At 42.5% G+C, this 72089-nt stretch overlaps 2 protein-coding genes across 4 annotated transcripts in view; one reads left to right on the forward strand and one right to left on the reverse strand.

The window, feature by feature from the left end:
• The window catches only part of ANO10 (anoctamin 10), a 121466-nt gene extending 119797 nt beyond the window's left edge, over positions 1-1669 (reverse strand). Inside the window, exon 1 of one of the 3 annotated variants that reach the window (XM_066193832.1) lies at positions 1589-1669. The gene's annotated coding sequence lies outside the window, so the exon portion shown is untranslated. Of the gene's footprint in view, positions 1-345; positions 451-1588 lie in introns of those variants that run through there. The other 2 variants (XM_066193847.1, XM_066193839.1) reach the window with 2 other exon arrangements.
• A 21037-nt stretch (positions 1670-22706) lies between these two features.
• On the forward strand, positions 22707-50931 carry ABHD5 (abhydrolase domain containing 5, lysophosphatidic acid acyltransferase). The gene is made up of 7 exons (XM_066193856.1): positions 22707-22851; positions 36395-36480; positions 36758-37130; positions 40474-40628; positions 44744-44855; positions 45366-45552; positions 47480-50931. The coding sequence occupies exons 1-7, from the start codon at positions 22721-22723 to the stop codon at positions 47567-47569; spliced, it is 1134 nt and encodes a 377-aa protein (XP_066049953.1). The 5' UTR covers positions 22707-22720; the 3' UTR covers positions 47570-50931.
• Positions 50932-72089: the final 21158 nt, after the last annotated feature.

The following is a 72089-nucleotide window of genomic DNA, read 5'->3' on the forward strand; positions in this document are numbered from 1 at the left end:
TCACTTGCCTTTTCACATGCACACAGTTCTGCAACATATAGATTTACAGCTCTGAACCCAAGTACTCATGTCTTTAAAAAAAAAAGCACTGGATTAATAAAGTATTTTTAAAAATTTCAGATATGTACCTGCACAAACAGAATGAACCAAACAGAGAAAAAACATTACAAGCGATGAGCTTGTAACTACACTGTCTTAACAAGTCACTGCACCTTAATGCATCACTATCCATAATCAGGGGTTTGCAGGGGTTTGCTAAAATTATGCCTGACACATCATGTATATTGCCATTTCTAAAGAATTCTAAGAATGAAAAGCACTAGATAATTACTAAATAATACCTACTGGTTAAGAATATCACTTTGCAGAACAGTTATCTCTTGAAAACAGCCTTTTTAATAAACAGGGTGCTACTCAGTGAATTTGGCTCCTATCATTTATTCAGAATCATCGTCCTTGGATGGTGACTGTGTAAGAATCACAGAACCATCACAGAATCAAAGAATGGCTTGGTCTGGAGGTACTACAAAGATCACCGAGTTCCAATTCCCCCGCCATGGGTAGAAACACCTTCCACTAGATGAGGCTACTCAGAGTCCCATCCAACCTGGCCTTGAACGCTGCCAGGGATGAGGCATCCACAGCTTCTCTGGGCACCCTGTTCCAGTGCCTCACCACCCTCGCAGTGAGGAATTTCTTCCTAATATCTAACCCAAAACTAGTCTTTTTCAGTTTGTTATTTTCAGGCTTATTACTACTAAAAACTCAACAGAGCTGAAGCACTCTCCCAAATCACGCTTGTGTGTTTCCAAAACGTATTTTCCTAACAGGTTGTCCAACGCCCAGCACAGACCCCACTGGAGGTAATTTGGGAGGTTATTTGGCCTCTTCTTCATCCTACAAACAGTGTAACTAGTGACAGACTCAGCTGCCCAGGGAGCAGCTCAAGAAGACCCTCAAAGCCCCGAGCTGCCGCTCTCACGGAATGGCTGGGCGGCGCTCACAACTCACTAGGTCGGAAAAGACCTCTGGGACCACCGACTCCAACCCATGACCAAGGACCACCCTGCCAGCTCAGGGCAGAGGAGCTGCAGCCCTTTTTCCAGGGCATGTCGGCGCAGAGCGGGTCAGAGCCGGGCTCACCGCCCAGCCTCCAGCCGCTCGGCGGCCCCGGGAGCCGCCACGTCCGGGCCGTGCCCGCTCTAAGCCGGCCCATCACGGCTCCTTCCCACTGCCAGGCTGCGCCTCGCTCTCCTTTTTTAGGAACCCAAATACCGGGGAGGAGAGCAGCCCGGCCGGCCCCGCCGCCAGCACGGCCGGTGACTCACTGCCTGCCCCGGCCCGGCCGCCGCCCTGCGCCACTGCCCCCGCAGCCCATAGCCCGCAGCCCAAAGCGGCCGCACGCCGCCAACACCACCCCGAGCGCTGCCGGGGCGGCGGGGGAAGCGCCGGGGGTGGCACGGCTGCCCAGGCTCGGCACTGGCTCCGCGGCGGGGTGGGCGGGAAGGGCGGAGGCTCCTCCCCTAGCGGCGGCGCAGGCAGCGAGAGCCCCCTCCGGCTGAGTCCCGGCCGCCCACTCCCCACTCACCGCCGGTGCCGGCTCCACATCCGCAGGGCGGGGCGGGGCGGAGGAGGAGGCGGGCGGCGGCCGCAGGCAGCGGGCGCTGCCAGGATGGGCGCCGGGCCGGCCCAGCGTGACACCGCCCGCCGCTGCCGCTGGCCACGCCCCCGCCGCGGCCCTGCCCGGCCCGTGCCCGCCCGCCCGCCCCTTCTGCGGCCTTCCGAAACGCTCCGGCGCCGGCGTTTTAATAATGCTCCGCCTCAGTGTTGTAAAAATGCTCCAATGCCAGTGTTTTCAATGCTCCAATGTCAGTGTTTCAGCAGCGCTCGTATGGACCGCCAGTGTCGTATGGACACTTCATTCTCTTGTTTATTTCCCCCTTTTGCTGCCTGTGCTGCCTCCTGTCACAGAATCACAGAATCAATTAGGTTGGAAAAGACTTCTAAGGCCATCGAGTCCAACCTATGACTGAACAGCACTGGGTCAACCAGACCATGGCACTGAGTGCCACGTCCTGTCTTTCCTTAAACACCTTCAGGGACAGTACCCCCACCAACTCCTAGGACAGTCCATTCCAATATTTATTCATCCTTTCTGTGAAGAAATTCCTCTTGATGTCCAACCTAAACCTCCCCTGGCGCAGCTCTTGTCCTGCACTGGTTTCCTGAGACAAGAAACCAAACCTCACCTGGCTACTGCCTCCTTTCAGGTGGTTGTAGAGAGCAGTAAGGTCACCCCTGAACCTCCTCTGGTCCAGGCTAAACACCCCCAGCTCCCTCAGCCACTCCTCATAGGACTTGTGTTCCAGATCCTTCACCAACTCCATTGCCCTTCTCTGGACTCGCTCCAGCACCTCAATGTCCTTCCTGAATTGAGGGATCCAGAACCGGACACAGTTCAGTGTGGCCCCACTTGTATTAAGTACAGGGGGTCAATCAGTTCTCCAGTCCTGATAGCCACACTATTCCTGATAGATGTCAAGATGCCATTGGCCTTCCTCGCCACCTGGGCACACTGCTGGCTCGTGTCCTTCTCTGGATGTGGCCCAAACCTCCTTCTGGAGCTTTAGTTATAAAAATCCTGCACTTCAGCTGGGTCAGTTACTTTTCCAAACATCATTTTGTACAGGAAAAGAGAACATTTTTGCATTTTGATACCAAGACTTTTGTAGACAATATAGTTCCAAGCATCCATTTGTAGCTAGGAAACAAGAAGTGTGACTGTAAAGCAGTGGTGGCAGGCAAAGGATGTGGCCAGAAAAGTATGCTCCCCTGTGGGGCTTGGGGAAGATTTTTCAGCATATTTTGAAACAAAGAGAGATATTTGTATGTAAATTTTGTGATGAAATTTGGATTTGTGTTTGGTAGTGAGTATAAAATACTAGCTTTTGGTGATGAATTTTTCTAGTATTTATAGCCAGCGAAGCTGTGAGGGTCTAGGGCACCATGAAAAATGGAAATATGCAGAATACTTGAAATTTAGGTACTAGAGACTGCAATGGAGAGTAGAAGACAGACACCATCTGTATCAGATAGTTTGGGCAGAATGTCAGACTTCTTAAGCAGTGTTTCAGTCTTGTCCAGCTTCCAGTGGCTTCACCATATAGTTATTCATCTCTGAGCATCACCTACTGTGAAAACTCTCACATCCTGAAGAAGTAGTATGGCAGTAACAAAGAGGTGGGTTTAACAAAAAGGGGGGTTTAGACCTTTTTCTTGTGTTTTGCATGTTGGATGTCTCCAGTTATGATGCATCTCATGAATATCCACACTGTTTTCATGGGCTTCGGGTCTCTGGCCTTCTCAGCCTGACTTCTTCAGTCTTCTAGTAGTTCATAAACAATTCTTTTAAAACTCTGACACCGCCTACATTTATGAGTTTTCAGTGGGGACTCGATATTATGCAATTACTTTGGCCCATGCAAATAGTCATTCAAAATCAATCTCTTTTCTGCTCGCAAATTAACTTTTCTGTTGGACAGGGTTATCTTACTGCAATATTGCTTGATAAGACTGTCACATTTCCTCAATGTCGTGTATCCACTAGGTGTCACATTCTTGCTATGCAATGAATTCTTTACTGCTACACTCTCTGTTTCTCTCTAGAAAGTTCACATTTTGCTAGCCATGCATAACAGTTAGCACATAATGCTGTATTCACAGAAGAAAAATAGGATTCATAAAGAGATGGTGGATGTGTCTACAAAGTAATCTACACACACATACATTGCTGGCGCAGTGGAAACAGTCTCACCATGATGGCAAAAAGTAAATTACTTTGTGCCAATCACAGTGTTGTGGAGGCTAGAAATTTGCTCTTAAGAGGATTAGCTAATTTAAAGATGAATCAGGTATGCCCATCCTAAATTGCAAACTGCACTAGCACTGTAGATAAATATAAATCCCAAGCTTGTTAGTGACTGTAGTCCAGCCTTGTGATTCTGCTAGCTGATTATAGCATTTTCATGGTCTGTCTCTGTCAGGCACCATGCAGACTGCAGACATAGTAGAATGGATGAGCTGTGGTAAGGCAGGAAGAAAAAGGGGAAAAAAGAGAGACAAAAGAAGAATCCATGAAAATTTCAAGAGCAGAGGATTTATTTTTATTCTGTGGTTAACTCTCTTCTCCTTGGACTAATGACTACCACAGTACTGAACTAAATTAAGAACCCATTAACTTACCACGAAGTGAAACTGGTTTTTACACCTAGCTGAAACTTCAACCATATTTTGGGTATAGTTCAATGGCTAGCTGAGACCCGTCAACATCTCACTGCCACTAAAAGGGTGAGATCTCACTCCCAGTCCACCATTATCATTTCCTTCTCCCTGTACCCACATTGTGAGATCTAAGGCTCTGCCCTACACTTAAGCCAACTCTGGCATTCACCAGATACATCTCAAAGTCCATTCAATTTGCCAGCCCTATAGGAAACCGCACACTTTTGGTTTGTTTTGCTTTGATCTCTTTCAGTGATTTAAATAAACTCAGATAAAGGTTAAAGAGCTGGCACAAGGAAAGCACCTTTCCATACAGCAATCCTCATTAATTCAAATGCATGTAGATGTATATGCAGTGTGACAACCATACTTCATATAGACACATAATGAGATTAATATTGACTCTTATCTGAAGTCATATATAATAGCAATCATTCTCGTGAGATTTACCTTTATCTAGGTTTTGAGCCATACTGGAATGCTATGTTATCATAAAAGTAATGACCAACTAACAGCAAAATATCCTTTTAATTCACAAGGTAATGACGTATTAGTTTGAGTGCAAAATGGATGATGAGATACCTAAAGTTTAAGGCTAACATTATTTACTTTATCATGTTATTAATAACAATTACATTAAAATTTTAGTAATTAAATTTCGATGTGCTTGTCAGAGTAAGATGCAGTGACATTTTACCAATTTTCAATGACTTTTTTGTCAATTATACAGAATCTTTCCAAAAGTGTAATAAACATTATTAAATTGCATTCCTGCAAATGGAGGGTAAGTTATTTTTTGAGTCACACTTGGCACAATTTTTACATTCTAACAGGAATTTTCACGTAAGTGTGTTCAGGCAGTACAAGTACGGTTTGTGTCAAAGTATGAAAGCTTTGATTCATCAACACTGAACAACAAAGCTGATTAATTATAATCTGTAAGGTACAAGGAAGACACATCTCTTCCATTTAACACTGTGTCCATCTGATTAGAAACATTTAGTTTTACCTTAGGTATCTATTTCCAAATAAGATCATCTGGGAACAAAAAGCCCTGTCCTGTCCAACAAAATGGAAACAACATAAAAAGAGGAGGATCAAACTGCCTAAGCCAGGAAAAGGTAAGATAAACCATTTTCAAATTATTACCCGGGAGGAGCAAGTAAAAGATAAAACATGCGTAAGATGTCATTCATCATTTATATGTGAAGAAAAATAAATTTAAGGTTATCAAGGCAAACAGCATCCTAGCCTTTATCAAAATCCTGTGACTAGCAGGAATAGGGCTGTGATCTCCCCCTGGACTTTGGATTGGTCAGGCTGCACCTCAAGTCCTGTGTCCAGTTCTAGACCCTTCACTCCAAGGAAGACATTGAGATGGTGGAGCAAGTCCAGAGAGTGGCAATCAACCCGGTGCAAGGACGAGATCACAAGTCCTATGAGGAGCATAGGGAACTGAGGGATCGGGGGTTGTTTAGCCTGGAGAAAAGGAGATTCAGAGGGGACCTTATCACTCTCTGCAACCACCTGAAAGGAGTGTGTAACAAGGTGGGGGTTGGCATTTTCTCCCAGGCAACTAGTAGGACAAGAGGAAATAGCCTCAAGTTGCACCAGGGAAGGTTTAGATTGGGTATGAGGAAAAACTTCTCCACTGAAAAGGTTGTCAAGGCTTGGAACAGACTGCTCAGGGAAGTGGTTGAGTCACCATCCCCGGAGGTGTTTAAAAGCCATGTAGATGTGGCACTTGGGGACATGGCTTAGTGATGGACTTTGCACTGCTGGGTTAACAGTTGGACTCAATGATCTTAGAGGTTCTTTCCAACCTAAATGATTCTATGTTTATTTCCTCAGTATTAGAGTAGCCAGCACAGCTGGGCGATCATGAGGGAGATCCAGCAAGCCAAGTGATCTTTATGTTTTGGGAAAGTGAATAAAGTCAGTAATTTTACTGTACATGAAGAAGTGTTTCAAAATTTCATCACAGAACTTTGAAAACAATGTATCCTTTCTGATTTTCTTTTGAGATGCATGTGTCAATGTTTAGGATGCCCCAAATGGTGAGCTAGAATTTTGGCTTACAGAGCCTCCCTGAACTTGTGAAAATAATACATTAATTCATGTAAAAACTTCACAATTAACCACTGGGGTCTAGTTAACATTATTGTGATAGTGTCAGGAGCAAAAAGGCTGAATTATGCTGCACTTAGACAAATGGAGCCGTGAGACTACTGAGGTTACAGTACTTCTGATTAATCTATATGGCCTTCTGTTTCTACAAGTTATCCCTTGATTCCTAAAAGAATGTAGTTTACTAGACTTCACCATCCATCTGCTGTGGAATAGCATCCTATATCCTATGATCACTGCTCTGTTCAGAAGTAACTCCTCACTGGAATTTTCAACACGTTCAGTTGGACCGCCTCCATCCAGTAACTGGCATGTGACACCTTTTTTTTCTCTCATCTGAAGACTTCATCAATTGTAAAGGCTGCATTTAGCATGTCCTGCAAAAACAGCAACAACAACAAAATACCTGTACATTTTGTATATTTCAATTTTAATTTTCTTTCTTTGCATATTTTGTATTATAGAGAAAGGTGTCTGTTATTCCACCTGGGCAGAAAATACTTGGTTTATCTGTTAGTGCATGGGTAGAAACAGTACTGCATAGTCAATTGGTTAATTACTATGATTTACTGGATAGCATAATGTAACACATTCTAACAAAATGTGCAGTCTGGATTCATCAGTAGTCATAATACCATGCCTGGGGCTGTGCCTCACAGAGGCAGTCCCTGACTCTACTATCTGTTACAGCCTTTCAGCCTTTTGTGTTTTTCAAATACCTGTTTTAATAATATCTCTGCCTGGATTTAGGAACTGAATAAAGATTATTCTAAAAAGCTGAAAGAGCTTGAACAAGGTTTGGACACGTCAAGTTCAGGGATTTGTTATTCAGTAAAAGTCCTTCCAGCCACTACCTTCAAAGTAACACTCACTGAAGATAACGACATGATAAATCTCCTTACAGTTCTGTGCTGAGGGCTCTGAATTATGAATGGGAATTGCTGTAGGAGGGCTGAAGAAGTTAATGATTCCAGTTGTCTTTCACCTCTTGTGCCTGAATTCAGCAGTTGGACAACCACAGCATGAGGCTTTTAGGCAAACCAAAATCAGAGAGAAGGAACACCATCAGCTGTTCTAAATGACATCAGATATGTACGTGGTGGTTTTTTATCATGCTTTGTGAATCATTTGTGAGCATTTAATGTGTTCTTACAGACAACTTCATGGGGTTATTGATACTGATTGCAAATGCCACACCTCTATACAATCCATTTTACTCTAATTTTTAAGTAACTTGAAGCGTAACTTGGGAACTGGTCTTTTATGGAGCTCTTGATTATGAAAAGATGAGTTCTGTAGGTTTTCTAGCTGATTCTTCACAGTGTTCTAAACTGATTTCTCTAGGGAAATAAGTTCATTTGTAGAGTTAGGCAAGGGCTGTAGCACGGGCATACTGCTGGCAAAGCGATCATAGATTTGACAGCTGTCCAACAATTTTAAATCTAAAGACACTGAGATCTGTTTTCCTTTCATGCAGTATACATGTTGCACTGTAAGATACATTTCCAAGTCTTATATAATTTCTTTGTTTAACTGCTACCCCTTAGTATGAATTGTACACCTGTTTTTTTGACTGTTCTCACCATTGCTTGGAAAACTGTAAAACTACAAAACTACAGATATCCTACTGCTTTTAATTGCTATTTCTTAGGGCCCAAACTTGTCATTATTCCTTATGTCAGTCTAGTTTTACATACTACATCTACATATTCAGATTTGTATCTTCACCTTCATTGTCAGATGACCCTAATTTCATGCATACAGGTGTTTATGCATCAAAGACTTCAAAACAGAAATAAAAATTGCTGGCCTTGAATCAATCACTCTTAATTTTTTGATCAAAATATTAATGTGATCACTGGACCTCACAATATTATGGCCTTTCCCCCCTCAGAAACAAAAAACAGCAAGAAAAAAAAATGGAACTAATGAAAATAGCACTATTTGAAAAATTCAGTGAATTTTTTTAGCAATCACTGAAGTAAGACTTGCTGTAAAAGAAAAATGGGATGAGTCAAAAGAGAAAATCTTTTGCTGTGATCTCTTCTACAGCATACTGACGAGAAAAGTACTGACAGAACTAGGAGGTGAGCATATGCTATTGTTAACAGACTGCATGTGCTGATCTAGTTCAGCATGTACTTTTGATATCCAGCTAGTTCCTTGAATGCAAAGTCAGGTACAGTTTTTCAACATCTGTGTTCACGTGGGTCCCAGTGCTGTCATCAAATGTTCAGAGCACAGGGTAATAAAGATATATGATATCTTCTGGCAGTTCAGAGGATCATAAGGCACTCAAAGTGAATCTGAAAAAATGTTTAACCTGACTTGTCTGCTACAGTCATACATTCAAAAACACCAGATACAAAATATTTGTAATGGTAAAGATATTTTATAAAAAATCCAACTAATTAGAGACTAGTATAGTATCTTTCTCAGTGTCAAGTGTTTCACTTAAAATCTAGTACTATGAGTCTGTACAGAAAAACCTTGATTTTATCAAGGTCTTTGAATTTCTCTTTTTTTTTTTTTTCTGGAGTCTATAATTCTATAATCTGATTTGAAGCACACTCAGATATAGCAAACCTAATTTTAGGAAGAATTTAGTTCAGTAAAAATCATCTCCAATCAGCAATTAGAAATGCAGCGTTTAAATGCAGAAATTCTATTTCTGTTATCAGTTCCTTCTGAAGCAGATGTCTAGTGTTTGTCAAGAGGGAATGGCAGAAGAGTGTAGTATTTGCCCTGTTTTAAGTTGCAGAAGGGAGTGCTCCCTTGTGCTGGTACTACAGTGAAATAATCTAAGCAAAACATTAAATTATTCTCCATTCATAATGTCAAATGTCAAGTACAAGTCAAAAAAAGATTAACAATTAATGTTGCCCTTAAAAATCTTTTGCCTGGGGCATCTGAAGTTATGTACTAAAAACAGAGAACGGAATGCAAGTTCCATTTGGGGTTTCTTCCCTTTTCAGGAAAAATAATGCTTTACTTAGGCATTGGGTTATATAACCAGGAGTCTGTGTTCACTTCAGATTTAATGAGGGTGTCAGGTGTCTGGGTACAGACAATCTCAGTCAGTCCAGTCTAGGTGTGAGTGGGTGTATTTAAAGCTGTATGTGAGTCACAGACAGTCTCACTAGTACTGCATGTAAGGCCCTAGAACTCACAGGAACATAAAGGTTTATATGTTACTGCAGTACTGGGGTGCATGGAGGCTCTACACAAAGTCAGCAGACGAAGGCTCCTCTCTTCTGTGTAGGGCCATGCATTACAGGTGCACACCCTGGCCATACTGAGCTGTGTGGCAAGAACCTACTGCCCTGGAGGCACAGAAGGTGGCCAGGCCCCCAGGGCAGGCACACACAACAGTGTGGACCAGCAGTGCAGGCGGAGATGTACCTTTCTTAGAGACAGCCACAGCTTCTTCCCAGGTGCCTGGGACTGCTGGCTCTGTGAGAAATTGCAGCACTACACTAATAGCACCAGTTCCCTGGACTACAGCAGGGAACGACCTGGTGAAGGGCAGTGTGGAGGTGTGGGACGATTCATCCACTGCTTTATGAAATCCACACCTGCAACAGCATGATTCTTTCTCACTTGATTGTGAGAGAACTTGACTGCTCTTCCGGACACTCAGGAAATGCTGGGAAATACTGAGTGACTGTCAGCACCCATTTATGTTATCACTCTGGAGCTGACATCTTGCTAGCACAGGTAAGAGTAAGAAGCAGGGCTGGTTCTTTCCCCCAGCTGAACCAGCTCGTCTGAACTGAAATGCCACCTCCAGACTAAGTGAGGTGGTTTCAGGTGTCCACAAGCACACACCATGCCAGTGTAAGTGCACAAGGAACATGTGCAATCCCATGCACTTATAAAGGACTGGTGGTAAGGGTTGAAAAGCTGGCCTTAGTGGTATTTAACAAAATGTCCAGAGAGATGGTTTTCCATTTGTCACATAGGCAGGACCTGCAGAATTGAGGATCTTTGTATGTCTGGAAATATGGATCTGTGCAACAACTGGTAGAACAGGCTGTTCTGGGCCAGTTCCAGCTTAATATGGTTGTGTACTCTGAAATGGCTGAGAATGTGTGCAGCTGCAGAGCTCTACCAGTTCAGAGAAGTTGGAAACTCACACTAACCTAGGTTTGAAACATCTAAAACATCCTGGGCATTTAACGTTCTTAGAAGCAGGGAGATTGGTAGATGGCAGAATTAAGGTGGGTACTGGCAATATTATATGGTGTCAGTAACAGTATCTGGCACTGAAAGTGATGATCCACTTCACAGCACTGACCTAGCATGCTGGAATACTATAGATGTCAGCATCATCTAGCCAAAAGAAAGACATGTTGTGAATATACTTGGATTTTGCATATCCTTTGCTTAGGCACCTGTTAATAAGCAATACTGAGTTACCAGATACACTGGATTTTTTCCTTGATCATTAGCAAAGCAATCAAATATACATCCCTCCCTGACTTTTTAAAGGAGGACTTTAAATTCAAGGGTGAAAGGTGTTTTATCTTCAATGGACAGTATTTGTGCCCCATTTAGTTAAATGGTCTTTCAGGAGACCTCAATATACTCATGGGACTTTGTTGTATGACCAAAGTAATGTTGTATGATAAATATGAAGAAAAACAATATGCTTAAGGTCCCCAAAAATGTTAACATTGATTTAAAAAATACAGAGCTCTTACAGTAAGATGTAATATTATTTGCACAATATAATTTAAATTATTTTTATGGTCATTTTGCGGCTTACTTTATACATTACTATCTTCCTTGATTATGTTATGTAGATCTGCAACTGTTGTTTTATTAATTTTTTTAATTTCTTTGTCATAGGATGTTTACATTTAATTATTGTTTTATTCACTGTGACATCATTCAGTTTTCTGAGGGATACAGAAGGTAATAAAGGTACTTCACCAAATTGGGAGGGGTTTAATTTCAAAAGCCATATACATTTATTTGTTATTTTAAATGCACATTTGGTACAGGACAAACTGAACATCGTTGAACATATTTGAATAAGGAGGAAAATTGTAAAAAATGATAGCTCCTTAAAAGACCAGAAGAAACAACACCTTAGTCTTTAACTGACCTTTACTTTAACTTCTTCCATACTAGATACCAAAATCAAATAAAACTTGAATCCAAGTAATGTATCCAGTACTGCACTCTCTACAGTGTGGAGTCCATTCCTACATAACTCACACATCCATGATTTTTTAATGTGATTTATTTGTCTTGACACCACTAAGTTCAGCCCATGTAACCAAATTATAAATGTTTATATTTTCAGGGCTGCACATCAGTGCTTGACACATCTAGGTGAGGAATTGGTTCCCCAGAAAGGTTCCTCCACACTCCTGTTACCTGAAAGAGTGTCAGCCGAAGCTCCCCAGGCGACCTTTCAGCTGCCACTCACAGAGATTATCTGCATGATCTAGTGCCACTTGACACACCCTTGGGTATCAAAGATACCTGCAGAGGGCTCCTAGGGACACCACAGGACTGACGACAAACGTGCACTGTTCTGAAGCAACAATGGGAGTACAGGAGAGATACATCACACAGCAGTGAAAATGGTACTAGACAGATATGTTTAAGCAGCTTATTCAGGTTTTTGCTTCTCTAGCTCGATGGGCATTTTATCTGTCTTCTCAAGAGATGAGTGTTCTGCATCAGCCTCAAAAGCCAACCGTTCTCTACACAAGAAATTACCCATCAAGGACATGACAGCATATATTTTTCTCATTTTGATTAGCAAGCATAAGCATTATTTTTTTCTTTCACACAGCCTACAGAAACACCTTCATACATACATCTTTCTATTATTTCTCCAGCAGTACAAACCATAATGAAACTTTGGGTGTGCCGGCAAAGAAAATACACAGTATTAAATAAACTCACATCAGTATGATTACTTAGTTACACAGCAGTAAGCACATGGAACGTTTTGACAAGAGTAAACTTTAGAAGTTTTCCCTTTCTTCTTGGAATTGCTCTACATGACCAAACACCCCACACAACAAAATCAAGATATGCCTGTAGCACAGGGAGGTAAATGTGTGCTATGTTTAATCCAATTAGCATAGTTACAAGTAGCAGTCTAGATGCAGGAGCATAGGCCAGACGTTATATAAATCAGAATACAAGCCACACAAAAATCTAGCAACATGCTCTGAACCTTCTTGTTGTTTTCTTAGGCTTCCAGCAATCAGTGACCAGAGCATTGAGATGTGATTTGTCTCTGGCCATTATTTTCAATGCTAATCAAGAGAGACCTCCCATTGTCCCTTATCTACAGTTCTGTCTCCTCAGTCTCCAACAGCACCACATTCCACTATTTCTGTCACATGGAAAAGTACTTCTTGGTGATTTTTTTCATCTATACCATGATTCACATGATGCTCCTAATTCTTGTATTGTGAGGTTTTGTGAATGCTTGCTTCTTGTTTACATTTCCACACCATCCATTGCTTTAAAGATTTTTCTTGTACTGCTTTCCCTCATCTCTTTTCTAGGCCAAGAATTCTAAACTATTTAACTTCTCAACACATGAGAGAATAACATGGTAGTTATTCTTTAACTCTGAAAGTCTCTGCCACTCTGCCTTCAACTTCTTCTTGTCCTAGGCTACTATACCTTTTTTCAAAATGGCATAAGCAAAACTCCATACAGGAGTAAGAATACTTCGGTCACAGTTAAAATGCTTGATTTATTCCTTCTGTATCCTTATTTTCCCTATCCCATGACTAAACCAGAAGAATTCATGTAAAGTGTTCCAGAAAATGACTTGCAGCCACAGCACTACAAAAATGAAACTGAATCTCTCTCTGTTTATCTCTAAATATTAGTATTCTCATAAGTTACACAGTGGTTGGCCTTTACTTGGCATAATTGTGCCATGTTTGTAACTGACAGTAACAAAATGCAATAATAAGCTGTTGGATGTTACACAGGGTATACTATACCTAAACCCACAGATCTGCAATCAAAGACAAAAGTTCTGCTGAAACCAAGATGCCAGCAAACCAGCTACTACATTTAAAAACCCGAAAAATATTCAGTAACAATCCACTTGTATTGCCCAAAGCACAGAAAAAAAAGCAAGATGAAACCAAGTGTCTCATGTAGAAAAGCGTATCCAAGCAACAACACTAAGACTCAAAAAAAAATAGGTCATGTGAAGAGAAGCACTAAATTTAGTAATCAAATGTATATTCAGCAGAAAAGAAGCTTTAGTGAAATAACGTAAAGAAAAACAAAAGAAATTAAGAGATTTCTGAAGCTGGGAGACACATGAGAAAAAAGATGTGCATTTGGTTGCAACTGTGCAACTGAAAAGAAATTCCATGCTAGCTGAGTTAAATTTGTATGAAACACGAAATAACTCAGAGCAGATTTTGCTACAGTATTTTATTTTTGGTCAGTTTTATCCCAGAAGCTTGATAAGAGCTCTAGATCTTTGGGTCTCTGCACAAGCAGACTGAGGTTGTGATATGTTAAGCTGGTACACAAGTACAATGGTAAAACTTTTACAGACATCACAGGGTCTTGCAGGCAGCCACGAGGATTTGCTTTTCATTGTAATTAGGTCGTGACAGAGCTCTCCTCCATTACACAGAATCGCACACATGACTTAATGAAAAGGTGTGACCACAGCTCCTGCTGGCAGCCCATCTGAGCCCAGTCAGTTCAGCTGAAGAACTTGCTCACCAAGGAGATTACCTGGAGGTGTGACAGCTAGCTGTCTTGAGCCACAGATGTGGTAATGCTGAAAGAATCACTCTGTTCCACAACTTGTTACAAAAAAAAAAATTTACTCCCTCCCTGAAGGATTTTTACTCCATTTCAGAGACTGTCTTGTTAAATCTTTGAACACTCATGGATGGCATTTTTTCTCATAGGGGAGTTTCTGCCACTTCCGATGCACCAGCTTTGCCACTCACAAGACCTTTTCTTGCACTGTTAAACTGCAGGTTTTCTCACCTTTGAAAAAAGTCTGAACCCCATGGGCACTCCCTGCCCAACACAAAGGTAGATCATGCAGCTGTGATAGTAGCTGCAGGACAGCTAAATTAGGACCTCAGGAAGAACGCAGAAACTCACAGCATGCAGGAAAGGGAAGGGCTGACTCATGAGCAGCAGAGCCACTTGTCCTTTTCTCCTACTTAGCTCAAGACTCAGCAGAAGCTGTGCTCTGGGGGTGCTTGCTTCCCACAGCAATAGTTCGGTACTATTCTGCTGCTGTGGGAAGCAGCAGTTTCAAAGACAGCCCTGTCCTGAGGTCCTGTGGGAAATATCAGTGGGAGAAAGAGTACACTTCTCTCGGAAGTGATAGCATATTTTCATTCAGAAGGTTAAAAAAAAACAAACAAATGCTGCATATATGCTGCTATATGCTACAGCAATTGGAGCATTGTGATTACAGAAATATGTATTTCATATTAAATATAAATTCATCCTGTAGATTTGCTGTTTCTGGGAGTAGCCATTGACTTTGCTCTGTGGGCATCACTGAAAATACTGGGCAGAACAGGATTATCTAATGATGCTAAATTTGCCTTTATTTATCAGCAACTGACATAGCAAAAAATACTGGCTGAAACCCAGACAAACATTACAAGTCTGGGGTGGGAACTAAGATAATGTGGTATAAAGGGTAGCTGTGTGGTTTGAATGTGAATGCAAAGGTTGAATATATTTAGGAAGGACAGTGCATATCTGTCTGTCATCAGCACCCAGTAAACAAACAGGAAAAAAAGCCATGGAGAGCAAGCGAAGCAGCAGTTACATGCCTCCAAGAGAAAGCTGAAAGAACAAACTGTAAGCAGACGTTATGCTTTGTGTAGTTTGATTCTTCCTCTTTCCAGGGAAATAGGACTTTGTGAACATTTTTTGTAAATTAAAACAGTGCACCGTAGACATAACTGGGTTCTCTGTCAGGGCATTCCCTAATTTAAAAAACAAAAAAAAAAACAAAAAAACAAAACCAAAAAAACCCAAACAAACAACAACAACAACAAAAACCACAAAAAAAACCCCAAAACAGAAAAAAAAACCCCAAAACAAAAAAAAACCCCACAAAACAAAACAACCAAAAAACCCCACAAAAACTCATAAGGCTGAATCTGGCCAGGAACAGAGGCTACAGAGTAGCGGGGGAAAAGTACTTTAAACTGAGGTTAAGCAGTTACTCATCTTGACATTGCCTTACAAAAGTGATCTTTATGTTGAAAAGGCCAAACTCCAAGGAAAAAAGTATTTTCCACTCTACTACTACTTACTATTGCCATTTTCTACAAGCTAGAATGGGTACAAATAACAACTATTTCTTTTTTTTGCCTTATTGAGCTCTAATACTTTATTATCAAAAGAGAACAATAAAAACGGGACCTTTTCTCTCAAAAGAAGAAACAACAATTAAAATATGCTGACTGATTTTAAATATTGCTTTCAGTGTTCTATTCACACACACAAAGCAGATTTCACTAGTAAAAATAATTATTCTTTACTCATGTTGTCTACATAAATAACTGGGACCTAACAGGGACAAAAAACTCTGAATTATTTTGATTAATCTGGTTGAAAACCCTTATTGTATTTCAAGTACAGAGGTATCAAAATAATATTTTTAACAAAAAAGCCTGCAATAAGAACTTATTTCACAAGAGAAATGACTGGAAATTCTCAGGTTCAGAGTTTACCAGATACCAAGTACAATACCCATAGGAGGCTTTCTGTATTTACCCATGGCAGATGTTTGGAGATTGTTGACCAGTTGAGTATTACAACATATGCTTTAGGGATTAAAAAAAAAGAAAAAAAAAAAAAAGAGAGATGTGGTTTTACGTACGAAGAAAACTCCTAAACATTGCACAAGTTTTTATTTACAACCAACAGGGTGAAGATGAGATCAAGATTACACCAGAGAAGTTGCACTGTGTTTCATAGGTAAATTAATTTAACTAGGAGCAGGATTGTGAGGAGGACTTTTTGGTTTGAAACCTGGCACTAGTATAAAATGGAGTGGCATGGGCTCCAGGCCATGAGAGAGGACAATGGGTGTACTGGTGGACAGGATCCACTTTTTACCAAAACCTGTAGTGATAGGAAAAGGGGAAACATTTTCAAACTTTAAAATGGAAGATTTATATCTGATATAAGAATGAACTTTCTTATGATGAGAATAGTGAGATACTGGAACAGGTTGCCCAGAGAAACTGAGGATGCCCCATCTTTAGGGGTGCTCAAGTTCAGGTTGATAGGGCTTTGAGTAACCTGGTCTAGTGGAAGGTGTCCCTGCTCACTGCAGTGGGATTGGACTAGACAACCTTTAAAGCTCCCTTCCAACCCTAACCCTTCTGTGATTCTATGATTCTATGACATTAAAAACAATCAAAACAGAGGGCTGAAGGGTCCTCAGAAAGTCATACTAACAGCCTCACTATACCTACTAAATTTCTTATTATGAAGGAGATGCACACAGCCTGTTCTTGAAGTGACAATAACAGACTATAATCATACCACTGGCAACTTTTTTCCAGTATTCTACCTTTCAAAAACATTTTTCCTAATGTTTAACCTAAAATATCCTGGTTGCAATTTCTGCTCCTGGTGGACATAGGAAAGAAGATATTCCCATCTCATCAGTAACTTCTCATGTACTTGTAGACTGTTGTCATTCTCCTACTCTTACTCTTCCCTAATTAACCAATCTGAGATAATTCACTATTTCCTCTAGGTCCCTTGACATTCTGGTTGCTCTTCAGGTGGTCCACATAATTTTTCACATGCAGCATTCAAAACTAGCTTTACAACTGTTAAGCAAAGCAGAATTCCTTGCCAGGTCTTGCAAACTCTAATCCTCATAATACATCCTAGTAGAACACTTATCTTTTTTTTTGCAATAACAAGCCATGGTTGACTCACACCCAGTCTGTGACCACTCAATGCCTGAGTTACTATTGTTCAGAATTTCTACCTAATCAGTTTGCCCTACCAGCTGATTATTCCTGCCTAGGGCTGCATCAGTTTTGGCTGAATAACTTTCCATTTTTTTTCATATTACTAAATGAAGATAATTTTTCACTTTGTCCCTGCCCTCCAGCCTACCTACTCCATCCCAACCTGATACATATGTAAATTTGATAAGTGTTTTCCTTTTTATAAGCATGCATCCATGTCACCAGATTCTGAATCTGTGCAATACAACTTGATACACATTTCCATTTTGATAGAAAACCACCCTGTAACTCTGGTTTTCCAACAAGTATTGCATGCACCTAGCTGCAGATCATCATGGAACACACATTATTAATTTCCATATGGGAAACACATTAAAAGTTCCCTGAAAATCAAAACATATTGAATCTCGAGCTCTTCTCTATCTATAAGGTATGTCATTTGGTTGTAAGGGCAATCAGATTTTCGAGATGTGAGTTCTTGTTGCCAGTTACTCCTCCCTATGTTGTTTTTCAGAAATGTACAAATATATTTTTCACTATTTTTCTAGAAAAATGAATTTGCTTAATAATGTCATATCTTTTTTTTCTCCTTCCTCTCTCCACCAGGCTTTTCACTTTACAGCCTCCCTCTGTCCTACCTAGCATCCATAACTTCTCAAATATGTTGATTACTGGCACTGGAATTCTGTTCATGAGAGCTTTAAATACTCTAGGACATAGTTAAAGAGAGAATTCAGGTCAATTTGAAAATATGTGGCTTCAACATTTTGCCCTTTTCTTAACTGAAAATGCACCTCGCTAGCGCATTAGTTTCCTTATTTTACTACCTTAGATAGTGAAATCTAGAAGGTTCTGAATTCCTGACACCTTTTAGTTTTCTCACTTTACATTTAGAGTACATTTTCTATTCCACACAATTAATGAGCTTCTGGCGTGATGTGGGGGTTTTATTTCACTTGCTAGTTGCGTTTCTTCCCATGCTTATCTTTTTGATTTTGTTCTCACATGCTTCTGTTGTACTTTTAGTCTCAGCCCTAACAACCAACATAAAAGCTAACTTACTTTCTCCTTTCCTGTAGGTTTGTCTCTCTAGTTTGAGTGATTTAATCGAGCTGGTTTCTTAACTCCAAGTTCATTGAAAACTCCCTTCCTGACTCAGGTGAGGTTCATATTGATCATACTCCTTGTTCTGGTCCACTAATCTCTCATCACTCTGCCATGTCATGTACAGTCTCAACTAATGCTTACCCTGACCTTTTCAGCTACTTACTTCTTTCTGGCTGTAATCAAAACCAGAATAGTCTTATTGCTCTGTGCAGACTTCTCCAGAAAATCTGGAAGGATCAATTGTCTCCAGCCTTGTGTTCATGTAGGTATTCACATTCACAGGTGAGGGAGAAGAAACAGGAAGGTTGTGGCACAAGAAGGTTGTGGGATGCTGCTTAAATTACACACCCTGTCTCATACAGCAAATGTCTCATCGTCATGGGTTCTTCACAGGGGCCACGTATGACCCAGACAGACATAGTCACAGCACCCTTGGTGGGAGCACCCTGTCACCCACCTGAAAACATGAGCCCTTGTCTCTCCCCAGCCACTCCTGTGTCTAGGACAGAATTTTTAGGTCAGTCACGTGTGAGTCATGAACTCTGGAATAGCCAAGCATGACAAGATAGAAGTTCTGCCTAGCAACACAGCCTGTCACAACCTCAGCTGCTGAATATACTGATATATTAATAAATATGTATCTAGGCACCCCTCTTTGCAATTCACTCCCTCCTTGAACACTTAAACTTCTCCTGGCCTTCTCATAGCTGACTCTTGAACACAGTTACTCAATTTTCTACTGCAACTGCCATGGGCATGTTTCCAAAATGTCGCCTATATGGCAGATAGAGGCTATGAATGCAAATCCTCTCTGAGACAGTGTGAACAGCAGCTCAGTCAGGACTGCTGTTTTCACTCCTATCACATGCTCATGGTGAAGTAACCAGCAAAACTTTTCTTACAATTCTCTTAAACTACACCTCTTTTGTTCAAGTGCCAAAATTCAGAGAGATTCTGGTTTGCCCCAAACATTCACTCCAGGACTGTCCCCTTACAGTCATGGCCACTGTGTCATTGATTTCCCAGTTCACAGACTGCCTGCTCCCAGAGTGGGATCAGACATGAGTCCTGGAAGAGGCCCAAAAAGCTTGCCCTCCTGCACAGCAAGGACGTGAAAGTACAAGAGGCTGAGACAGACTGCTTTCCCATGCAGGGCAGGCCTTGGGCACAAGGAGCATTAGTGAAGCACTAGCCTTACTTCAAGGAGGGCCTCCCATGTCACCAAGATCTCTCACAGCTTCCAGGAGTTTGGGACTCTGTAGAAATAGCCTCCTTATGCTTGCCATAAGCAGACATGTCAGTTGGAAGATGTTGGCAAAATGAATGTGAAGGAGGATCTCTAAATATTTGAACAATTCTTGGTCAACCTATACTCATGTCTAGGAGACAGGATAACATGTAGCAGACACACTAGGAACACAACAAACACCTTGCCACTGGTCTCAAACTGCCACTCCAGTTTGGAGGGAAGCACTGAGACAGAGTCCACAAAGCAGTAGGACAGATCAGAAGTTGAACAACCTGCCCAGGGCTGCTGTGGCCCTGTAGACAACTGGGATCTGAGAGAGCCAACAGTATGGGTCTCCAGACTCCACTGAAAACTGACACAGTCAGGACTTTTTGTTTCTTCAATGATAGGCAAGGCTGAAACATCCTGCTGCCATAGTAGTGAGGTCCAGAACCAGGTAGAAGAAGCTCAGTTAATCTCAGGATTCCTCCCACACCTCAGTAACACAAAGAGCCTCCCCAGAGAAACACAGACAACAGGATTCTGGGTAGAGTTCCTCACTTACATCTTCAGTCTTCCAGTGCTGTTTGTGCTTCCAGTCAGGCTCAGGCACAGGTATCTCCAACTCCTACATCTCCAGTCCTCGAGGCAGCTGACAAACAGCCTTCTCTCCTGAAGGAGCACAGCAGAGAAGTCAGACCTCCAAGTGACAGCAGTGCATGGACAGGAGATCCCAGGGGCATTGTACAATAGCTCCAAGGTCCTCTTGCCATCACAAACAGGTTCATTTGCAGAAACTAATCAGTTTTATTCTGCTTTCCCCCTGCTATTCTGAGGCCCCACAAAATGTCAAAATAAGAGCAGACATAATAAATGACCTTATTTTCATATAAACATGTTTAAACAGTCTTATCCTGTAATACTTGGCCAAGTCAACCCTCTCCGCAGTTTGTTGCTCAGACTGATTTTAGCAAGCTGCAACTGATGCAGTTTGGAGAAGCAGCTTACTCATGAGTAACATACCACTTATTAAATAGAATGGTACTAAACTAATTCAATAATGAGGGCCAGATACAAGCCCCACTAAACATGAAAGCAGAGAAGTGAGAAATTAAACGGCTGCAGGGACTATTCCCTTTGAGACATTTCCAGTGTCCAAAAATTTTTCTGAAATACAAAAATGGAAAAATTCATCTGAACTATTTGCTTCTCATTATAATACAGCTGTCCTTCATTCATTGACACTCCACTGCAACATTAGCCAACTGATGCACAACTCTCTTTCTTCTACCAGCATTATTGCAGTCATTTCTTCATGCACAGAAATACAGCTGATTTATCCACATAATCAAATCAGCTCTGAAGAAACTGAGTCATTCCCCAGTAAGAGAAAGGACTGCTAAGTGGGAGTGGGCTGCTTGTACAGTTATACTTTTAAACAAGTGTAACCAATTACTGTTCGGGTGAGCACCACTGAATTAAAATCAGAGAGATAATTGCATCTGGACACTTGCACATTCCATGAGTAGGATGTAAATCTCATTTATGAGGTTTTAAACTTACTATTCCATTGAAATTAGAAAGAAATAAAATCATAGCATTCAGAGCTATTGTTTCAGGCTGTTTGCAAATGCCAGCGACCATCTTTGCAAACCTTTGCCAGCGATCACATACTTCTACACACACTGATAGTCACTTTTCTTGTAAATAAAATCTTCCAGAGCAATAATAAAATTAAATACACTCTCCTGAGAAAAATACCAGATTGCCAAACCATTGTGACACAGCCAAACAAACTTTAGCTGAGATTGTGTAATCTCAACAATCACTGTTGTCAAATTGCAGAATGGTTTTAGCTGAGAATTATTTCAACTATTACCAAATTCACCTTATACCTCTTATCAAAGGACTTCAGAAACCAAAAGAAACAATAATCATCATTCCCTCTGCTCTTCTAAAAACAGCTTTAGAGCTCAGTGACAAAATTCAGACGAAACGCAAGACTTAAAATCTTCTCGCCACTCCTTCTACTTGCTGCACTTTGCCGCTTTGTTTCAATTAAGGTTTGTTGATTGCCCAATAAAAAAGCAGTTCTTATGTAGCTGAACAATACCAGAACCAATATTATGAGGTCAAATGCTGTCCAAAACAAGCACATCCCAGCATTCTCCCCACAGGCATGGCTGCACCTAAGTCTTTCAAAACACTTGAAAATTACAATCGCAATAGGTACTCTACTTGTAATAGTCTTAGGGACAGATAATACTTAATTTGCATCCAGAACTCCTGATTTGCTTCTTATGTACGTAAAAACAACAATTTTTGTTCTGCTGGCTAACCCTGCTGCCCTCTTTGCAGGCCTTGCTGAGTTGGCCCAAAGATATGTCTGTGGGGGAGCTGACGCTTTAGTTCGGGTTCTGCTCCCTCTCCTGCTTTACTTGTCAGCTGTTTGCTGCCACGGGGGCTTTGCCACCTCTCTCCAATGCCTCTGCTCGCTGTTGCGTCCCCGCCGTGCGCCACTCGGTGGGAAAACAGTGGGGAACGTGGCCCCTCGGTAGATAGATATGCACGGTACGCCCAGTGAGTACTGTGTGCACTTATTATGTCTGCAGAGTGTGCAGTGTGCACAGTACAGGATACACACACATGCACCGTGCGCCCCACACTCACGGGGCAGAGACGCCCCTCTGCCCGCCCGGGAAGCCGCGGCCCTTCTGCACGGGCCGGATCTGTGCCGCCATCCCGGCATCAGGAGTCTACCAACGGGAGCCCTGCTCCAGCCATGCCACCGGCGGGCGGCTGGGCAGCGCCCGGGACCCTCTCCCCTCTGTGGGGGAGCGTGCCCGGCGCCCACACAACCCCCGGGGCTGGCCCGCGGCGCTCCGGGCACTGCGGGGACGCGCACGGCGGCGCTCGGGGGTGTGGGTGGCTCCGCGGGGATGACGCAGGCGGCGGGCGGGCAGGAGGGAGGGAGTAAGAGAGGGAGGAGCCCGTGATGGCCGGTGCCGCCGCCGTTGCGCTGTCCCTCTCTGCGCTGCCGGCCACCGCCACCGCCGCCCCTCCGCCGCTGTCAGCTGGAGACCACCGCGCCGCCGCCATGGCCGAGGAGGAGGCTCCCAGCGAAGGGTGAGTGGAGCGGCCGCGGGGTGGCCCCCGTCCTCTCCGCGGGTGTCCTGGACGGCGGCAGGAAACCTTTCGGGGTGCCCGGGCCGTGCCGTGCCGTGCCGTGCCGCTACGGGTACTGCTCGCCCGCCTCCTCTCGCCGCCGGCCCGTCTGCCCGCTGCGCCTACAGGCTGCGGGGCGGCGGCGGGGGCCGGCCGCTGTGCCGGGGGCCGGGTGGGCTCCCGCCTCCCCGAGCGCCCGCCGGGCTCCGCGCTCCGCTCCGGCCCTGCCGCGCTCCGGCATCGCCGCTCGGGCGCTCCCCGGCGTGCGGGCACACTGCCTGCCATGTTTTCCTGCCGCACAGCCCGCCCTCCTGCCATGGCTTCCCGCCTTCTGGCATGGGTAGGCTCCCGGCAGGGTTTGCCACCGGCTCCCTGCGAGCCCTGTGTCCCCGCTGCTTCGCCTTCTGCGCTGGAGCTCCGCCGTGGCCGGCCAGCTGTTGTCATTGCACACCTGCCTGCAGGCGTGTCCCTGAGCGTTTCCTGCCGCTTTGCTTTGGCGTATGTACGCGCTCCGACTGTCATCCACCCTTCCCTTGGTGCCCCAGGGGTCACACGGCTGTGTGTAGTGCTGGCCCATGCTCCTGTGTGCCTCTGCGGCTTTCTCTGTGCATACAGATCTTCATTCTGTACGTTCACTTTGATGTACAGCAGACAGTACACTTGTCAGCCTCTCTGTGTCATTAAATTACAAGCATACGCTGTTGCTCTAACTTTTCCAGTACTGTATGCTACCCTGATAACTTTTTCTTTCCTTTCACTGTCCCAAGGCATTCACATCTCCTGAAATAACTCCTAAGCTACCCTGCCCCATTCTTAATATATACTTCTAATATTTGTTTGCAACCACTTACACCCTTATGCTTGACTTTTTTATGGCTAATAGTCATTCTTCTGCCTGAAATTACATAGTTCCTCACTATATCTTTTGAGCGTGTACATTCAAATGGTTGTATACGAGTTTACTAACCAATGATCTGTTCTTCAATTCACATGTTCTATACTCCAGTATGACTTCTTAGGGTGTGCTTTATTTCTTGTTACACTTAAACTTCCATTGCAGACCCATTTTTATACCTTTCCATTGCCCCCAAATAAGTTGTCTGCCCCTGTAGAATAATGCAGTTATCCTATCTCCGAGTTTGTTTACCAGACGTGCTTAATATATCTGCTGGGCACTTATCTTAAAGTTTGCTCCATCACATTTTATGGTTCTAGTCCAAACACTACTCTATCAGAATATATCTAGCTCTGCTTTAGTCATACTTGTGCTTTATTCCTTTTGTCAGATGTGTAAATACGCTTTGTATGCATTGTTTACGTGAATTTTTCCTCTTCCTCTGTGCTTTAAATATCAGGTGGTATATCCCATTGCTGATTGCCTAGTCCTCAAAAACTCATTTCTTGCCTTTTCTTCTACATCTCTCTTCTTGCATAACTAAGTCTTGTGTTACTTTTGAGAAATCAGACTTAAAATTCTTCAGCTACTTGCATGAATATCCTGCTGTGCATTCATGACTTCATAATTAAGGATATTGCTATTTGCATGTTTTCATGTTATGTGTCTGTTTTGTTATCTTTTGAAACTACTTGTGTTCTCAGTCTTGTTCTTTTTTTAGTCCTTTGTCCAGCTTGGGATTTTGGTATTTCATCTTACATATTTTCCTGCTCTGCCAGCTCCATCTGACCAGATCTGGACTATCCATCTTTTCCAAATTCCCTGTTATGCTATTTTATCACCATATGTACACAGCATTCTCATTTAAAATGCAAACTCCAAAAGCTTGCCTTTCAAAGAATTATGCACTCTTGTCTACTCTGTAACTCTGCATTCTCCTCCCTTCCTCAAACTTAAAATAGCTTTCCAAAATCTTCCCCTCCACACAACCTCTGCCTTCTGCAACATTACCCACTTGAAACTTCAAGTGAAACCCTTCTTGGTTCTGTGTTCTTTCTGACCTCTTGACAGTCTTAAATACAAGTAGTTTGTAAAGCTTCTTGTTGCTGGTTTACAGGTTTTCTAAGTACAAGTCTTAAAATAGCTCTGCCGCAGCCTGTTTTGTTTCTGTGTTCATTCAGCGCATTAGCCTGAACGGCATTAGCTGTCTGGTTTGATCACACAGAGTGCTGAGTGCTGCTGAGACGGTGCCAAGCACCCTCAACTCGAGTTGCCTTTCAGGATTGCAGGATCGTAACACTCGTTGATCTGGACATAGGGTTAGGCTGAATTTTCAAGAGGATTATTGCAGGTTTCTCATGTGGTTTACACAGCTGGATGGCTTTTAAGGGGTATTGATTTTCAAAACTTCTGAACGATTAGATGTTGATGTGGTATTTTTCAGAGTAAGCCTTCCAATTCAGTAAAGACTTCTAAGAACAAAATCTTATCCTTTTCCATGAATTTCCAGAAAGTGCATTTGTGTTGAAATGTTAGTGCTTTTATTTCTAGCAATAATTAAAATTAGCATTTGTTCATCTTTCAAAGCTGAGCAAACTCAGAACTCAGGGGAAGTTTATAAATGAGAGAAATATGTTAAATAATTTTTCATTTAGAATGCAGTGTTAGGAAGTTAAAATGTACCATCAAACCCCTAGAATAAATTACTTGTGACAGGTATACACAAAGAATAAACTCAAAGTTTATCTGCTTTGAAAACAATAGTGTGACTCAATTTGTTATGCAACTTACTTGCTTTGTTGCAATTTGGTAACTGTGCAAAGCATGGTGAAAACAGAATAACAGTGGTTCAGTTACTTTCTGGAAGATCTCAGCTGAAAAATATTCATGAAAATATTCATGGCCCTGTCCTAACTTTGAATTAGAAGATTAACTAAACAAATGTTTTAGTAGTCACAATGACAGTGCTTGGTTAACATGTCACCTGCTAGTGATTTCCAAACCTGTTTACAGCCTTGGACCTCCTCTGTGTAAGTTTTAGGTGGAGACTTCTGCCTGTGAGAGGCAGACAGCCTCGTGTGAACCTTTTGCCAGTACTGCATTCACTTATTCACTCTGTATGCAGCAGGACTGCTTGTGGCTTGTAATATGATGAGGAAGAACAGCTAGTAAATGTGTGTATACATACAGAAAAAAGATCACCAAACTGCAAATGACCTTTAGTCTCACAAAATAGTGGCTTGGAGTAAAGGTAAAGACATATACTCTTAACACCAGTGTTCACAATTATTTTTGTGTTATCCTTCAAGCTTGTTAGTGTTACAGAACTCAATTTTGAAGTGAGCTGTTTGATTAATAAAAGAGGAATCATTTATTTGGCTTGATAGAACCTATGTCTTCTCCTTAGTAGGGTGGTTCACAGTGTTACAGCATGAAGGAACACTTTCAACTCAGAATTTTTGCCTGAATTTTTTGCTGGTTACATGATATAGGTTATAAAGGAAACTGAGTGGGTAGGCTGCTGAAAGCAGGGTCCTGCTTACTTTTCTTCTTACCTATAGTGCAGGTGATCAAACGCAGGTTTGGTAGCTACAACTTGCATTTTTTAAAACTGAGTGAGTTTTAAGTGCAGTGGGGAAAGCAGATGCAGAAAAAAGACTAAAGGTCATTTCCTTCCTCTTCTGATTTTGTCTTCCTGGTTGGCAGGTTATGTCAGTCAAAGCTTCAGTGCTTAATGCCTTTTGTGTTACATGCATGAGCTCATCAGAAGTATTTGTATGAGCAGGTTTTCAGGCATTTATGGGATTATTTCTAATGGTTTCCGGTACTTGTATGAATCTGGGAATGGAAGGTCTGTGTTCATCAAGATCTCTCATCTCACCTAATGCAGACTAAGAGAAAGAGGGAAAGATGGCAAAATGTAACAGGGGCTATCTTCTCATTCTGGTGGCAGAAGAAAGATGCTCATAACCCCACTTTACAGGTATCAAGCAGAGACACTTCTTCAGATGCTGCTGGAGTAGACTTAGGTGGGGGTCTTAGCCCCAGTGGAAGTGACAGTGAAGCTAGAAATCCAGAGGGGCAGCAACTAGCTGTGGGGCTGCTAGAGTGCTGGTGACTATGGGTCATTGGAGAGCACAAATTTTAGCCAGTACTGCATGTATCTGAGTATATGAAAAGGTGTTTCAGAGCCTGTTGGGGGCTGATAGGCCCAGTTAGAGACCCACCTCTTTGAGAGGGATATTGTCTGTGTGCCGGGTTTCTCTTACTGTTCTGAACTTCTATGGGAGACTCTGAACAACTCTCCGAACTGATAAACTATTAAAATGTCTTTTCTTTTATGTAGTGGTTTATTAAGATTTCTTGCTGAGGAAATTTTGATTCTTGTGTTTCATAACTTCTTCATATTTACTTGCAATTCTGACATTCTTTTGGGATGATTTGCATTGACAGCCAGGGAGAAGAGGGCATGGGAGGAAAGGTGAGTGTCTGCATTTATATTGGCTCAGAAGGATCCAGATGAGAGGCTGAGCAGCAGGAGAGAGGTCAGTGGAGAAGAGAGATTTGTGAGTCAGTAAAGCTGTGTAAGGGAATGAGGTCGATCTGGAATAAGGTTAAGAGGGTAAAAGGAGGATTTTAAGTGGCAGCAAGAACACATGGTGAGGAATGACAAAGGAGGAAGGTGCTCTGAATGTGTTGTACTAGAAAACTCTAGATGATAGGAGACTACAGAAAGGAGGGAAACATGCAGGCATAAAAAATGCATTCTCTAAAAGAAGATGCAAGAGCACCTGTTGCCATTGAGAAAATCTGCTTATATATTGAAGTGAGGGAGAGAAGGGTGTGGCAAAGGCCGAAATACAGAAATGGGGTGGGTTAGTGCTCTAACAGACCATTGTAGAATTTTTACTTAGTTGCATTTAGTAATTTGGTGTCATATTGACACCAAAAGCTTCTTAATTAGTTCTTTACCTTTCCATAAGGGGACTTTTGTTGTGATGACTTTTTAGACCCATTTAACTTCTTTACTATTTTTCAGACTACTTGCACTTCCTTGACACCAAAATCATTTGTGGTGTAAGCATGTAGAGAAAAGAGTCTGTTGTCAAAAGGATTGTGAGCCTCTTAGGTTTTCCAGAAAATGGAAATGGAGATAGGTATGTTGACTACCAGTTCTTGCATTTTGACATACGTAACTTTGTCACCACTTTAGGTGACTGTGATAAAGGAACACATCATAGAAGCTGCTCTAGTGAGTTGCAGCAAAACAACCTTCAGTATATATTTATACTTGTGTGCAAGTGGAGTTTGTGTATAACATGTTTGGAGCTGAGGGAAGAGATCATATGCTTTAGATAGTCCTACATCTGTGTTCTTATATGGGCCCTTATGGAAAAATGAAAGCATTCATCTCCTAATGTTGTTATCAAAATTGTGCATGATATACAATGGAATTTTACCAAAAGAGAAGCAGGGTAGAATGTGGGTGGGCAATGGTGCAGGTTAGTGAGAGGTGCATGTTGCATGTCTGCTTTGCTCTTGTCCGGTTTGATGGAATTTGGGAATAGACTGAAATGTAGGCTGCTAGCATGGTAGGTATGAGAAGCCTGACAAGGATTAAGCCAGGTTGAAGTCATGGAATATCTGAAGGGCAGCAGGAATACATCAGCTGATGTACAAATAAAATAAAAGCAGTAGAAAGTTGAATAACATCTGAGGGGCACCAAGAGGAAATTTTCATTTCCTTAATTTTAGTTATGCTTTTCTTCAGAGATTCTTACTGCAATGTGCAGTGTGTTGTTTTTAAAAACTTGTGAAATGTGTGGCATTGGCAAGTTGTATCAGATGTGAGTTTACTGTGGAGGAGGCAGAGGTAGGACCTCTGTGTTACCTAACCCGTGGTCTCTGTCACAAGGTTGAGGAGTTTTAGTGGGGTTGTGCAGCTTCCCCCTTGCTTCTCCTTTGCATCTTTATCTTTGAATTCTGTGTTTTTCCATACTTGGCATGTAGTTGCTAATATGATATTTCTTTGGAATTTTTTTTTTTAAAGCTTTTAGATAAGAATGTGAAACTGAGTTGGGTGCTGTCACAGCTTCTTTATAAAGCAGTGTGAGCATTGCAGGTTGCAGGCTTGGGTGACACGCCACGGGTAAACTTCATTCTTGTGGTACATACTGAAAAAGCACTTGCCCTGAAATGGACACGTTTGGGTATAGCTAGAAAGAGGGTGGAAGAAATTATAAAAGCATAGAAAAAAGGACACATATGGTTTAAAAAAAAAAAAAAAAGGCAGTGCTGGAAGACACAGAAGAAAGGGAGAGGGGGCTGCAGTGGTGCAAGTTATACTTCAAGGTGTACCAGTGTCTGAGGTCCAACATGGGAGGGAGCAGAATTGTAGGTCCTCTCCTTCATGAATGCTCAGATTGCTCAAGTGACTTAAAATAAGCATGGTAAACTTTACTATCTCTAAAATAGCCGGAAAATCTCATTGGTTATGGATTCACATTCATGAGGTACATTTTCCAGTTAATTTTGATAAAAACAGTAATAAAACTTGCTTCTGAATTTTTATATAAATTCTGATGTTGAATGTTCTGAACACAGAGTTCAAGATGCAGTAAATACATGAGGAATGCATTGTTTCACCTCTGCCCTCATGTAGTGCAATATTCTGCAATAACCTATTATGGGTTTTGTGTTGGAATGGAGCTGATATATGTTACACTTCCTAGAAATATTATGCAGAGGTTTTCAAAACATTCTGTTTTAATGTTACTGGAGCATCCAAGAGTTTCACAACATCTAATTGCATGGAACATCTTGGCTCAAAACTCATCTAAACAGAACCTTATGGGCAGGGTTATAATGTCATCTGGGAAAAAAAAATTGTTATCCTTTTTTAACCTGGTGGCAATGATTTCATCCATTTTTTGTCTCCTCATGAAAATGGTAAACAGATATTTCTTAAAGCAGAGAGGTTTTTTGTACCCCTACCATATTCCTAATACTTGCTTCTGGGTCTTGCCTCTTTAGTATGCACTTCAAGGTCTTTCCCCGAGGGTTTTTAGTCTGTTCATGCAGCGAAAGTGAAACATGGAATGTTTTTCTTTTCCTGGTTTTTGTCTCCAGCTGCCAGAGTGTTTTGTCCTAGGAGCATCTGATGCAAATTGTTGTGGTTGCTACATCTGACTTCTATTGTATATGCAGAAGCTTTGTCCCTGAATATGCAGCCTTCACAACAACAGTTACTGTGTATGCCTGAATGATTGCAACTATATTCACTGTTCTCAGAAGACAAACATTAAAGAACATGCTGCACTTTAGGGACAGGAATGAAGGACTTCAAGGGCTTCTAAAATTGCTTATGCTCTTAAGGTTCTCATGAAATCATATCCTGAGCCTTGTTGCAGAAACATCCCTGCCTAGTTAAATGTGGACTTGATGTCATGATTATATGTTACTGTCTGTCAGTGGCAGCTCTGACTTAAAAGCTTGATGTCTTCCACCTTGACTCACAGTCTTTCTTTCCACCTTGTTAGTTCATAGGTCTGCTGGTTAACTTTCTGGCTTTTCTGTGGCTGGGTTAAACCACAATTGTCTGGTTTAAAATCTACTGCCTTTTAAATCTGATTTTCACAAATCTGGCACAGAGAACAGCCACCAAAATGGACCTTGGATATAGTGATCACGAAAATATTTTTCTTTACATATTAGGGGGTTTTGTCATGGTGGTGTTGCTGGTAACTGTTAACAAAGAAGGATTGATTCTTGCCATAATCAGTCATGTAAACAGCAGCCAATATTCTCTTATTGCAGGCTATTAATAAAAATTAATGAAATGGGAAAGGAAAAGTTTATTATAACTCAATTCTGTCACGGGTAGAAATGAGCCAGGTGTAAACCTGCTACTTTTCTCTGACATTTTGACACAGAAAGTTCTATTTGATTGTGTCCTCTTTGACTTTTTCTTTTGCTTTTTATTGTTTCAGGTTATTACCCATAAACTCGAAGTTTAGTAACTAAATATAGAATTTGCTCTGAAAACTTGGTGGTGTTGATGGTGGAAGAAACCATCCTATGTACCCCTTAAGCTTTGTGTAGACTACTGCTGATGCTGAGGAAAATACAGAAAGCATCCAGTAAAAAGGAGATAATGAAAATGTAAAAGGGTATCTGTAGTTACTTCACATAAATATCTATCCTGTGTTAACTGTAAAGTGTTTATAGAGCATTATAGTGAAACAGTTTTATTTTTAAAACTGACACTTTGCCTTAAATTTTATATGCTGGCCTCTTTCCCAGTTATGAATACCTGATGCTTTTTTTCACTCATCCTTTTTTGCCCATTCTTATTATTTCTATAACAACTGTAAGGCCTGAATGAGTTTTGAGAAGTAACATGGTGTTTTTTAGATGAGGTTTATGCAAGACCTTAGAACTTAGTGAACCTTATGTTGCTTATATTTAGATTTCAACATATTGGCAATTTTGAATTCCTTTGCTAGCACAGTAGTGCAAAATTACTTCATGCATAAACAAGAGGGTAGAATCTGAGCTGGCTTTCCAATAGCTTACCTTTGTTTTTTTTCTGTTAGGGTGTAAGAGTCTCTTAATTTTGGAGCTAGCTTGAATTGCTGGGTGCTTATAACTGTGTTGTCAGCTGAACGACCTGAAAATCCCAGTGCCATTCCTCTTGGTGCTGGGCAGAAACAGTTCCAAATTCTCTGCATTAATTTGTTTTTCTTTCCTTAATTCTAAATGGCTGAAATTAATTCTGAGAGTCAGGAGAGAGGAGAGGGTTAGGGTTTTTGAGAGATCAGCTTCACTCTAATAAGATTTAAAGGTAAAGGGCAAAGCTTGAAGTACTTTAGCTTGAACAGTGCGTTTACTCAGTGTTTCAGGTTTTTAAGTTTTTCAGCTTTCTCCCTAGCTAAAATCTTGGTAGTTTGCAATATTGTCTGCAAAAGTTAGATTAAAAATATTAAATACATTTGTTTCCTGAGAGCAAGACAAACAGATGTGCTGCTCTGTTGCTTGTGCATTCAATTACTTTCCCATAATCCTTCCTTTGCAAGTTACTGTGTATTTGTTGTATAACCTGAGCTCTGGTAATTTTTAAGTCCAAATAATTCTTTGTGACAAGAAAATCTGGTCTCCATGCTCCCGTCACTGCTGCATGGATTTTGGTCTGTACTGGGAGTTTTGATTACCATACTAACTTCAAAATTCTTAATGAAAAGCTGATTTTATATTCAACACTTTAGAAAGGTTTTTGCATGTCCTGTCTTGGTGAATAAGAAATTTTTGACTGGTGGTCATGTAGCAAATGGTACTGTATTCATTTACTCTGGTTTGGTGGAGTTCTGTTACCTTTTGGCAACCTGTTTGCAAACCCCGGGTTTTTTGGTTTGCTGTTCTGCCACACAGACTCTCCGCAGGTCATGACAGCCAGGTCTGCAATGCTGGTATATGAGGAGGTTCCTCCATTGAATGATTTCAAGAGTACTACATCTTGTAAGCCATGCATTCATATAACTCTAACGTGGGTAAATCATAAACTTGGAAAGTGTGAGAATGACCTCCATTTCTGTGCATTTAAATCTCCTGGAAAGAGTTATAAGCAACTTCTGCTGAATATTTTTATGTGGTAGAGCTTCCATTTTTAAAATCCACATTACAAGCCAGAAATCAAATAGTCTGTTCCGCTGTTTCAGTACATACCTCATTGTTAAAATACATGTTTTCAATTCTTCAGGAGTATCTTAGCTTTCACGAGCTTTTTGTGAGTAGGTCAAATTTGTAACTGACTGCTGATCCATTGTCTTGCATGGAATCAATTCTCACCAAGCTGAATAGGGTTAATGGAGCTGACAGAAAGGTAACTGTGGTACAACCAATTTGCCCCATTCTTCCTTGGGTTTGATCTGAGTAGTGGAGGTGCATGTGGGTCAGGCTCAGTGTGCCTCTGCCTCTACTTGATTCTCAGTTCTTTTGAAAGTTACCCCCAGGCAATTCAAGCGGTGCTGTGACAGCAAGTTCTTGATTCAAATTTGCATTCAAGTAGCTAAGGACAAGCAGTATAATCCTGAGCTCCACTTAACACAATGTTCATTTACTCATTAAGTGTCGAAATATAGTAATAATTTTTTTTTTTCCTTTCTTATGCTTGCAGCCAGGGTCTCAGAACACTTGCTCCAGCCAGCTAGTGTGTTAGATCCCGCCTTGGCCCCTGCATGTGGTGGTTGCAGCTTCACTTTGTCAGATGTTTGTGCATGTGTCACTTTTGTTTGCATTATTTATTACTGCATTTGGTCATCAGCATAGGCTACTGATGGTCCCCACTAATCTTCTAGTCTCACACTAATCACTTTGACTTTCACTAAGGTCGTTCAGTGGGCGTCTCCAGGGCTTTCCCTTACCTTCTGGTGTCCTTCCCTAGATGTGTTAGAAGTCTGGAAGTCTGTGAGGGGATCTGTCAGCAAAGAGAGTGACTTCTTTGAATGCCTGGCAGGCCAGCAGCCCTCCATCCCACCTGCTAGCCTCTGATTTTTCCAGCCTCTGTTACTCCAGATGTTCTCAGGCAGATGTGAAAAATGTAACTAACCCCAAACTGAAGATGCAAGGAGTCACCCTATGCAATACTTTGCCCTACTGCTGGTTATTATTTTAGTATGGATGTGCACACTGGTTATGTTACTACATGGCCACAAACAAACACACAGGTTAAATTCCACTTGTTATGTGCCTTGGTAATTTGGTGTGTAACACCTGTAAATACGTTTGGTAAAAAATTATTAAAATTTGGGCTGTCAGTTGCCAGATTTATTTTACACTTTCTGAAACAGCAAGCAGCTAAGCCCAGTGGACGTCTTAACTCCTCAAAATACAAGGTTCTGCTCTTGATTTTTTGTAAAAAGACAGATGGGAACAAAGTGTAAGGGAAGTGGTGGGTGATGAGAGCAGTGTGGGGTTTGCCTCTTCCGGCGGTGGGTAGCTCACTTACAATGTGAAACTACTGCTGGAATATTTCATTTTCTTTCGTAACTCTTCTCCATTGCTGGTGTGCTCTCCGTTTTGAAGGGTCCATTGCTTCATTTTTGTCATTATGTAGCACTTACAGCTTTATATCACAGAAATAAAAATTATAGACCATGTAAGCAGTGGATGTTCCTGTATGCATTTAGAAGACACATTTAACACAGACGTACAAAAGAAATGATTGAACTATAGCCTTCCAAAGTTATCAGAAAAATTATTCGAATAGGCTAAAGTGATGTTTATTCTCCATGTCTGGAAAGCATCTAGCAATGTGGAAAATCATTTTTGGAAGGAGGCAAACAAAGGATTAAGTCTTGAATATAGGTAACTAAATATTTTCTTTCTAAATGAATGTTTCTAGAAAATGCTCAGTCTCTTTTGCTTGAAAGCTTTCACTGCTTACTCTTTTAGTTCAGCAAGTACAACAGGACAGAATTGCAAACAGTTGTAATTTTAAAAGCTTCAGCTTGCTGACTGTATTTGTCGAAGTCTATGTGTATGCAATGTCTCTTCTGAATTAAAATCGAAGTATTTGTAAACAGTTCTTGTAACTAAGAAAAGAAGGAGCGGGCAACTTTACCATTCTGATACATTTTCCTAAATAATTTTCCGAAGTATTCAGGTGCCTCCCTAGACCTAGGAAATATAATTCTGCGAGCGTGATCTGTAGATATCACGTCTGTTTCGTTGTGGCCATATCCCTGCACTGTTTTCTTGTTGACATGTTGCAGCTTTACATTTCTGTAAATAAATAAATAAAATCCTTAAAGTTTTTTTTTTTTTTGCTGATTCTGTGGTTTTTCTGAGAAGAAACAGTTCACAGGGTTTCAGTTTCAGCTGGTTTTGTTTCTGACCTAAGAGTTAAGAATGAAAATGCCTAGTTGAGCATATGACTACCAGAAAGCTTGACTCAGAAGAGTGGTGACCTAGCTGTTGTTTAATAATTTACCAGAGTAATTCATAGCACTGGACACAATTAGTATTACTGTTAAACTTGGATTTCACGGTTACTTGCGGGCGAAATTACTTTTGGCTTGTCAAAGCTTTAACGTCTTAAAAATCTTACTTTTAAACAAATGTATAGTTTAATGTGGAAGCAGAATACTTGGATGCCCATTTTCCTATAATGTGCTAAATTCCTTCATTTCTTAGATTGCATGAGCACGTGGCATGGAAGGATGTACAACCATCTGTTCCCACTCCCTCAATTCAAATGATTATAACAATTCCCATGGTCCCTCCTTATAACAATTCCAGTGATCTGGTGGGTCAGGAAGGTTATTTACAGAACGGCCAGATATCAGTGTAGAGGAGTAAATAATACTGAATAGCAGTGGGCCTGAGTGATTGGATGATTAATCCTTTCTGGTCAGATATGGTTTGGGGCTTTTTTTTCTTCCTGTCCCCTCACAGGTTTCTGTGAATCTGAACGATATTGCTTGCAGTTTCATTGTGTATTCCCAGAAAACCTTCCATGTCGTATCATAAATTTAAGGAGCTATGCAGCTGTAGTAGGTCAGTCCCTTAGAATGTGTGGAGAAGATCCTTTCGATAAAGAACTTGTGGGGCCCGATCTTTTTAATTTATTACTGATGTGTTGTGCGCACTGAAAAACTGGATATTAGTGGCCTAATAGTCTTTTAGCATTAGTTGTTGTAAAACTAATACTTTCAGCATTCAGTCCTGAAAATTCCTGAAACTGGAAAGCAGTTCAGTGTAGAAAAAGAGTGCTAGAGAAAGTTGATTTGGTGACTGACATTCCGTTCCCTGTGAGGAACGGTCCTGCAGTGGCAGCTTTGCACTGGTAGTCTAAGCCACTTTAAAACCAGGTGAGAGATGGAAAAATAAGATTCCATCATAAAAACAAGGGGTAAATTAGCACCCAGGAAGAGCTGTACCAAATTGCCATATCCTTTGCAGCACTGGGAGAGGCAATGCTGCCAGCTGAGTCATTCCCCCTGTTCTCATGGTCGAGCTGGCAGTACCAAGATAGTAACTGACAGCTGGAAAAGCAGCTTCTGTTGAGAGTTGCTGGTTTGTTTTCTTCTGGGACTTTGTTTCTAAGTTCATAATTAAGGTCCTAGGTTTTTGCTTAGCTAGGATAAACCTGCTTATTTTTCACTTTTTAAATTTAGAGTAATAATCAGTTCAGGTTAGGCTGGTGAACACAGAGCTTATTGCTTTTTTTGAAATGATAGGTTCATGCAAGGTTATGCCTGTGCAGGCAGACTTCCAAAGGAACTTGAGAGGAGACTGGAAACTCCAGTGATTGTTACTTATCCTGTCAAGCTTGTTGGGTTGATGTGAGGGCTCATGTCTCCAGATCAGTACGCTGTGATAGGAGGACACGGTGGAAGAACGGCTCACCCTTTGAAGAATGCCTGTTTGTAACACCACTGTATAAAATGTCAGGAAAAAATTAATTCCCTCCCACTGCAAAATTATGTTCTTCACACCGTGTGCTTAATGTAGGCTCTCATATGAAGAGCAGCAAAAGAAATGTCTTCAAAGCATTAGTGCCAAAAGTTACCATGCTGCTCAAGACATTTTTATTCTGTATTGCTGTTGTAGGTTTGGATGGTTATTCAGCTGGCTTCCTGCCTGGTGTCCCACATCACTGCTACACCTTAAAGAGGCTGAGGACAAAATGCTAAAATGTAAGTCTTTGGTTTTTAGTAAGTTTCATAGATGTAACTAGATTTTCCATAAATTTACATTAAATATAATGAGAGAAGTTTTTCAGTATGCCTTTTACTGAAGATAGAAAATTATTTTAATGAAAATTACGTTTTCATTTTTCACTTATGTAGATATTCGATTAGAAGCTCTCTCCTTTTAAAGGAGCTCCTATTTAAAACAGTGGTTTCAGCAGAGTGTACTTTATGTTTTGTCAGGTGTGTCTAGCAACATAATTTTTTCCCATTTTTTCTCCAGGTATTGCAAGCATATACAATAAACGATACGTGTATATATCTAACGGAAATAAAATATGGACTCTGACATTCTCTCCAGACCTTTCGAATAAAACTCCACTTGTTCTCCTGCATGGGTTTGGAGGAGGTGTTGGACTGTGGGCTCTCAACTTTGAAGATCTCTGTCAGAACAGGACCGTTCATGCTTTTGACCTCTTGGGATTTGGACGTAGCAGTAGACCACACTTTGACACTGATGCTCGGGAAGCAGAAAATCAGTTTGTGGAATCCATAGAAGAATGGAGAAAGGAGGTGGGACTAGAAAAAATGATTTTGCTTGGACACAACCTAGGTGGATTCCTGGCTGCTGCATACTCCTTAAAATATCCATCAAGGTATGTGAAAATAAGGGATTAAAGGGATTCCTTTTCTGTATTTGACTATTGATGTTAATATGGATTTTATTTCCCTAACTCTTTATAGATAATCTTTTTGTAGATGACTGTGATGATTTAAAGAAATGATACTGAATTCTAAGACCGAAGTATTAATTTTATGGTAAATGTATTTTCTGTACCTCTTCAGCTTAGTACCTCATACCATGTTATAAGGTGAAATAGCAGTGAATATATTTGTGGGAATGTTTTGTCTCAAAGACTGTTTTGTGAAGGGAAAACGGGTCTGTTTCCACCAAACTTCCCACTCTTATGGATAACACTGAAACTTCTGAATGTAATTCCCTTAGGTAATTTATGCCTATATACTAGCAGTCAGCCTGGTGCCAGTAGAATGGTAAAAAAATTATTTTAGTGACTCTTTGATTTAAATTGTCTGTATGCCACCTCATATTTCTTTGCAAGACAACCCATCTGCAGCAGTTCTCTAATTGTATTTCATCATCATTTTCTGCACCATGTTGTGTCCAACAATACTTTTTTTTTTTCCCCCTTAAAGTAGTAATTTGTTTCTTTTATCTATCTGGTATAAGTCCAGTTATATATCCCCTGCTGAGCTAGGATCTCACCAGCTGAGGTAATTCTGTATCAAAAAAGGAAAATACTTTTGTTGGTATACACGTAGTGGTCTCCTATGAAAAACTGAATATAAGCTCAAGTCTCCAGATCATACAGCAAATTCTGTATTATATTAAGCATATCTTATTCTTTTCTATTTGTGTCAAGTTTTACTGTTTCTTTGTTTCTCACTTGGAAATATTTGAAGTAATTTCATGCATCATTTTCCCCTAAAACACTTTGCCTTTGTAATTCCAAATGGACAACAGTTAGCACAAGTGGATGGAAATTGTGTGAAAGTAGGTGTGTTTCTGAATCCAGAATTGCAATAAAGAAATGCAGTCCTCTGCTTTAGTGATATAAACCTATTATCCTTTTAGTTATAAACCAACTTCTAGCTAACTGTAGTTAGCTTTTTATAGGGATCACTTATAAGTTCCTCACCTCTTTTTCCAATCTATAAATGGCACTGTCATATCCCTGTGGGATGGGATATTGGTTTTGCCCACTGCTGACTTAAATCAAAAGTGATGCTTTATTTTCATGCCTCACTGTGCTGAAGTTGGGGTTAATTAATTTGGGCGTGTTTCAGTTCATGCTCTCACATTAGTAATGTTTCTCTGAAATTAAACTAAGACCACCAAAATAACAAGTTGACTGTTAGGGCCTTAAAAGATCATTGAATCAAGTGATAAATATAGCACAGCTTTCAGCCAGGTTATCTAACAATGCATTAGAAGCTTAAGGGATTCTGGATACATATTGTTAGGAAAGTAGATCTGTTTCTCCAAGCATAGATGATCCGTTAATTTGCTACACTGTACCAGAGTCACTCATGGAAAATTCAAGGCTCCTAATCCAAAAAGATTCCTATTTAGCATCTTGCCAAGTTGAAGTGGGCCATGATTTTCAAATACTGCAATTTCTGGACATTTACTTTTGGAATGATTCTCATGGTCAACTTCCCATTATCCTGGGTTATGTTTTAGGCTTGATTGCCAAAATGAGAAATGCCAAATGGGAAGGAAATTATTAAGAAAGGAAACATGAAACAAGGCGTACTCTATTTTTATTCATTTGTTTGCTATATTATACTTAATGCCATAGTTTGTACATGGGATGTGTGGCTGTCCTGAAAGGCTCCTCCTTGCTTGCACTGCTGTGGCTCTGGTCTCCTGCTTGGTTTGTACAGTTATATTCCATCCTGTCTTCTCTTGCTGTTGCTGTTTGCTGGAGGGTGTGAGTATGCTCGTAGCCGAGCCAACAACCAAGAAACATCTTCCTGAGGTTAATCTTTCCAACCCTTCATTCCGAGTACAGGTTTTTGGTTTCCCAACTGATCATAACTCAGAAATAACTTCTGGGATTGTTTCTGGCATCATTTTAGGCACTATGAACTCTTCTGTGTTAATATATGATCTCATGGCTTTAACAGGGAAGGAAGTAGTGAAGGAAAAAGCAAAGATAAAAATACAAAATCCATTAGGTTTTAGGATTTAGGTTAGATAAGGCTTTTAGGATCTAGTCCAACTGTTAACCTGGCACTTCTGAGTCCACCACTAACCTGTGTCCTTAAGCAATGCATTCACATATCTAAATACCTCCAAAGATGGGTACTCAATCATTTCCTTGGGCATAGTATCATTAAATAGTATAGGTTGGAAGGGACCTCAAGGTTCATCTAGTTCCAACCCCTCTGCCATGGGCAGAGACACCTCCCGCTAGACCAGATTGTACAAGACAGTTCAAAATGCTTGCAGTGAAGAAATTTTTCCTAATATCCAATCAAAACCTCCTCGAGGCCATTTCCTCCTGTCCAATTGCTTCCTACTTGGGACAAGAGACCAACCCCCACCTTGCTACAACCTCCTGACAGGCAGTTGTAGAGAACAGTAATGAGGAAGCTGACATGGAAAATCATCTTAAAATGGAAAACTATAGCTAAGAGTCACTTTTTTTCCAGAAATCACCACTGTCTAGCACAGTTAAGACTAGCTGTTACTATGCAATTAAACTGAAACGGGACAATTAAAGGGAAAGGGACAATTCTAATCTACCAGGATGAATTAGGATTTTGCTTGAGGGAGGCCCACAGCATGAAGTGATCGATAGTTGCATGTGCTGGAGATTCCTACAATGTACTGATATTCCTTTGAGTAATAATTTTACAAATTGCCTCTCTGATGTTTTCTTTCATGACCTAAAATGAATAAATTTAGGAGACTACTGCTAGTTTTACTCTGCCTTTTTCAGTTCAAATTTTACTTTGATAAGATGATTTTTCAGTTAAATTGAGTCTCTTCTCTGAACACAGATCTTAGACTTTTAGAAACTTCACTTTAATGAAACAGATGCAATTATCCTCTTTTCTGTCAAATTAAACTGCTCCTGCAAATAATATTGACTGAGCATTTAGATTAGGCTATTTTTAAAAACAGAAACAAGACTATCCTTTCTCTCAAATGTTTGTTACGGTAAGTATCTGTAAAATACTGAGTTTCTCTTTGTGACACATGCTTCCATGTTTCTGGTTCATACATATGATTAGGTGCAATTCACTCTCTAATTAGTAATTGAAGTCAAAACAGTTGATGAATCAGAAACTCTGTGATAGAAGTGACTAAAGTAGGCTGTATGTTTGTATCTGTAAAACAGCACATTTTCATTGTGCTCAGTTGAAGAGAAGCTACTGTACTTTAAACCGCTGAACCTTTTTTGCCAACAGGGTCAAGCATCTTATCTTAGTGGAGCCATGGGGTTTTCCAGAGAGGCCTGACAATGCTGAACACGAAAGACCAATTCCAATCTGGATCAAAGCACTAGGAGCTATATTGAGTCCATTTAATCCATTAGCTGGGCTAAGAATAGCAGGACCCTTTGGTGAGTTTTAGCTACTCTTAAATACCATTTCTATTTTGGTTAAACATAAATATGGAACAGAGAGCGCATTATGATAAGCTTTTTTGCTAGTCTGTATCATCATGGAGGAAAAAGTTGGAGGAGAAAGTGGAAGAGGTTAAAGAAAGTTTGAACTCTTTAGGAAAGAAGGCAAACTCTTGCTATTAGAAATAGTAGTACAATAGTTCACAGCAAGCCACACTTTATGGTGTGTACAGGCTTCGGTTATAGTGAGTTGGATTACGCAGACATTTCCTGGGGAGTTCTGACAAAGAGGCGTGAATGTGAAAGGTTTTTATGCTGGTTGCCTCTGGTCACAGTCCATTTAGCTTCCCTTCTAATTCTAGTTTGATGAGCAAATGGGATTTCCAAATTCCCTTAACACTAGAAGGCAGTCTCTCATAAATGCAAAAATCTTTGGCCTGAGTTTAGAGAAGTGGAAACTAAGTTCTTTCCACCAGCCATTTTCTTACTACTCTAGCAAATCTTGTTGGCCTCACTGGTGTCCTGCATTATGGTGGCAGTTCATATTTCCATTTCTTCAACAGCACTGATGGAATGATAGATGAACTCTCTAGACCGTGATACGGTCAGCTAGGTGGGGCTGACCAAAAGTACTATGGTTTTAGTTCATCTGGGGAGTGGGGAAAAAACGTGTAATAAAATCTAAAAGTCATTATATGTATTCCTTCTAGAGGAGAAAGAGGTTATCTGTGCTACAGAAGTATCTGCTGGAGAGGCTTGCAAAAAAATATCCTTCAGGCCCTCACAAGTTACAATTAACTCACCTCTTCAACGTTTTTGGTATTCAGTCTGTAGATAAACTCGTGAGATTTCTAGGTTTTGTTTACATTTAAACCACATCTGTTTCCTAAGTCTATTTCTATAGAAGATATATTTTAATATACTGCATATGCTGATTTGTTTGTTTCTTTTCAATATTGTGATAAATTTAGTTTTCCAGACAAGCAACATGTTTTGTACAAACAGATTTTTTTGAAGTAAAATGCTAATTTGGTTAACAAAACAACCTGGAAGATATTGAGTGATATGCACCAACTTAATGTGTTCTATCCAATAACAAGAGCATGCATAAATGAATCCATGTGGGAAATTTCAAAGCTGAAATTTTCTCCCTTAGCAGTAAGTATAGTCAAACCATGCTGCAGAAGCAGACTCTGTCATGGCAAGGTGCCCCCAAACCTAGCCTCGCTTATAAGTTATCATGGAGGGCAATGCCTTTAAAAAAATTATTATATGTTTCTCACTGCACTGGTAAAAAAGTTTTCTATCACCAACCTGAGTTCTTGACAGGTGAAACATAGTTGTTGGAGAAGGGTAGGTCTAAACACTGTGCTGCAAGTAGGTGTCAGACTTAACCTGATGAAGGCACTGAACTGAACCCAGGTTTCGTTCCACATGCAGAAGTGCTTAAGCTGATGAGCAGACGTAGTTGAGTCATTTGAATCTTACTCTAAAGCCAATTGCTCTTGTTCAAGGGTATGAGTTCAAATGTGAGCCAAGTTCATTGGGATATCACAATAATATCACATGCATATTTAATCAGACCCACAGCTGAATACTTAAAACTGGGAGAGAGACAGAATACAGAGATTTTTTTTTCTTTGAGTGATTTCCAGGTAGTTGATTTGCGTGTTTTCCCTCGCTTAAACAGAACAGTCTCCCAGGAATCTCACAGTTTGGTGAGGGTTTGGTGCTTAAGTTGGATTTCAGAATTCCATTTCTGGAGCTGCATGCCTAAAAATTCCTCATGACAACAGAAATGTCACTGTGATCACACCCTTTTTGTGGAACTCAGTGTCTTCAGTGTTAGGATTTCTTACAGTATTTTCATAGACACTGTGGAAAACATCAGCCAGACAATTCAGAATTTCTTCAATAAATATTACAACAATGATTTACAGTCTGATTTCATTCCAAATTTTGTTCTAAGGTGCCTTAAATCCTTTTTTCATTCTTCCTGTAAATTCCCAGGGGAAAAATGTTCTGGAATTGGACCCACAGACAAGGCACTTCTCATCAAAACAGAAAGTGAATTCTAAAATTTGGTAACACTTCATTCCTCTATGCTGATAGCAGGGCAAGGTGCAGAATTAGTCTTTCTTCCAAGTACTCTTATTCCAAGCCAGCTGTGTTCACTTGTGTTCAGAAAACCCAAACACACAGAAAAAGAAGTCCAGCAATTGTACTCTATGTAGGGAAAATAGAGCAGAGCCAATTGCCAGACTTTTTGTAAAATCTTCATTGTTTTGTGAGTTAAATCACTGTTTCATAAGGGAATTATTTTCTCTTGCACTGCATTAGTTTTCTAAATCTGTTTAAAGCATGCATAAGGGCATGTTGCAATGATCTCAAGGTTATGAAAGCATAGATCACTGTGACAAGGTCTACATAAATAATACCAGGCCTTTGCCCAGGACTGGGTGGGAAGAAGTGACATCATCATAATTGCACAGATTAACAACAGTATGAAGTTCCTACTGTCTGGAAAATGAGAAATGTAACCATGAATAATCACACTCAGTTCAATGTCCACATGGACACCAGTGATGAGTATCATGCCTCACAAATCAGTGTTGGGATTGGCTGTTATGCATCTTCATCAGCAACACGAACAGTGGGATTGAGTGTGCCCTCAGCGAGTCTGCTGGTGGCACCAAGCTGTGAGGTCAACCAGCCACAGAGGAGGGATGCCAGCCAGAGGGACATGGACAGGCTTGAGAGATGGGCCCATGCCAACCTCATGAAGTTCAACAAGGCTGTGTGCAAGGTGCTGAACCTGCGTCAGGGCAATCCTGACCACCTCTGAACAGAATAGATTGAGAGCAGCCCTGAGGAGAAAGACCTCTGGGGTATTGGTTGACTAGAAGCCCAAACTGCTCCAGCAATGTGTACTTGCAGCCCAGAAAGCCAACCACATCCTGGGCTGCATCAAAAGCAGCGTGGCCAGCAGATTGAGGAAGGTGATTCTCCCCCTCTAGTCTGGTCTCATGAGACCTCACGTGGAATACTGCATCCAGCTCTGGGGCCCCAGTATAAGAGTACTGGAGACATTCCCATTGGACATTGTCAGGAGGTGGGACATGAAGATGATCAGAGGGCTGAAGCACCTCTCCTATGAAGACAAGCTGAAAGGGTTGGGATTAAGGAGAGAAGGCTTTGGGAAGCCTTCCAGTACCTAAAGGGGGCCTACAAGAGAGTTGGAGAGCAACTTTTTACGAGGGTCTGTAGTGGTAGGACAGGGGCTAATGGCTTCAAACTGAAAAGTTTAGATCAGATATTAGGGATGACTAATACTCTTAAACGAAGATTAGCTTTGTGGTGAGGCTCTTGTCCCAAAGATCCATCTGGTCAGTGTAGAAGATGCTTCTTCCTTAGAGAAATTATTCAGGAAAGATGCTTAAGTTTAGAAGGCCTGAACTGGCCCCTGAAAAGACCCACTTCTCTAACTGGCTTGTTAGGAGAGCATGAGGACAACATTAAATCTCTTCATTTACACCAGTACTTGTGCCTTATGTGAAGATTTCTACACCTGTTTTTCATCACAGACTTCTGTTCTTTCAACCACACACGAGTTAGATGAACTAGCTTCAGAAGCAGACTGTTGTGTAAGAGGAGAAGACAGACTTAAGCAAGAAAAACACCCCAGCTTTTTCAACAATGCCTTCTGGTCCTGCAAGGTTTAGTACGTTTAGCCTACCCACTGCTGCCAGAGCAAGGAGAACGTATTGGTATCATGTGAGACTAAATTAGTGACAAAAAAGACACTCTTCAGCCCTTTTGCTGGTCCACATTGTAGGTTTCTTCTATTGCTCTAGTGACTCTACTCAAACATTCCCCATATGTATTCGGTGGGGGGACGAGCATAAAATTCTTTACAGTATTTATATTTCATTCCTGTTAAGTGTAATTCCATCATGTTTCCCTGAAACATGTACGTGGTAAAACCCAATACAGGTTTGGAAGCCACGAGTTTCAAGGAGATGTGTTCTAAGGGCTCTAATGAAAAGGATTAGGCAATCCGATATAGTAATTTATACACGTTCCTCCTCTAATAGTGTTTTCTGTTTTAACAGGATTAAGCCTTGTTCAACGTTTAAGACCAGATTTCAAGAGAAAATATTCATCAATGTTTGATGATAACACTGTGGCCGAATATATCTATCACTGCAATGTACAGTCACCCAGGTGAGTATGAATTTCCCAGCGTGTATTTTGTAGTCTGTTGTTCATTTACTGAGTGCCTGCTACTCCCTCCAATGGCCATGGCAGCAGAGTGCATGCTATTTTTTTTTGTGGCATTTCTTATATTGCAGGAAAAGGTACTATTGCACTTTTTCTGAATTCCAGATACTGATAAAGTATCCTAATTCTATATTTATTCTCAATTTGTGTTAATTCTGTGACAGTTTGGGCACTGCATTTAATTAAATAATTGCTGTGAGAATTTTAATGTGTAAAGAATTTCTTTAAAAACAAGGCATTTTATTCTTTTAAGTGCTACCACTCAGTCATGCAAGAACACAGGCTTTTTCTGTTGAAAATCATGTGTAAACCTTGGAAACTTCCTTTTCTTAATTGTAAAAAAACCCAACCTTATGTGCTCTGTGCTACCAAAAGGCACTGATACTCCATTTTAGATAAAAAGCAGGTCCAATGGCAATTAAAATTGTTTTTACCCTTTTGAATGTGTTGAAGTGGTGAAACAGCTTTCAAGAACATGACGATTCCTTATGGGTGGGCAAAAAGGCCAATGTTGCAACGGATTTCACAAATGGATCAAGACATTCCTATCACGGTGGTCTATGGAGCACGTTCATGTATAGATGGCAATTCTGGCAGCACTATCCAGTCTCTGAGACCAAATTCCTACGTGAAGACAATAGTAAGTTTGACTTCTAAAGCAGTTGTTGGGGTTTTTGTGTGGATTTGTTTAAGTCATATCTATGTGGCCAGGTTGGATGGGGCCCTGAGCAACCTAGTCTATGGGGAGGTGTCCCTGCCCATGGCAGGGGAGTTCGAACTATATAAGCTTTAAGGTTGTTTCCAACCCAAACTATTCTATGATTCTGTTTTTTCATAACAGCTGTGGAAATGGTGTCACTTTTGATTTAGAGCCTAGGGTAATAAACTCTGTTTTCTGTAACAGAGAGAAAAAAAACAAATGTTACATCAGAGAAAACCTAGACAAAAGTGTTGAGTCCTCAGGCTAAGAGGAAAACTTAGTGTAGCACTAGAAGCCAAACTAGATCTGTGAGCGGTGTGATTCTTTATTTTGTTCTACAATGTGCTAATAGAAGTAGGTGTTGTGGTCACTGTCTTTGAAACCACACCAGTCCTACTCTCTCCATATATATATATAAAGTAGTGTGGAGGCTCTCATAAACTCTCTTCATCTTCCATATAATGCATTTGTTCCTCTGATAAGAGGGTAGTTCATACCTGGTGCTTAGGTTCTTGTGAGCATCTTTCTTTAAGTCACTAAAAAAATACTTAGTGTTGTCTTACTACCTAAGACATTTTTGTTTAGAGATAGGATATTGTCATTTAAAATGTGTGTACTTACAGCTTGATGTGAATGTGCACACTGCATTTTTTGTTGTTGATTTCTGTTAAAAGAAACTAATTTAAAAGTATTCTTCACACATTTTCACATCAGTCGGCTGTGATAATTGAATATGCATACATCTTAAAATGCCATGAGGTGATGAAATGTTTGAACTCACCAGCTGTGATGTTACTGATGTCTGGAACTATCTGGACAGAAATGTACAATATGTAATGTTGATCATATACTATAACAGGTCATCCAAATAAAATTTTATAACTTGATACAGTGTGCTAAAGAGCACAGATACATTTCATGAATGTTGACATCCAGACTGAAAGTGTCACTTAAATGCTTATCCAAAAAGAGGGAGTTGTAGCAGAAAATCACTGTTAAAAAGTGTACAGTATATTGCTGAGATAAGCTTATACCATTCAGGGAGATTTTTTCCACTCTGGTCAGGGGCTATTAGAAAGGACTGTGGGAAATCAGATTCCAGCTTAAAATTTTGCCAAGCCAAATACAGATTCTAAGAGGTTAATTGGAGTGGTAGAATTGCAGACACGCTCAAAAAGCCATAGGAGGCCAAGTCCGAGATGTGGACTGGCAGTGCCATGCTTGGTAAAATGCACAGAGGTTCTGTGGTTTTGTTACATGCATTTATTCCTAAATAATTTTTGCTTTGAGTTTCTGGGAGTTTTTAGCATAGTAACATACCTATACTTATAGGAAATTCGGTTAGAGACTTAAGGGAGGGTGTTTTAAGGAGGGGAGGGGAAAGTAGTTTTAAATAAAGATTAGTCTTGGACTGACTGTAAAATAGAAAGAAAACCGGTCAAGTACCCTGGCTGTACACTGTGGTGACAGTTTACTTTGTAGCATTTTTACAGAGAATAACAAATTACAGAGATAGACTATTTGAGTGGAGAGTGAAGGGAATCAAGATGCATCAGAAATTTGATATGTGAGGCATATATATCTACTAAATTTGTTGTGCAGTGACTTGTGCACACTTCAGTGGTAGGAGTTTTTTCAACAAGGTGAGCAGTGGAATAAGCAGTGGTTTTACTTTCTTTTCCTGTGTAGGAAAGTTTCTTTACAAGGAAAAGAATATTTTGCATTCCTTATGTTTAAAGTGTTTTTTAGGTTGTATGATGCCAACTCTTAGGTAATGTGTAAAATCCAGTTTCTTCACCTGTCCCAGTATTTATTTGTTTATTACATTTCTGGGATATTGACGTGCTTCTTCAACTTTATCCTCCAGGCTATCCTCGGTGCAGGTCATTACGTGTACGCTGATCAACCTGAAGACTTCAACGAGAAAGTGAAAGACATCTGTGACTCTGTGGACTGAATGTCCTCTGTTCTTTAGAAAGTCATATCGTAGATAGCATTTAATGGCAATACTCTCTAGGAAATCACTAAAGAATGCAGAGCTAATGGAACAGGCTCTGTTTGCACACAGTTTCTTCTAAGAAACCATTTGCACACTTAAACCACTGAGTGCCTATTTTTGGGGGGAATGAAGAGGTTTGAAGCTAACTTTGTACAGCATTTTTTTTTGAAATTGTCCTGTCAGATACAAAATTGCATGTAACTTTTGAAACTGGAATTTTCTTCAAAATTTAATTGAATTTTGCACATGTTGAACTCTGAAAATCCTGAATTCTCCAACATGGAGAACTGTATCAATAGAGATACAATGTACAAAATGCAATTTGGTTTCTTTATGAATGTTTGTACTTTTTAGCTGATGTTTCATAGCAAGAATATGAAACTGCATATGTATTTTATTTTTGGAACCCAGAACTCTATATATAACATTTTAAGAGGGTTTGTTTTTTTAATAGGAGTGGTAACAGCTTTTGAAACTGATCTTGGGAAAGGGACGGGACCAAAATAATGATCAGTGTCTGTCACTGAAATATGTATGTTAGTTTATAAGGAATTGAGGCTCAATACTGGGAAATCTGTCTTCTGCTGGATTTTACTTCCATTTATCTCAAGGCATCCTTTTCCATCTGTGCAACTTTTACGGAAGACTCAGTTTCTAAGAGTCAATGATGTCACCAGCACTCATGCTTCCATAAGTATTTTGATATGTAGATTTCTGTGATCTAAAATACAGAAGATGGCTTGTTAGTTACTCCATCTATTTTTAACACTTTACTGCAAGATTTGTTACTAGTCTAAATCTAACAATTGTGGATAAGCTGATAAGATTTTGATTAGGGCTCGGAGATATCCACCTGGATAGTGAGCATATTTCCCATTTTCTTTCAGTAGAAAGCCTGGTCCGTATTTTAGTGAATTCGAGCTGAAGGAGAGGCAGAGGCAGAATATTGATGTTCTCTAATTGGGAACTACAACAGCTTAATGTGTTTTATTTAACATTCAGCCTCCTTATAGGAAGGATTATTATTGGAATGAACAATACCACTGTAATGAATTACAATTACATGTTTTGGAGATTATTTATATATTTTAATTGAGTATTTCAGTATCAGAGATTGTCCAGTCTCTGATACATTTTGAATTATAGCTTGATTTTAGTACTTCACATGCCTAGTAAATTATATTAAGAAAAATACTTTGTCACTTTAAAGCCAAATAATGTGGTGGTTTGTTTTTTAACAAGTTTACATAAAACTATTGATCTGTTTTTGAATATTCAATTGACTACTGAAGAGTTCTTGATACTTTTATACAAAGAGAATTTGAATTAATGGTAGCACCATCTTAAAGCTCGAATTATGTGCATTTTTTTCTCAAATTAAGGAATCATTGCACATATTTATGATATGGATATGATGTGGAAGGCAAAGATACCTAAAATATTCAGGAGATGATGTGGTAATGTTCCCCAGCAGAACAGAATCTCTCTTACTGAAGGAGATATTTATCTATATGGTGCTATGTAAACATCAAATAGTTTTTGTGACTGCCTTGACTGGTAGCACTTCATATCTAGCAAGATAAATATTTTAATTAAAAATAAGTATTGAATTAAATTACTTTTTCAATTAGCAGATGCCTGAACTGTAAAACAAATTTTTGGGTTATTTGCTAAAATCTTGAGTTCAAAATGGAAAATCAGAATTATATTTTTAATATAAGCTATAAATTATCAGTCATGCCACCATTTAGGTGGCTGCCTTCAACATGTTGGTTGTTTTTCACCCTTTTCAGTGTCTTATTTTGTATTTATCAATTTTTAGACAGCTGTTTTAGTTGTGCATAAAAACCTAATGCAAAAATAAATTTTGAGTCTCCTCCAAATAATAAAAGGTGAAACAAATTATTGGTATTTTCAGATAGCACTTACTGGTGGGAATTGTAGATTCCACATCAAAAGTTGGAAGTAGGGATAAAAATTGCACACTGGATGTGAATATTGTTTTAAATATCCCCTGCTTTTTCAGCTTATTGTACTAATAAGACTTATTGCTTATGTTTTGCACAATAAAAAAAAGAAACTTAAATGTTATATTTGATTAATGTTGAGACATTATATTGCTTTTTTTAATTATGTGCAATTAAGCCCTGGAAATCAAGAGTTATTAGTAAGTTGAGGCAAACGATCCAAAGTACATTAAAAATACAGTAATGCCTATTTTCAAATGTCTCGATGTTTCCTTGTATTTAACTGAGACTGGTGATTGTTTGTCAACAAGTAGCTGCAAGCTGAGAATGTTGACTGTATGTATAAGGAAAAGGCTTCTGTATTATCTTCCAGACAGTATTAGATGCTGCTGTGAAGGTCAAGATGGAATCTGAATGTCCTACTGTGTGCAACATAACCTGATAAAATTACTTTAATAAATGTCATAGGAGGTGCTGAACAGAAAATGAATGGCTGAAAAGACTTGGGAGCTAGACCTTTTGTGAGCAATTACTGCCTGGAAATAATCTCAGTTTCTCCAGAAGTTCTGTTTCAGTGCAATGACCAGTTGCTTAAATGTCCTGTGGTGAGCACTGAATGCTGATGATGCTATTTTTATTACAGCACTATAAAATAAGACAAGAATCACAGGCATAAAGGTACACAAAGATCTATCGCATTTTAACATCAAAATGAAGACAGCTGTGTATCAGAGTCCAGATCATAACAAAAAGAATCCAAAATATTAATAAAAATTAAAGATAAACTGCCTAAATCTCCCGTACACACTCTTCCTGAGGTTGTTGTGATAAAATTTATTTAAAGTAACTTAGTAATATTTTGTTTGCCACGGCTGAGTTCATCTTGTTACTTATTGAACCCTGCCAGATTAGATTTTAGTTCTGAAAAACTGATTTTCAGAGAACTTGTTGATAAGACTCTATAATAAAATATTTGCAACCATCACAAGGAAGTCCCTGTTTGTACCTGATTGTGAAATGGAAATGGAAAATGTGAATTCATATGTGTTGATCTTAGAAAAATGGGTCCAAACAAGAGAAATGTCATCATCTGGTTTCACTTGGATTAAACCAATGCTGGCCTTTATTTTTAGAAGTTATCTTTTTAAGATTGCTTAACAGTTGCAACTGTTATTGCAGAACTGATATGCCAGTCTCTGTCTGAAATGCTTTCTGTAGTCTTTGTGGTTCCTCAAATTTCCAGCCCTTCCAGATCACAGTTATTCAACTTTTTCAGTGAGATGAAAACAAGATTAAATGCAATAAAAACACCTGGAATTAATGTATGAGCAGACATTTTCAGGAATGCCTATTTTGTTAGCATTCATTAAAACGTGAGCCTGCGGAATCCTAAGGCTTACAGTCAACTGCTTTTATATGGGTAATTTCTTGAGGCTCCTCAGCATATCTGTCATTTTGCTGGGTTCTTTTGGCCAGTTGTCCATCAACCCATCCTGCAATCTTTGAGCATGGCAGCACAGCCATGTTGCCTTGAAGCCTTCATTGAGGGATTTATGTTTTGTAGGGAACAACAAGTGAAACTTGTGAAAGGATGAGGCACTCCAGGAGACGAAGAGCCACATTGTAGTGGAACTGGTAAGAACAGGACAGAACACAGATGTGTGCAGCTACTGCCTTCTGGTGTTAGTGACAGCATATGAAAATGGATGGAGCCTTCAGGTTTTCAGGCAGGTAATGGACAGACCAGCATGGAGAGCAGATGCACATGGCTGGAATGACAGCCTACAGCACAAGGAACTGTAAGATCTAAAAAAGAATGAGGCAGCTGCAAACAGCAACATTCAGCTGAAGAGCTTTGGAGTGGTGTCCTACAGGTGGGAACATTCAAGAGCTGGTCAGCTCTGGAGGAGGATGAGGGAAATGGTGAAGGAAAGGTGTGGGGTGTTCTAGCGTGCAAGTTAACACAGCTTACCAAGGTATGGAGGAATCCTGCAGCACCAGCTGAAGGGAAGTCTGGTTGGAGAGCTTGGATCTACACTATATGGGGCACTTCAAAGTTTTGGTATCCCTCATTTGACTAAAGCTTGTCCTTGGAATGCAAGTGCTTTTTCCCAAGCTGGACACCGTTCCCTCAGACAGACTGCTACTTGGGCAGGAACCTTAAAGAATTACCTCTCGTGCAGTGCTCAAGAAATCATGAGAAACTATATTTCACTAATCAGAAGTGAGCTGATGGCAAAGCATGCAATAGGGGGTCACTGGACTGCCTGAGGTAAGATGAAAAATCAAGATGTACAACAAGACTTGCCACTAAAGATCATAAATTCATCTTTTATGAGAGCAGTGGCTCTGTTATGGTTTGCATTGTTGCCTTTGATATCAGGGATATCCTACCTTAAAGTTTGGATGTGGGTAGTAGAATGTAGAAGTATAAAATATGGAATTATTTGCCACATATACTTCAAAAATAAGAAACAAGTAGCAGGAATGTACTGAAGACATTTTTAGATATGTACATAATTTGCATTAGTAATTAGCAGCAAGATGAAAGTGGTGACAACACTACAAGTTAGGTGTTTACTTGGATTTTATGCTTCACTTGCAGAGGAAAGCTAGCAAACTGAAACTGTTAGTTTTGGGAAGCGGGGCAGAGCTGTAAAACGGAGTGTGACCCCAAATGCATGCTAAGGAGTAGATGTGCTTTGAAAATGAACTACTGCAAAAGCAGGATCTCCATATATTTGCAGGTCTATTTCTGCACTCTTGAATTCACCTACTTGATGTGTAAATGACTGGAGCTGTGAATGGAGCAAGGTGCGGCTATCACTTCTTTGTACCATTGTGATATTTAAATGCTTGCCTGATACCCACCTGCCTTTCTGGTTTGACATTATTTCAGGATTCTCTCAGAGCTCAAACCTAAAATGGAAGCTAAACAGCTCAGTCCATGCTAATCCCCCAGCTAGAGACCCCCTCTGAAAAGGAGATTATTACTCCTGTCTACACAAGGTTCACATTCTTCTTGGTGCCTGCCAGGAGTGAGATTGTTTGTCCTGCTGGGCACTGAGCCCCTGTGTTCAATCATGTGCCATGGCCAGTTCTGCCTCATGAGTAACCGCCCCCCCCCCCCCCCCCCCCAGATGCTTTGATCAGTACAGAGTTAAGGATAATAACCTGCAAACACAGTGGAAGGAAGACTGGTAGTGGGGTTATGCATGGAGGAAGAAAGACCAGCACATGATGATTCCTGAGAGTGGTGGGATGGTGAGCCCCATCCAGCACTTGACCCTGGTTTGTTTCCCAGCTTGCAGGATCTGAGCACCATGCTGCTGTCAGATTTGCCTACAAAAACCCCTGGCTCACAATTTATTTCCCTGTGTCCAGCTCCCTGAGCTGCAGCATGAAGCCTTTGAGCCTCTTGGGCATCTCAAACACCTCTGTCCAAGCATTCCACCAGCAGTGAGCCTGCTCACAGCTGAAGCCACTGTGGCTGTTTCTGCAAAGGAACTTGGCAGAGCAATAGTGGGTGCATGTAAGGCACAGAGAAAAGTGAGAAGCCAGCTGGCTCATCCCCTGGCACTGACTCCTTCCTAGCTTTCAGCCCCTCCCTGTCCTCAGCAAGAGGCCCAGCCATGCAGGAGGTTCCCCAGTCAGGAATGCACCTTCCTGACCAAAAGTTGTAGAATCACAGAATCCCATAATGGGTTGGGTTGTAATAAACTTCTAAGATTACCTAGTTCCAACCCTGAAAGCTGCATCCAACCTGAATTACCTTTGTGGAGATCTCCCATGCCTCAGCCCCCATGCCAATGGGTAACTCTTCTGCACAGGCAGGATCAGGCTGCGCTGGGACTTTGTGCATCACCCCAAAGCAGCTTGTAGGCTGCGTGATGCCTTCCATAGTTCCTGACAGCAAAGCCTGCCTGAGTACATTAGTTAGGGTCATGCTTTGTTCACAGAAAACAAGAATTCAGGCACGTCACAGGAGCAGTTGTCATCAAAATGATGCATATACTATTTTGGGGTTTTTTTGAATACGGATTTCAGCAGCAGTTTGGGGGACAGCAGCTGCTAAGCATACAGTAGTGTTTGCTGTTGTAGGATGGCTATAGATTTGTTTTATGAGGGTTCTAAAAATAGTTTTTGCTAAAATGCTGGAGGGTTAGTGAGAAAATGAATGCATTTATTTTAATCCCAGCAATATCTGGAAACAGATGAAAATCCAGCCAGGTGAATGAATCCAACCTCTCATCAAGTCACATCTTTAATTAATAGGCAAATTATTACAGCAGTATTTCCCCCGGCTCCTTCAGTGCAAGCCTGCTCCCAGCTGGCACATCCCTACCCCCCAGTATCTCCATGCCTGCACTGCTGGCCTCGTGGATCAGGGATGGCAGGAGGAGGGTGGGAGGGGGAGACTGTCCCCTCCTCTCCCCCATGGGTTGGGAAGCTGAGGCTCTCTTCTCCTTTGCTCCATCAATTCTCCGCAGACCCCACTAGAGGGGACACGGCGCTCCCAAACCGCCCCGGCACTTCCTCCGGGCGCCTGCTTCTTCACGGCGCTGCTTTTAAAGAAGGAGCTGCACTGCAATTTCTTCCACACTTGATCGATTGATACCTAAAGGCATGGGGCAAGGCTGAAATAGGGATTCCAGCCGTTTGATTCACCCCTGTCATATGGGAAAGGGCAGGAAGGGGTGAGTATGGTGCCATCCCATTAACGTAGATCCCTGCAGTACTGCATCTCTGTTTTATTTATCTTAGTGCCTTTTCACAAGGCAGAAATGAAATCCACACAGAAAGACTAGACATTGGAAAGAGGAGGGGGAGCACAAATGAACCTCCTCTGTTATTACGGACCAGCCCCAGAATGAGAATAAATGGTGATAAGAGGAAAAAATAACTGCGACAGAATTATTAAATAAGGGGCAACTTTTAAAGTGGCTCCAGTCTGGCTTCTAATTTTGTTCCTGTAATTTGATTGTGGGTTTAAATGGGACTGCTTAGACATTAGCTACTTGATCTGCAAGCAGCAGCAGGTAAGCAGCGCAGGAGTATGTGCCAGGGCTGGGCGGGTGCTGCGCCCTGCCCGCCTGCGGAGAGGGACGGAGAGCGAGGGAGAAGCTCCCTTCCTCCAGCGATTCCATCACAGGCAGGTGTTGAGACCCCCAGAAATGGGCTGAGTGGGGCACGGGGCATGTACCCCACAGGAATCCCCCTGTCTGTGACAGCCTCGCCTCTCGCTCCGGGAGATGCCGCAGCACCTGGCTGGCCGTGCCCTGGGAAAAGCGGTGGCGGCTTTGCTGCTGCTTAGCCAGGTCTCCACAGACAGGGCTGTGTGTGTGCACTCACAGCTGTGACAGAATGGAGCTAGGAGGAAACGATGCGGTAGGAAACAAAGGCAGAATTCGCTATCGAGATAAAACATTGACCCTTTAGTAAAAAAAAAAAACAATAAAGGTACGGCTACAGAAGCCTGTCAGGTGCTGTAGCTGGCACCAGCACAAGGGTACCTCCAGCCTCCATTGCAGCCTGCCGCCACTGCATGTCACTGTTAGGACAGAGCGACCCGGACTGAGGTCTGTGCAGCTCTGGTGGGGACGGACCCCGCTATCCCCGGGGTGGCACCACCCTGTGGAGGTGGGCTATGGGAAACCAACACCCAGGGCCTGTTGCCCCGTGGTGAAAGCAGTCAAAAAGCTTAGTGTGCCCTGCAAAAATAGGTTGTCCCCAAAGTAACGGAAATGAGCAGTTGGAATTACATGTTTCATTAGAAGAGTGAAAGAGTTTCATTAGAAGTGTGAAAGAGTTTCATTAGAAGAGCTTTTTCTGAGACAGGCACCAAAGTAGAACCTGGTGTGGATAACTGGGAACAGGGGAGTAGGAAATGCCCTTCCTACTGGTCGTTCCCAGTCAGCCCAGTTCCTCACTGGGGCAGCTGAGGCTTCACCAGCTCCTGCTGAGGGGAGGGGATGGTTCACCAGACCTTAATGGTGGGGTTGGTGACCGTGGGACCTGGGGCAAGGTGAGATTCCTTCCACCAACTCTCCCACTCAGGCTGGTGATCAGCCCATAGCAAGGGAGCAGGATTTGGCCCTACTACAACAGGATCGTGGGGCTGGCCGGGATGCCGAGGGGTGCTGGGGCAAACCTGTGAGGCAGAAAGGTCACCCCAAGGTTTTAGAGGATTTATGGCCAAGGCCATGGCAAAGCCCTTAAGGGCACTGTGCTACTGGGCACCCACCTTCCTGGTCTGGGTGCTGGTGCAAAAAGAGATGACACCTAGGCCCAGGCCACCCCCCTTGTCTGCATTCCTATTTCCTGTTGGAGATGGGATTAAGGTGACAGACTGCATGAGGAATGATCTTGTGTCTGCCTCAAAAGCACCTACTACAGAAACAGGGCATGATTCACAGTTCAAGGGGGAAACTGTGCCAGGCATCAGTCATCAGGGGACATGGCTGTAAGTAGAGCAGAGGCTCTTGTCCCTTGTGGGCCTCAGCCCCATGTGCTTCTGGACATCTAACAACCTTCTCTGGAAGCAATGCTGAGCGGGGAAGGAAAAATACCTGCAGCAACGTCACCTCTTCGTTAGATGTGAGATACAGAAGGAGAGGTGATGTTGCTGCAGCCAGAAGTGCACTTATGACACAGGTTCATGGTGGTCAGCAGTGTGACCATAAGCAAAGCCATGTTTGATCTACCCAATGCCTATATTCATCACCATGTGTCCCAGACACAGCTAGACAAAAGCATTATAGTGTCCCAGTGGCATTCAAGGAGATCACATGGGAGATGTCCATGGCATCCTATGACTCCTTGGACCAACCATCTCAGCACTTGTCATATCATCTCCCTGTCCTGCTGCAATCTGCCTCCATGGTCTGTTACCAGTGCACCCAAGTGCCTGACCCAGACCCTGTGGCCATGTCACATCTCTCTGTTGCTCCTGAGGCACTCAAGGCTGGGACAGGAACAATTTAGCAGCCCAGAACTTCCTGCAGTACTGAATTTCTTAGAGCACCTTTCAGACTGCAATCCTCTAAAACACTCAGCTGCTCAGCAGATCCCCCCAGCACACTTGCACGGGCTGTTTGTCTCAACAGGATATTAAAAAGAAGAGGTTATAAAAGCAAGGCGTGATACAAGACGAGGCTTAGCTCACAGCACCAACATTTATATCCTCTCTGCAGCTCATGTTCAGCAAGCAGGAAGCATCTGCAGCCCTCACTGCCCCCTCCTAATGCCCTCCTGGGCTGCCACACTCTCCCTGGGGGCTCTGGTGCTGTGATGACAGTCGAGTACACTGGTTTCCCTGCGTTGCTTTCTCATGGGGGACCAGGAAGATTTTCCAGCTCTGGCTGGGGCAGTCAACCCTGCCTGCATTATATTGCCTGCCTCTGGTCCTTCCTGCTGCATGGACTGTAGTCCTGTGCTGTGAGTGGCTTCTCCTCAGCACAGACACCTTGCTTAAGCATTGCTGCTTATCTTCAACCCCATCTGCTTTTGCTCTTGGCTGGATGTCCTGGTGGCACCCTGGACCTGGCTCACCATGCCAGGGGCTGTCAGTGATCTCCAGGTCCGACCCTGCCATGGCAAATCCCCATCACTGGCCAAGTTGTGTTTACTCAGTTTCCCAAAACTCCTGAATAAAATTCCCTTTTGCTATTTGATTCCCACCAGCTCCACATCTGGTTAATCATTCAGGGCAAATGGTGTTTCCCACAACATTGTCAGGGAAAGAGAAGAGAAGAGAAGAGAAGAGAAGAGAGAAGAGAAGAGAAGAGAAGAGAAGAGAAGAGAAGAGAAGAGAAGAGAAGAGAAGAGAAGAGAAGAGAAGAGAAGAGAAGAGAAGAGAAGAGAAGAGAAGAGAAGAGAAGAGAAGAGAAGAGAAGAGAGAGAAGAGAAGAGAAGAGAAGAGAAGAGAAGAGAAGAGAAGAGAAGGACCCGGTATCACATCCTGCTGGGCCACGGGTACTGGTGATGCCCCAGTCAGGAGGGGGGTGCAGATGGTGAAGCAGTGAGCAGTCACACAGGGCTACCCACTGTGACATCAAATGACATCTCTCAGTTTGAATATCAAAATAGCTGGCCACATTTTCTCAATGTGTGCAGAGTCAAGTTAAGAGAGCTTCCTGTCTAGCTCCAGATCCCAGTGATCAGGAACACATGCAAGAGAGATTTATCTCTGTCATGGCTGCTTGCATTCATAATAGTTTATTCCTTTTTGCCCCTAGCCCCCCCCCCAGTCATTTTTCTCCTTCTTCCTCCCCTTCTGGTTTTACAGTCACTGGATAGACAGGCTAACAGGCTATTTTTAGGTTTCTAAATTACTTTTCAGATCTATTCTAAATTTATCTCCCAATAATCTGAAATCTTGACATTGCAGGAGTGAGAACCAAGTCTGAAAAAGGGGAAAAAAGTTTAAGGTCTGTCTTACTGGGACCCCTTTGCTGTGGCAGTTTCTTGGTGTTCTTCCCCTCATCCCTCACCTCTCCCACAGTGTGTAACCCTGAGCATCCTGACCAGCCCCTGCCAGGGGCAAAGAGTGGTTTTCCCCACTCAAGCAGCGTCCAGGACCAGGGATGCCTGGGGAGTGGGGAAACAGAGGAGCCCATGGACAGAGGGGAATGGAGGCAGCACCCCAGGGTCATGCTTTACCTGGGTGCAAAGCAGGGAGCCAGGTGCTCAGCTGGGTTTGCAGGCTGCAGTGCACTGAACTCCAATGGCTTTTGTACCTGCAGAGCTTCCTGTGGGGGCGGGTGGCGGGTAGGGAAGTAATGTTTTCGAAAATTAACCAGGAAAACAGGTATTCTTGAGGAAGGTGACGCTGCAAGCCCAAGGCAAATCTAGGAAGAGGAGGCAGGAGTCCTGCTGCGCGATTGCTGCGGGTTGCTCTTATGCAGAGCTACAAAATAGGAAAAGTTTAAAATATTCCTTCGGGGCTGGGCACCCTTTGAGCAGCTGCCAGCTCCTCCCTGCAGTGCCTGAAGGATAAAGCTTTTGTCCTCGCTTCTAAATGTTCCACACTCTGCAAACAACAGACCCCCCAAACCCTCAATAATTGCCCTTCTCACAAACCACGTGCAAATGATTTTATCTCATGGCCTCAGATGGATGAAACCTCTGGCTGTCGGTGCAAGGCTGCGTTCCCGACACCCCGAGCCAAGAAGCTGTGAGGGCTAAATGCTCTTAAAAATAAACTATTTCCTCCTCCGTCGCTCCTGACAGCCAGTTCCTAGGCAAACCAGGAGGATGATGCGCTGGGCTGGGGGGAAGGGGAGGGAAGGAGAAAAGGAGGGAAGGAGTTAACCTTCTTCCCATGGTAAAGCACCGAGGCTGCTTGCCAGTTTTCGGAAAAGCTGCAAGTCATTCTGCCAGGACGAGGAGGAGGTTTTGAAGTCTCGGGGATGTTCTCAGGAAAGTGCCGCAGTACGAGCCCAGCTGAGTTGGCATGACAGGCAAGGAGGGGACCTACCCGAGACGGGAAGTGCGGAAAGAAACCCCAAGCAGGAGCATCCTGGCAGGACTGCAAAAATGCTGTTCTCTTCAGGTTTCCTTCCTAACCTTCCCCTGTCCTTTGGCCCCCATTCTTCACATGTCCCAGCCCCAGTGTTCCAGACACCTCCATGCAGAGAAGTAATTCGGGGAGTGAGATGGTGCTGCAAGCCCAAGGTAGGAGTGGGAGCAACCACAGCGACCCTGGTTCCCAGGATCGTTGGAAAATGATGGATATCCTCTGACTGGAGGAGAAGTTCTGCCAGGGGTTCACCGAGCAATGCCTTCCTGTCCTGAAGGGAATAGCTGTGCTTGGCCTCCTCCTCTTTCCCCCAGCCCTAAAGATCCCCCAGGCATTCCCACATTAGTTTCTGAGAGAAATGTGCTGGAATTGATGGAACATAAGGGGACATCTTGCTATCAATACCCATTTCCTGGGAGGAAAAATGTTTTCTGGAAAAAAAAAAAAATAACAGTCCATGGTCTATTATATTTGAAGAGAAAATAAGTAACCAAGTAACCAAGGTAAAATATCATCAGCAAAATACAGGGGGTCCCCTCAGGCACATCTTGGTGGTGTTTCAGCACAGTGGCTGCACTGAGCATGTGGTGAATGCCCAGAAAGGTGAAGATAGATTAGGCAGAAGAAAATAAAACCCTACTGAGTGGTGCCACTTTGGAGCCCAAATTAGCAGGTTTGGGAAGCAGAGGCGGCAGGATGGAGCAGGAATACAAGGCCACCGAACTGCAGAATTCTTCTTTTGGGGAAAAAAAATCCTCCTCACAGATGGATCCCACCTTGATTTTTTTGCTTGGCAGCATAAAACCCATTCGATTAAAGGCATGTAAAACCACCAGCATGATTTCCTGGATTATATTTTTATGTTTAGATCATATTACATCCAGCATGACCCAGTCTTTTGAGGGAAGCTTTGGTCAATTAAGATTAGCTGTCATTCCTCATTTATTACCATCATTTATGAATTCTTCTCATTGCCAACAGGCAGAAGGAGAAGATGGTGCACAAAATAAATAAATAATTGAGGGAGAAGCTCATCAGGGCTCTGATTTCTATCCCCCTGTCATCTCTGGCACAGCTCTGTTCTGTGAGTCAGCTCCGGCGGGCTCTGGAAAGCCATCGCCGTTTCAGCGCTGCTATTAACCCACACATAGATTCTCCTGATGGCACTTGGGGTGAGTCAGGGGGGCATGAGCAAGGGCTGCCTGCCAGCTGGGGTGCCACTGCCCCTAACCCATAGAGGTCCCAAAGGCACTGAGCTCTGCTGTACTGGGCATTGCTGGAGGGAGTGGGTTGGTCTCGAGGGACCACCAGGCTGACCTGGAACGGGGGTTTCTGGCTATGGCTGCTCAGGGTGGGACTGAAGCATATGCCTCATGCTCCAGGTGGCTGAGAAGGTGGTTGGGATATTGGCACAGCACTCTCATTGCACAGCTCCAGCCTGGCACAGGGAGAGTAGAGCCCTAAGACACCCAGCATGTAGGGATGGGTGGCAGTTCTCAGCCTCAGACTGCATAGGGGCTGCACCAAAAAAGGGCCAAATTGAGAGAAAACATGGGAAATATTTCAGATATATATACCTAAATGGACAGTCCTCAAGGCCCCATGCTCGTGGGAGTGAGTCAAAACCTTCTTTGTCTATTTACACCTTTAGTCCCTGCCTTGCTTGTGCAATTGCATAATAACAGTATGACCTTGAGAGAAAAACGAGCAACTCCAGGATGCTGGTTCAGATGATGAGAGCTTGTGTAACACTGTATTTCTGGCAGGTTGTCACTCCAAAAATGTATGTCCCTAATCAAAGGTAGATTTAAAAAAAAAAAAAAAACAACTTTCCCCCCTCTGCTACCAACCCCCCCCCCCCCAACACTATTTCCAAGGCACAAGTTGTTAGCAGCACATTGTTGGCCGAGGGGTTAAATCCTCATGTCTTTTACATTGCCTGATGTGCACCTATCATTTCTGCATAGATCTAGAGTGAAGATGGAATTGCTCATTACTCATCAGTGACAAACAAAAAGTACCATGAATCAAACTAATGGTCATGGGGTGAAAAAGGAAGATGATTGGGTTCCCATTGTTCAATGTCTTTCTTATCTTTCAGGAGCACCAAGGAGAAAACAAGACCCCAGCTTGTGCAGAGCACCTTCCCCCCAGCAAGAGGAAGTGACCCACACACTAAAGCACAAGTCCTCTGCACAGTTAATAATTAGAGAATCTGCTGAAAGCAAAAGAAAACAAACATTGATTAATATGGTACCTAGAGGGAAGATTAGGGACAGGTTATGGTTCTCAGACAATGGGTCTTGCAAAGCTCACAGAGGCAGTGCTGGTCAGGGTGAAGATGTAAAGATTCATTATCAGCCCACCTTATCTGGTTACCCCCTACATGGGCTGGGCAAGGCTCCTCACTGCCTGTTTGCTGCAGCCCACCTGAGTACAGCCTCCTCAAAGAACAAGTGAAGTATGGGCAAAAAGGCAAAAGGGGCCCAGCCTGGAGGCCACAGACCGAAGATCACTTGATACCCTGTACCTGGGCTGGGGCAAACCCTGCTGCCAGTACAGGCTTGGGCATGAACAAAGATGATGCTGAAGAGAACTTGATGGTGCTCGTGGATGAAAGGCTGGACATGACCCGACAACATGTGCTCTAAAGCCCAGGAAACAAACTGCATCATGGGCTGCATCAAAAGCAGCATGATCAGCAGGCTGAGGAGGTTATTCTGTCCCTTTACTCCACTCTGGTGAGACCCCACCTGGAGTGCTGCATCCAATTCTGGGGTCCTCAGCTCAGGAAGGACATGAACCTTCTGGAGTAAGTCCAGAGGAGGCCATGAAGGTGATGGTGTGGAGCACCTCTCCTGTGGAGAGAGCTGGGATTGTTCAGCCTGAAGAAGAGAAGGCTCTGGAGAGGCCTTCCAGCCTTCCAGTACATGAAAGGAGCTTACAAGAGAGCTGGATAGGGACTTTTTACAAGGATCTGTAGTGATAGGACAAGATGGAATGGCTTTTAATTAGAAGAGGGCTGGTTTACATAAGATACAAAGAAGAAGTTTTTACAGCAAGGTGGTAAAATGCTGGAACAGGTTACCCAGAGAGGTTGTGGATGCCCCATCCCTGGAAAGATTGAAGATCAGGCTGGAAGGGGTACTGAGCAACATAATCTAGTTGAAGATGTCCTGGCTCATTGCAGGGGCCTTGGACTAGATGATCTCTAAAAGTCCTTTTCAACCCAAACCATTCTATGATTGCTGTGGTTCTATCACAGCCCTGCACATTCTTTTTCCTTGGGAGTGAGGATACCATAGAACTCATCCAAAGGGATGTGAAGGCAGTGGGACAACTCCCATGAGGTCACATCTCTCCCTTTTATCTGTTTCTGGACACCAATCAGTGTTTTATCCACATCTTCAAATCCACATGTGGTCACCACATTGTTTCTCACCTCTCTTAATTTTGAGGCACACTCGTCACAAATGCACAGCTTCCATCTCCCCACAGCAACATTCATGGCAAAGAACTTTATTTTCCCCTGCAACATTATCTTTGCATATCCCTCACTTCCAACACTGGTCCAGCACTGAACTCTTTCAAGCAGCTAGTGACAGCACAAAGTAAACTTGGAATTACGCTGACTCTTCTCTGAAACCTTTTTTGCAGTGTCACCTCTTGGGAGTCACAAGAGACCTTCAGTTGCACAGGGAAGGACTGTCACCCTTTTTTTGAATTCCTGTCATTTCTGATGAGAAACTCTCACACCCTTTCCATGAGGTATGGCTCAAGAAAGGAAAACTTTCCCCCTGTAGCTGATGATTACAAATATATTATTACAATGACTGCCTTGGGCTGCGTGGACTAGGATGATTTCTAACTGCAATATCCTTTGTGGAAGCTGTGGAAATTCAGTCCATTTGAACCCCATGTGCTGCCTGGGGCCCCATCCTGCTCTGCTGACTTTCAAAACACAGGTCCCTGCTCTGCTGAGCCACTGAGGGGACCCATGGGGCAGCCAATGCTCGGAAGTCTGCTGCAAGACTTCAGCTACCTCCTGTATTTCCCCTGCCATGATATGCTGCTTTCAGGTGAAGGTATAAAATATTTTCAAAGCAAACTCCCCTCTACCGTTTTTCCCTCCCAGAAACACGTGCTACTTATTCTTCCCACCCTCCCAGAAGAACCTTGGCCACGCTGAGAAGCTCCACCAGCAGCAGTTTCTCTGAGCTGCCCCTTAGTTTCCTCCTGAAGCCCCTCAGCTCTGGATGACTCAAGGAAACATTTTGCTTGTGGTGCTGGGAAAATTCAAAGCAACCTGGTGTGTTATGCATGATGGGGCTGCAACTGAGAATTATGATGTTTTTGGCACTCGGAGAAGGTGGTAAGTGACTGGTGCAGATGCAGCGGGTCCCTGGCACAGTTACAGCACTTACTCTTTTGAGTAGTCGTAGATTTTCAAATAATTTGCAAATAAATTAGAAAATCTGCCTAAGTTACAAGTACTTTGGAAAATACATCCTTTGACAACTTTAGCCGCAGTTTTCAGACTTCTGCTTTCTCATGCATGCGCCGGGGGAAACGTGTAGAGGTTTCTACAGCCTTCCCTTAGGGGCAAAGTGTTTCACTTGTGTTGCTCTCACGGGCTCTCAAAGAAAGGTTAGTTGAGTCCTTCTCCTGCCTTTGAGCACTGAAACTTTGTCACTCTTTGGGAAAGGAAAAGGCAGTAGAGGCTGTCCCAGGTGTTGTCCTATTTCATAGGAGATGGAGCTCCCTTCTGTGAGAATGGGGCTGATGGGTTAGCAGAATTCATACACCCCTCTAGAGAAGAGGAAGGTGGAAGTAGGTATGTGCTCATAAATGGGGATGTTTGCTGGGGCAGGAATGGTCTTAGTGCAGCTGAAAACACTGGGAGCTGACACATTTTGGAAGAGCATGAGGGCTGTGGGATATGTGGAGAGGATGTGGACAGAAGGACAATGAGGGGCATGTGAGAGGCATGAGCCGCAGAGGCAGTGGGGAGGTCTGCAGGTTGTGCAGACAGCTTCAGCAGCTCTGCTTCACAAAACCAGCTTTGTTCCTCTGCATCCCTGCAGGAAAGCCAGAGCTTACAAATGAGCATGCTCATGAAAACCCAGATATGGAAATAGACCTGGTATTCTCCAGATTTAAGTCATTACATTTCCTGAATGTAAAAGTGTTCTCTTTGCAATTCACAGTCACTGTACCAGTGGAAGCTCCTCAAACAGATACATACACACTAGCAATAAATACATACATGGATACATGATTTATAAAAAAAATCCAAATCCTCCTCTCCACAGCCCCTGCCATTGTACTCTGTAAAGGTGCAAATTTGGAATAAAACATCTAAAAATCTGGAAAGTCACAGCTGAGGCATCCCCAAATCCCTGACTCAGCCCAGTGTTGTTAGCATCAGAAAAAATAGAGGAGGATTAATCAGACTGTATTTCAGAAGACAGGTTCATCTAGCGTTGGAATGAAAACTAAATTGAACTTGTCATAGTTGTGCAATTATTTCACAGTGTCACTAAGGGGCAGGTCTCAGTCATTAAGGTTTGTCTCAGCCTGACAAATATACAACTCCTTACTCTGAATAAATTTGGGGTTTCTCTTGAATTTTACAATTGTTCGTGCTTCCAGGATTCACAATGTTTTTTTTGGCAGAATCAAAATATGTCAGTGATGCACTTTTCCCTAAATATGGCTGCTCTAACTTACCCCTGTCAATGCCACAGGCTTTTGGTTTTCCCTGCAGTGAATTGAAAAAGAAGCCAAAAAGTGTGTTTAGGGAGTTGATTAATTTTCACACCTTTTAAAGTTTCTGTAGTGCAAATTCCTTCACATACAGGGGCAGTGACTGGCTATGAAGCAGTCCTAAAGTTCTTGCTCTTCACGCTCTCAGCATGGTTCACCATTTCTCAGGCAACTGAGATATGGATGGACAGACTAGAGAGGTGCTATCAGGTGGACATGTTTCCTAGAGCCTCTCCCTTATTGATACACCTGCAAATGCATCTGTGCTTGTCTGCATGACAATGTAAATGAAAAAGCCTTGTCACCCTTTCCATCTCCCACCTCCTCCTTGGCACTGCTTCCGTTACCTAAGCACACATAGACGCCACATGAGAAGAAAATGGGATGAAATGTCTCTCTGGATTGAAAAGGGAATGCCAGACAGGGAACCAGCCCACCCCTGTGTGTTGTCGCCCTTGGAGTGGAATGGTGATTTCAGCCTGGTAACACTCAACTCCCTCGTACACAGTCCTTGTCTCTGCTTGTGGGGACTGAGATGGGACACCCATCCTGTCCCTGCTGTTCTCCACCAGCTCTGTGGGGATGTGGTGTTGTGGGGAGCCAGACACAGGCCCATGGCCAGCCTCACCATCCAGTGCTTTCCTCCTGTCACTGTCCCTGCAGACTGTAACACATCCCACTCCACCGTCCTGCCTCACATTCCTTTAATGTAGAAGCCACACAGCTTTCTTTGGTGGTCTTTCCCTCTGGGATTGTGGCAGCAAGTCTTGAGGCTGGTCCCAGTCAGGGAAGTGGGTGGCATGGGGCTGGAGCAAGGAGACAGGACCCCCTGCTCCCTCTAGTTTCTTTTTGGAGCTGACCTCCTGAGAAGGCAAAGTGCTGACCATAGATCTCCTCCTCCTCCTCCTCCACTTGCTCTCCAACAGTAATGCACATGTGCTTTGTCCATAAATATATTATTTTGTGTTCCTGCCAGCCCAGACTAATAGGGCTAATGTTTCCTGAGGAGCAGCCCAAAGCTACATTAGCCGCAGATGTTTGATTGATTTAAAACAAAGAGCCTGACCGCCAAACTGCTCCATATGGTTTCTCTTCCTGTCACTTTGCCTGCAGGGTTATCTCTGAAATGCAATTAAGGTGCTTAAAAGTACATTTTCAGGAAGATGCAGAATTGATGAGGGTGGGTTTGCCGATGGGTGCCTCCAAACTGTTAGAGCAAAAGCAAGGAAAGTCATGCCCTACCCTTAGCAGCTGCACACATGGTTTTTCCACTTACGTGAGGACCTTAGGAGGGTTGGCCAAAAAATGCCCTCATTGTAAAGACTTTGCCGTAGATGTACTTTGCCAGTACTCATGTCTCTAGATATCCTGGTCATTTATTATTGAAGTCAAACATTTCTCTAATTAGATACTTACTTGTGAACTTAAGTGCTGCAGAGATTTCGTTCGACCTCACCTCTCCCCCACTCACTCCCACTGCCTGGGCACTGGAGATGAAACCCCTCGCCTGTGCAACTCAGGCAGCTGGGCTGAGGACCCAGTGACGCTGCAGGGGACAAGCCAAGTTCAGCTTGTCATTTGCTGTGAGGTGGGTGCCTGCCCTGCCTGCTCACCAGGGGACTGACGCTGCCTGGGGACACCTACCCAGCCACTGCAGACCCAGTCGCTGTAAGCCTGGCTGCTGAAACCATCCCCCAGCTCCCTGTAGGGCTGAGACCTGTGCCCTACCCAGCTCGCATCAGGACCATAGCCTTGTACGCCCTGAAGGGGTTGAGGAGAGTAAAGGAAATTTATGGCTTCTTTGCTTTTAATGCGCAGAGTAGATGTTTATAGATGAAAGAAGTGTGCTTCTGTGTGCCAATCCTCCATCTCCCCTCCGTTCAGCTGACACAGAGGAGGGCAACAGACCCTTACATCATATTTTTTAAGAATTTAAATGCTTTGGTTTCAGAAAAGAATTATTTTTATCCTTTTTCATGAGAAATTTCCAAAATAGTTGCATGATATCTGGCACTTAAATCCATGTCTTGGTGTGTAAGGAAAGGAGAGTGTGGTAAGTCACCTGCAGTGACCTAAGGCACAGCCTGATCCCCTCTCTGGACCACAGACAAAAAATACCTATGGATTTGAGAAGGGAATCCCAAGCCATGGTGCAGAATTATTATCGCATTATGGAAAACAGAAATAATTACGTTGCAACAGGTCTGAAGATTCATGGCAACGGTACATGCTGTAAATATACAGCACTGCAGGATAATTATCTGGTGCTCAACTCTCTTCAAACTAGACCTCTGTTAACCTTGTCCTTACCTCTCTCAGAATTAAAATTCTAAGGTAATTCATCATAGAATTTCTTGGTAACTTCAAGTAGAATTGCTAAGTAGTGTTCAAGCAGAATTATCACACCCAGTTAATCTCATCATGAGTCTTAAAGGCAGGTTGTTAAATGGGCCTTAGATCTAAATAAACTCTTGTGTGTGTGTATATATATATATATATGTCTGTTCCTGTGTGTAAATACATGCATGTGTGTGAGTCTGTATTGGAGAGGAGAGCAGCACTCAGAAATGCATCCTTTTGTGTCACCTGCTTCGTTCTCTAATTGGGCATTTGTAGAAATATTACCCCAGCTACTGGATAGTCCCTAAATTCACATACATAATCACCACTATCCAGATCTTTGTAACTATTTAAAGTGAAGTTTTTCACAGAAAACCGATTGTACAAACAACACCATATTGCACGGTGTTTATTTTCTTTCAAGGGCTTCCAGAGCAAATGTTCTTCAGCTCCAAACAAGAGGAGTAGCTTGCTTTCTTTTTTTGTCCGTGCTGCAAAATCAACCTGAGATATGAAACCTCAGCTGTTTTCTCCTCCTGGCTTTTATACCCCTCTCAGTGAAGGGAAACAAGGATTAGAAGACTCTACCCCATCTTTGCTACCCTGAAAGATTAAACCAATGAACTTAGCCACTTTCTGATTCATCCCTACACTCCTCAGTATCAGTAATAAAACAGCAGAAAAGCTCATTCCTTCTGAGTGTGTGGAAAATGGGAAGGTTTGGTCCTTTCAATGGAGAGTACAAAACACATTGCTGGCCTGAAGTAGCTTCCCCATGGCCTCAGCAGTGCTGGCTGGGAATTTTATCAGCAGGAGGTTCTGTCTGCAGACACAGACCCAGGCTCCACACAGCCAGGCTGGCTGTGGTGGCATACCAAATGTAGGGGCAGGCTCCTGTGTGGAGCGTCCACCTACATCTGCTGTTCTCATGGGACAAGGTCCTTGCCAGGGCCACTGCAGAGTCCACCTTTGAGGGCTAATAACAGCATGGCCTTTATAAGCTGCTTTAGGATAACATGCAGCATGCAGCTCAGAAATAAAAAGAAAGTTGCTGCAAAGGTCTGTATTTGGCCACTGGTAGGTTCTGGCACAGACATTAGGCACCTGAGACCTGTGGTGCTCGGGGAAGGTGTTAGAATAATATGGTGGGTAACTGGAGTCATCCAAGGTGACACAAATTCCCGCCCAACAATTTGCCATGGCTATAATCTGAAGACATTTCCTTTGAATTGAAGACCCCCACAGGGACCCAACCACTTGATTCAGAAACCTCAAAGCAAGAGGAGTGGAGGTGACCTGTACGCTTCAGAACTGAGCATGTTCTTCAGGCTTTAAATGCATTTTACAGAAATTATTTAAAATAACTTTCTAAAACGGACAGGGGGCAAGATTCACGGTATGAAATTTGAGAAAAATCTCTAAAAACTTCTAGGAAGAGAAAGATGATATTTTCCTCTCCTGCACTCTGCAGCTTTGCATTTACACACACGGTTGAATCTGCAATTTCCTGCTGTTTCTCCTTTCTTCTGATAAATATTTTTCAAGAGAAGTGCCAGGAACATTGCCAGCCAGGCAAATGTACTGTGAGTCGTTATTTGTGATGCTCCTCCCAGCCCCTGCAGACAGCTGTGTCCCCTGCCTTCTCGCCCTTGCAGGGCTTGAGCCTGAGTAATACCTGTCCTTGGATGTTGCTGCTCTTGGTGCCTGCTGTGCCTGATATCAGGTTCCCTGCCCCATCTCTGGGACAACCCTGTTGCCTTCTCTGCACAGGAGTTAAGCCTTATCTTCCCTTGAATCTGCATCTCAGGGAAAACATTGCTGAAAACTCCGTGTGAACAACTCCTTCCCAGCCGGAGGAACAGATGCAACCCTGGAACCAGAATGCTGCAAGCAGCAGGAAATGTGGCCATGTTAATGGGAAATAACCATGGCACTGAGGCATTGTCCACTTTGGACCCTTCTCTGATTCCTCTCTAAGTTACAGCAAATTCAGCTGGTTCTCAGAGCTACGCTTTATCTCCCCTCTGGGAGGTTTCTGGGTCAGCTGTATTAAAATGCATTTATTCTTAAGGGGGTCAGTAATCTGACACAATAGTGATGTATGAGTGAATGGGGAGAATACATAAATTTCTAACAGTGCAGAAAGAAGAATCCTGCAGTTTTGCTGTCTGTAAAAATGGAGCACAGGATCTGTCACTTCATGTCACGACAGCCAAATTAAACAAATGCAAGATGACAGGAGGAAAAGAAACAAAGGACTTCTATCCAATTACTTCCAGAAGCATATTAAATTATGGGGGTACTTGCTTTTGTGTTAGCAAATAAGTATTTAAATGGACCTAAAATTCTTCCTATTCTGAAACTTGGGTTTATCTGCATAGGAGAAATGGATGCTTTGGACACCTGTTCCTGAAAGGGAAATGGAGGGCAGACAGCACCTTTGCCAAAGGCTGTAGGTTGCCATGTGCAGGTTCCATGGCCAGAAACGGTGTTGAGAAGAGTGGTAGGGGTAGTGAGAACACCTGGGCATCCAGTTTTGGATGCCTCCATCACCACTGCTGAAGCAACTACTTGAGGGTATCACAAGAGCCCTTGAGATGAAGATACCAAGCAATAGAAAAAGAAAGTTTTCTTTTCACAGCAAGGGCCAGACACGAGCCACATTTAAGTCATTTTAAAGTCCAGCCTGACTATGAAAAGGTGAGCATGGACCTAGATGATGTCAAGATCAAAGTGATCTTTTTGACCAGGTCTGTGAAAGGCAGACTAGGTCAATGCAAAGGTTCTTCATCAGAAATGCAGTTTGGAAAGACAAATCCTGTCACCCTCTGGCATGTCTGATGTGCTGCGCTCTGGAGAGTGGTCAGAGCAGGCTGCAGCAGGGCTGAAATGCGTCACAGTGAAACGGGAGTGTGAGTCAAAGACACTTTCCCCTGGGTGCACACAAGGAAGAGGAAGGTGGAAGTGTCAGGAAACATCAGGGCACTCATGAGAGAGAGAAAGCAGACACTGAAACACAGCTGTGAGTAGTGACAGACCGTGATTAGGTGCTTTCCCAGAGTGCAGGTAGCCACCTACTGCCACAGTCTGGGTACCTGCCTGAGTAACTCATGAAGGATCCAGCAGGACATGGCCCCAGCCTGGCTTGCATGGACAAGCCTTGGGGGCCCCAGGGGGAAGGTCAGTACCTGGGACCCAGGGGGTACATGCCAGGACAGGAGTGCAATCTCAGTGAGATGAGGAGAGATGCATTCCTGAGGGAGCAGGAGTGCAATCCCAGTGAGATGAGGAGAGATGCATTCCTGAGGGAGCAGGACAGCACTGCCACAGCTTTTGGGTCATCTCCATTTCCCCCAGCATTAAACAAGGAAGGCTTAACGAGAGCTGAGGAGGTTGGAGTGGGTAGATCAAAGTTCCATATCCCACCCACCTCTGGGCCATCCTGGCCAATGCTTGTCCAGCTATCTGTTTTGCAGGTGGTGGTCCCAGGCGAAGGGAATTCACTGTTGGCTGGTGTCTCCCATGCAGGAAATGGGCAGAAGAATGAGAAGCTTCGACTCTTCTCTAGCAGAGCAGGGGGGGCAACAGGTAAAGGATGCCAGGGCAAAACACCTGCATCAGACCTCTGCACAGCAGCACCCTTGGCCAAATTCAAGACCTATTTGGAAATTGTTCTGCCATGTTGCTTCTACCTCTGTAAGGCCAGGGAGGTCCCTGTTTAAGGAGAACTGCAAAGAGCGTCTTTAGATCATAAACTGGCATGACCAGACTCTTACATTGTTGAATATGGAGGGAGGGAGATAAAAAAGAGAAGGCCAAATTCCTTTGTCACATAGCCTGCTCTAAGTCCAGAGTAATTACATTAAGTGTAATGAGCCTCCACACATCCTTCCCCTCTCCCACTTGGGAACAGTCATTTGTTGCTGGCCAATTCCTGCAGCAGCCAATGTCCTTACCTACTGCATTGGCAGAATCCTGGCCAGAGAACCACAGAGAGGAGCAAAAACTGTTTCCTTGCCCTGCCTTCTCCTCTTCCTCTTTGCCCAGGGAGAAAAGAAACACTGGCATCTTTTCGGTTTTCATTTTTGCCCAGGGCATCAAAGAAACACAAAGAAAATTAAGGCATCTGAAAAGCAAACATTAATTTTATCTATGCCCAAGCTCTCTGTGACTCTCAGTGGTGCTGCCAGTCCCAGTTCCCACACTGATTCTCCACTCTGCACCATTTTCCCCTCCATCTACCTGAAGGAGGTTCTTCCCCAAAGAAACACAGTTCAGTAGTTCCTCCAGAGCAATGCCAGCAAGTCCTCTGCAGGCTGGTGGTGGCCAGCTGCATTCAGCCCTCTGGAGCCACAGGCTGGGAAAGTGGGGAAACCATGGAAAGAGAAGCTCTGTTTTGGCTAGAAGGAGGTGGTGAAGAGAAGAGGTGCAAGAACAGGGATCAGAACAGTCTGACCTTCCCAAGGCCAGGAGTATATGGGCAGTGCTTCAAGCAACATCCAATTTCCTAGACCCCAGGCAAAGGTTTTCCTGCCAGTCCAGGTCACTCCACTGCAGCCCACACAGCAAGATGCTGGGCATCATGAAAACATCCTGCCAGCCTGGCAAGCCTCCTGCAGGTGCAGACACAGAAGACCACAAGCAGCAAATAGAGGTGATTAATCTTCCCACTTTGTGTGCCGTAGGTCTGATCCCTGTGGGGCTGGTTGCCTGCAATCCTCTTCACCTGGGGGTTTTATGGAGCTGCACCACCCAGACAGGAAGTCTGTTCCAGGGAGCTGTGAAGCTATATATAATAACTGCATGTTGCTATTATTAGCCTGAGCACCTGGAGGAGGTGACAGCAAAGGCCTTATGGAGGTGATGAATAGCTGTATTTAAGCCT

Source organism: Chamaea fasciata, unplaced genomic scaffold (genome assembly GCF_029207755.1).
Source record: "Chamaea fasciata isolate MVZ Bird 193981 ecotype frontalis unplaced genomic scaffold, bChaFas1.0.hap1 SCAF_1, whole genome shotgun sequence".
Lineage (NCBI taxonomy): Eukaryota > Metazoa > Chordata > Aves > Passeriformes > Sylviidae > Chamaea > Chamaea fasciata.

Excerpts from the sequence above, each read along its gene's own strand:
- ABHD5 (XM_066193856.1), top strand. The coding sequence starts at position 22,721 with ATGGCCGGTGCCGCCGCCGTTGCGCTGTCCCTCTCTGCGCTGCCGGCC. Across the intron at positions 36,481-36,757 it reads TGAGGACAAAATGCTAAAAT|GTATTGCAAGCATATACAAT; the intron begins GTAAGTCTTTGG and ends TTTTTTCTCCAG. Across the intron at positions 37,131-40,473 it reads TCCTTAAAATATCCATCAAG|GGTCAAGCATCTTATCTTAG; the intron begins GTATGTGAAAAT and ends TTTTGCCAACAG.